The sequence below is a fragment of the Prunus mume genome, linkage group LG6 (assembly GCF_029339155.1).
Source record: "Prunus mume cultivar Tortuosa linkage group LG6, ASM2933915v1, whole genome shotgun sequence".
Taxonomy (NCBI): domain Eukaryota; kingdom Viridiplantae; phylum Streptophyta; class Magnoliopsida; order Rosales; family Rosaceae; genus Prunus; species Prunus mume.
The window spans coordinates 20,944,117-21,016,205 of NC_142703.1; the positions used below are offsets into that span (position 1 = coordinate 20,944,117).

General features: G+C 39.2%; 4 protein-coding genes across 4 annotated transcripts; all 4 read right to left on the reverse strand.

Moving 5' to 3' along the window:
- Nucleotides 1-13,383: 13,383 nt before the first annotated feature.
- Nucleotides 13,384-16,049, reverse strand: LOC148916403 (uncharacterized). The gene is made up of 2 exons (XM_089053778.1): nt 14,766-16,049; nt 13,384-13,902 (listed from the first exon to the last, which is right to left on the reverse strand). Exons 1-2 carry the CDS (start codon nt 15,852-15,854, stop codon nt 13,513-13,515), a joined length of 1,479 nt encoding a protein of 492 aa, XP_088909904.1. The 5' UTR covers nt 15,855-16,049; the 3' UTR covers nt 13,384-13,512.
- A 15,457-nt stretch (nt 16,050-31,506) lies between these two features.
- Nucleotides 31,507-33,986, reverse strand: LOC148916404 (uncharacterized). Its single transcript, XM_089055126.1, has 5 exons — nt 32,888-33,986; nt 32,719-32,803; nt 32,551-32,647; nt 31,663-31,885; nt 31,507-31,567 (listed from the first exon to the last, which is right to left on the reverse strand). The coding sequence occupies exons 1-5, from the start codon at nt 33,214-33,216 to the stop codon at nt 31,507-31,509; spliced, it is 795 nt and encodes a 264-aa protein (XP_088911252.1). The 5' UTR covers nt 33,217-33,986.
- LOC148916405 (uncharacterized) lies at nt 33,829-34,821 on the reverse strand. Its single transcript, XM_089055127.1, has 3 exons — nt 34,396-34,821; nt 34,161-34,313; nt 33,829-34,068 (listed from the first exon to the last, which is right to left on the reverse strand). Exons 1-3 carry the CDS (start codon nt 34,819-34,821, stop codon nt 33,829-33,831), a joined length of 819 nt encoding a protein of 272 aa, XP_088911253.1.
- A 3,752-nt stretch (nt 34,822-38,573) lies between these two features.
- LOC148916406 (uncharacterized) lies at nt 38,574-44,114 on the reverse strand. Its single transcript, XM_089054885.1, is given in 6 exon segments — nt 38,574-38,792; nt 38,878-39,394; nt 39,518-39,693; nt 40,300-40,608; nt 42,191-42,286; nt 42,289-44,114. Coding segments are annotated over 6 exon segments (2,559 nt in total). The 5' UTR covers nt 43,721-44,114; the 3' UTR covers nt 38,574-38,763.
- Between the last annotated feature and the right edge of the window lie 27,975 nt (nt 44,115-72,089).

The window sequence follows — 72,089 nt, forward strand, 5'->3', positions numbered from 1 at the left end:
TATATTACAAAAAAACGACGTGTTAAATCCTTGTACCATGACGCGAGATATTAATTTATCGACTTTTATTTTGGAGTTTACTATGACGGTACCTACAACACTACTGTCGTATTTATTTACCACGTCCTAAGTTCAAATTATCGTCGTAGTTTTTTATTTATACGTCGTCGTTCTTTGTAAACCGCCGTCTTATTTTTATGAAACGATTTGTGTATATATTCAACTTCTCGTCTACCTGACTTACACATGCATCGTTTCAAACCGATAAAAATTTCAATCTCCGAGAGAAATTTTTCGCTTTTTTCCTTGTCGAGAACTATCAGTGTATCTCATCGTCCTTCTCTCGTCTTCGTCGTCTTCTCTAAACTTAAACACCAAACTCCGAGAGGAAGCTTTCATTGCACGCAAAAGGTAAGTCATTTCTCATTATTTTTGTTGCTGTTTTGCATGCTCATACGGTTTTTGTTTTGAAAATCTTTTTACCTTTTTTCTGGCCAAAATCATTTTAATTATTTCCAAGTTTGATAAAATATGCAGACAAAGAGCGAAAGTTTCCAACTTTGAACACAACTACTTCAACTAAATAAGACGACGGTAGCTTCTTATTTACAGGGTTAAATATGTAGACCACGACGGTTCGTCAGTCGTCATAGCGTCATTTGAAAATTGATCTAAGTTGTTTTTAAAATGACCGTCGTTTTTTGATTTGCTTGTTTGATTGCAGGTTTGATTTCTCTGAACCATGGTTTTTGTTTTTCCTAATTTGATAAAATACAAAGAAAAAGAAGTAGTAGGGTTTGGGATCTTATATAGATGACGGTATCTTATTATTCACGTTGTGTGAATGTTAATACCACGACGTTATACTAAGATACCGTTGTCTATATAAGATTCCAAAACCTTCTTTCTTTGTCTTTGTATTTTATCAAATTAGGAAAAATAAAAATCCTGGCTCAGAGAAATCAAACCTGCAATCAAACATTCACAGACAAAGAAAGAAGGGTTTGGAATCTTATATAGACGACGGTATCTTATTATTCACGTCGTGTGAATTTTAATATCACGACGTTATATTAATATTAACGTCGTTTGAATTTAAATATCATGACAGAGTGTAAATATCGCCGTAATAAGTTCTTAAGACAAGTCCTTGAAGAAGATGAAGTTTGTTTCATCTGCTGAGACAGAACCAGCCAGCATGACAACAATTTTTGAGGATTCAAAGTCAGGTCGAGGTATGAGCACAATGCCTCGTGTTGTGAAGAGAAAATTTCAGAAAATCAAGCCAGTTGTTGAGTACAATTAAAGGGGGAAAGGATGTGGCCCTGCACATACTGAGATGCAGTCTTACATTGGTGTGTTGGCACGCTCCAGAGTCCCACTTGTGGACAAGAAATGGGCTGAAATCTCCAAGGATATAAAGGAGCAGATTTGGGAAGCCGTTGACATGGCTTTTGTGATAGGTCAAGGGGGCAAGAACCTGGTGTTATCTTCTGCTGCCAAGAAATGGAAGGATTTCAAGTCTACACTAACGAGGCATTATATCCTTCCATACATCAAGGAGAGGGAGAAATTAAGCCAACCCCCTGAACTATATAAATTCATAGAGAAAGCAGAATGGGATGCCTTTGTGGCTTCAAGGTTATCCCAAGAATTTGTGTCTGTGCATTCTTAACATTCAAAGATTAGGGAGAAACTTGAGTACAATCATCGATTGTCTCGAAAAGGATATGCTAGTTTGGAGGATCAATTGGAGGAAACCATGCCTGGGGTAGAAATTGATCGATCTACCTTATGGAAGAAAGCTAGACAAGACAAAGATGGTAACATCCCTGATCCAAAGGTTGCAGAGAAAGCAAAGTTAATTGTAAGCCTACTCAAAAGCAAAATTAATTGTAAGCCTACTCACTCTGTTTTAAATTTTTATTAAACTCTGTATTGCCCTGATAATTCTTATTACGTCTTATGTTATATTTTGCATCGTGTGAATGATATTACTACATCGATATGTTTTAAAAAACGTCGTTACAGGTCTGAATTTGGAATCGCTACTCTGTCTTTGTAATTATAGCATAAGACGTCGGTGTTTTATTTATTGCGTTGTTTGAATGATATTACTACGTCGAGATGTTTTAAAAATGTCGTTACAGGTCTGAATTTGGAATCGCTACTCTGTTTTTTGTAATTATAGCATAAGACGTCGGTGGTTTATTTATTGCGTCGTTTGAAACAACTAACCACGCCGTTGTTTAAGTAACGTCGTGATAAATATATGATAACGTCGATTTCTATGTTATTGCGTCGTGTGAAATTATATAATACTTCGTTTTTTTATAAATAACCGTTGTGTGTTTTCGTATGCTGACTTTTTTATATATCTTTGTTTTAGGATGAATTGCAAAAACAAGTCATGAAGGCAGCCTCATTTATTTGGCGATAATGATGTGTTGACCTTGACTTTAGGTCCCGAGCATCCAGGGAGAGTAAGAGGGGTAGGTGTTGGGATTTCCCCTAGGCAATACTTCAATTTACCTAGACAACAAAGGGTAAAGTTTGCCAATCAATTAAAGGAAAGTGTAAGAATTGTCCTTCAAGAAGAGACTAAGAAGATGGAAGCTAGATCAATGGAACAGACTTTGAGGATGGAGGCTAGAACCAAGCAATTGGTAGAGGCTGAGAGGGAACATTTACTGAGTCAGCTTTCCCAACTCATCCCCAATTTTGATCCAAGCATGCTTAAACTGAAAACTAGCCCCTGTCAAAACCAAGGTCTAGAGCAAAGTCCCAAAAATCCAATGTCGTGAGCATGCTCGCCTGGGGATGTGAGATCCCTACATTTTGAGGATGATACTGCCAAAAATGGGGAAAAGCAGGAAGAAATGGTAACACATCTAAACTTTGAATTCTTTGTTTTTTTAAAAAGCTATTAGACGTCGTTATTATGAAGCAAACCGTCGTTTGAAATACATACCACGACGATTTTATTAATAAACCGTCGTTTGGATTTCAATACCACGTCGTATTTGGTTTACTTGTTTTACACGCCATTAGACGTCGTTATTTTTGAAAACTTTTGTGGTGATTTAGACGACGGTTTTAGTCCTTACCGACGTAATATATAAATCCCCACGACGTTTATTATTTACCATGGTTTAATAATTTTAAGACGTCCATAGTTTTTACATACCGTCTTATGTTATGTCTTACCACGACGTTTTGATTTAATTTTTTTACTTTATGTACAATCTGTCTTATATATATATATTTCTTTATTACTTAAAATAGAAATCTGGGGATTTAGAAAATTAAGATGAAGAGAAGAAAGAAGAAAAAAAAGATGAAGAGAAGAAAGAAGAAAAAAAAGATGAAGAGAAGAAAGAAGAAAAAAAAATGAAGAGAAGAAAGAAGAAAAACAAGATGAAGAGATGAAAGAAGAAAAACAAGATGAAGAGATGAAAGAAAAAAAAGAAGATGAAGAAAAGCACGATGAAAAGGTATATTCTCATAACTTTGCCTTTTTTTAATTTGTTTTTCAAATTTCAGAAGTCAATAGTTTCTTTAAACCGTCGTTTGTTTTCAAATTAGACGTCGGAATTTGTTTCCTATGATGTAATAAATTATTCAACACGACGGTGTTTTGTTACCGTCGTTTAAATTATTATCAGACGACATTATTTTCTTTAAACCGTTGTGTTTATTGAATTACCAAGTCATTTTATTTTGCTTTATTTCTTTAAACAGGGTATTGAAGTAATTGATTATTCAAAGGTGGAGGTGCCATCTTCATTACAATCCCTTTGTCGTTATGTGGAAACCACACTAAAGCCTCAGGAGAAGATCATGACCTTTACAATTGAGAAGGAGGTGTTTGGTGCAGATCGCAGTACCTTCATCTTGCCGGAAGATATTACACAGTTAGCAGGCATGGAAGAAATTGGGGCTACTGTGCTTGCAGTATATATGAGGTTTGTCCTTATCAAATATTTATTTCACACTCAAATTTGTGTTGAAAAAAAAATCATCATAGCATAAGAAGTCGGTGGTTTATTTATTGCGTCGTTTGAAACTACTAATCACGTCGTTCGTTATGTACCATCGTGATAAATTAATGATAACGTCGATTTCTATTTCATTGCGTCGTGTGAAATTGTATAATACGTCGTTTGTTTATAAATAACCGTCGTGTGTTTTTTTGTGCTTACTTTTTTATATATCTTTGTTTTATATATTTAGGTGCTTATATGATCATTTGAAAGAAGCAAATATGTTCAACATGGTTGGCTTTATAGACCCTGCTCAAGTTAGTGCCAACGCCGGTCACTAAGCGATGATCACTATTGGTAGCCAGATCGACTTCAGAACACAAATGGTGAACAGATTTTCATGATGCCTTACAATCTAGGGTTAGTCTCCTTAACAGGATTTTGTTTGTATGATGCACTGCGTATAAGACTGTTTAACTAATTTTGTGTCGTTTGAAACATCTAACCACGTCGGTTCTTTATTTATTGAGTCGTTTGAAACATCTAACCACGTCGTTAGTTAATTACCGTCGTGAGAAATTTATAATGACGTTGATTTCTATGTTATTTCGTCGTGTGAAACTATATAATACGTCGTTTTTATAAATAATCGTTGTGTGCTTTCTTGTGCTGACTTTTTTATATATTTTTGTTTTATATTAATTTTGTGCAGCCGTCATTGGGTCTTGCTGATTGTGAGAGCAAATAAGGAAACCGTCTATTTTCTGGATCCTCTGCCCGGAAATCGTGTGGTTAATGAGGAGGACAAAAACATGGTGAACAGTGCTATAAAATTTATAATTCCTATATAGGCAGACAAGGCCGTAAAGCACCCATTTGGAAAAATCTGCCAGGCACACCAAAGCAACCCAGCAGTGTCGAATGCGGGTATTATGTCATGCGCTTCATGAGAGACATCATCATGAATCCTTCCCTGAAGTTTGAGAAGACGGTAAGAAGAAAATTTTCATATACATTTTATGTGGTTTTTTGTATTATCAACGACGGTCCTTTAAAATTACCGTCGTTGCATCGATATACTACGTCGGTTATGAAAATAGCGTCGTCTGTGATTGAATTTCTTTTTATTTATAAAGCTTAATAATCATTGTTTATGGATTGCAGTTTGCCAAGGGAAAAGAGCAAGCGCCATACCCCCAAGTAGCTATTGATGAAGTCATAAATGAATGGGCAGAGTTTGTTTGCCTTCATGTGGACTAGAGAATTTTTAGAACACTTGATATTTTTATATAATGTATAAATTTTGTCTATAATATATAATGTACAAATTTTCTCTATAATATACATCCGTTTTTTCCCTGAAAATTTGTTGAGGTTTTCTTAATTTAAAAAATAAAAAACAAATTGCGTAACCGACGTGTAATAACTTTCCAACGACATAATTATGTCAAAATCTGTATTTCAAAAACCGTCGTCTTCTAGTGTTGGAAACAACGTCATCGTTTGAAACAAATCCGACGTAAAAGGATATTTAGACGACAGGGATGACGTGGTAATTAAATTACAGGGCGACATCTTTTTTGTTTAAGTCATGATATAATGTTTGTATGTCGATGGGAAGTCGTTTTAGTGAAAATTTCGTCATGGTTTCGCTTTTAAACGACGTCCTTTCAACAAGTAAGTCGTTTATTATATTTACAACGTCGTTACTTTCTTAAAGTGGACGTGGTTTGTTGTGTTTGTAGAAATATTTTATTCTATTTCATTCAAAATATTTATAATAAATATAAAATAGATCAAAAAAATGCAACGTCAACTCCTATGAAGTCATTGATATATTTTCTTCCCCCTAAACCTTAAAAAAATCCAGTTTGAGTAATACAAATTTAAAATGACCACCCAAAAATAAATTGTTTTGATGAGTCATAACATCACTTATAATTTGATGGTTTAGGGTTTAGGGTTGTTATTTATTAGGGTTTAGGATTAAAGGATAATTTTTGGGGTTTACGGTTTATTATTGTTATATATTAGGCTGTAAAACCATAAACCCTTTTATAAAATTATATTTTAAAAATATATAATTTAGGGTTTAGGGTTTAGGGTATAAGGTATTACTTTTTAACGACGGTGATTGAGTCGTGGAATATTGAGTTTACGTTGGATGATGAAACATCCGTCATGGTTTTTCTTTTAAACGACGTCCTTTTTACAAGTGAGTAGTTTATTATGATTTACAACGTCTTTAATTTCTTAACCCCGACGTGGTTTGTTGTTGGGAGGTTTAATCCTTCATATGTGTAAATTGTAATGAAAATTATGAAATCAAAGTTAATATGTTTATGAAATGTTTACTGTACTAGTGGAAATTGCAATGAAAGTCAATATCTTTATTAAATTGTTTATTGAATTTTAATGAAATTACAATAAACACCATACATTAATAAAAACAATAATTTTATTAATTAATTATTAAAAAATGAAAAGTAAGAAATGTACAAATAGAAATTGTAATTTTTTTAAATAATTCTAATACACAGATATTAGGTAACAAAAATGTATTGTTAATTTGTTGAATTTGATGGGGCCCATTATACTTAAATACTATTAACAATCAAATACGTAATATGAAGTTGATTGGATAGTCAAATAAGTAATAAAATATTGTAAATTAAAGTTGATTGGAAAGATAATGGGCCCCACATGCTATTAAGAGTCAATTTCCATAATGTCACGAATGTTGTTATATCGGTGACAATAGCCTTTAGTAACGGCTTCATATGTAATGAAACCCACAATTGTAACTACATGGTGACTATTGCTTTTACTCACCAAAAAAGGTGACTAAAGATGTCAACAGTCACCAATAAAATGGTAACCATTGTTGACTTTTTTTTGTAGTGATCCTAAATTGTTATTCAACTCTCTCTCTCCCAAAGTTTTGAAATTTTAGAGATAGGATGAGAGAGAAACTTCAGTGCAAGATAGAAGAAATAGTAATGGAGGGATGTAATCCATATGTTTTGATCAAAAAAAGCTTAAAAACGGTATCATGCACGACACATGATTATATAAGCTTTTGTAATGAATGCAACTATTTGTGTCCATTAAACACACTTTCAAAAGTTTAGGTATTGAAGAGGAGGCTTGGTCCAATGGATATTGACACTACTACGTTTCACCATTTGCGCGACGAAACATTGCGCGACGAAGACTAATTGTCACAAGAACGATACTGTGTGACGAAAGAAACTATTCGTCGCGCAATCCACTAAAATTTGCGCCACCAAAACTTTTCGTCGCACAAAATGTATATGCGCGACAAAACAATTTTTCGTCCAAAGCAGAGTAAAAAAAGCGGGGAATTTTTTGGCGGAAACATTTGCTTGCGACGAGAAACATCGTCGCTAAAGCCAACATTGCGCGACGGAACATTGCTACGATACCCAGTGGGTCCACTTATTTAGCGCGACGGAAGATGTTTCGTCGCGTAAGAGAACGAGGATATTTTATTTTTGGCGCCAAAATGACCTGGTTGAGATATTTTTTTGCGCGACGACGCACTCTTCGTCGCGTAAAGTTCCACGTTCTTGCGCGATTTAAAATTGTTTTTGGCGCGACGGAATTTTGTTTTTGCGACAATTGTTGCGCGACGAAAGGTTGCGCGACGGAAAGTACCAGCGTCGCGCAAAAGTTAGATGTCGGCAGGTGTTTGCGCAACGAAAAAACGGTTTGCGCGACGGACGATTTGGTTTTTTGCGACGGAAGTTTGTGCGATGAATGTGTTTGTTCGTAGCGCAAAGTCCTTCTTCTTCATATTAGAATTCTGCCATTGCAGAGGCAGAATGCAAAAACAAAGCATTCTGCCTCTGCCTCTCTCTCAACCTCTCTGCCGCTGCTGGGATTTCAATACATTGATTGGGTAAGTATTTTTCGTCATTAGTTTAAAAGTATTAATTAAAGTTCGTACTAAGGTTTTTTAATTTGTTTTCGTTATGGATATTTGTAATTAGCGATTGGTGGAGAACGATTGAGAAGGTATTTTATTCGTTTTATATATTAATAATGTTAATTTGTTATGTTTAAAATGTTCTTGTGAAGTTATATTTATATTATGTTGTTAAATTGTGTGTAACGTAGTACAATCTGTTGTGATGTACGAAGTTAATTGAAATTAACTTCGTGCTTTTATTTTTATGTTTAGTAACACTTAGTTTCCCGTTCGAGATTAGTTGGATTTCGTGCGTGGATGCGTAATGCATGACTGCGGTCCAATTAATTCTTGAATTGTCCCATTATTTGGATAGTTTAGTAATGCATAGTGTTGTCACGTAATCTATGGCTACAGGATTAGGTTTCGATTGTGGATATTTCATTGTCATCTCGACGTTCTTCGGGTGGTACGTAGGTATTTATACCTATGGCCACCTCAAGAATGAGCGAGATGTCAAGTAAATTCATCCACGTCGAAATCTAATCTCATGTAGTCGTAGGTTACGTGGCAGGAGTATGCATTCCCGAATGGGATACGGAGGCATAAGGTGACATTATAACTTCGTATGAAGTTGTTGTGATTGTTGTGTTGTGATTCTGGTTTCAGGAATTATGGACAGAAGGTGGATAGGTAACCGAGCAGATGCGCAGACGAATACTTGGATGGAATCGAGGATTTTATTGAGTTTGCACGTAGACACAACCCGGGTGCAACTAGAATCCGTTGTCCTTGTAGGAGGTGCAACAACACGTTATGGGAGACAATTGAAAATGTTGGATTTCATTTAGTAAGGAATGGAATGATTGAGACATATCGCATTTGGAACCTTCACGGGGAACAATTAGAGCATGCTTCGTCTTCAAATGCCACAAGAGTGGACAATGTTCAACCTATTGTGGATGCTAATGATCAAGTCATGGATATTATACAGGATGTTTTTCCATTTGCATCGACCAACATGAATCAAGAAGAGCAAGATGATGTGCCTACACCAATAGACAGTGCGGAGTTTGAACAATATGAGAAATTGTTAAAAAATGCCAACCAAGAGTTATACCCGGGGTGCGAGAGCTTTTCCGTTCTCACGGCCATTGTGGAGCTAATGCACGGAAAAATAAAGTATCGTATGTCGAACCTGTGTTTCGATTACTTTTGGGGGTTTTCAAGAGAATGCTTCCGACGGACAATTGTTTGCCGAAAGACCATAAACAGCGCAGAAGGTGTTGAATGGTCTTGGATTGGGTTATGAAAAATTCATGGTTGCCAAAACAATTGCATGTTATTCTACAAAGAGCATGAATCGTTGGATACATGTCCTATATGCAATGAGTCGAGGTTCAAGATGACATCTCAGAATAGGACGACTAAGATCCCACAAAAAGTCATGCGTTATTTTCCCCTGAAACCTAGGTTACAGCGATTGTATATGTCGACGCATACTGCCACAGACATGAGATGGCATAAGGAAAAACGGGTAGACGATGATGTGATGCGGCATCCTGCAGATGGGGAGGCATGGAAAGAGTTCGATCGAACGTTCCCGAGTTTGCTGCTGATCCCCGAAATGTTAGATTGGGACTTGCCACTGACGGATTCAATCCGTATGGGGTTCTAAACCAACACCACAGACTTGGCCGATTTTCGTATTCCCATATAATTTGCCGCCTTGGAAATGCATGAAAAAAGAATACATGATGATGACTGTTTTGATAACTGAGGATCCTGGGAGGTCAATCGATGTTTACTTAAGGCCGCTGGTTGATGAGCTGAAGGATTTATGGACAAACGGTGTTCGCACGTTTATAAATCAATTGGGAAGATGTTCACTTTGGCAGCAGTTATGTGGATCGTGAATGATTTCAGGCATATGCAATGGTTTCGGGTGAAGCACAAAAGGTTATATGGCATGTCCTGTATGCAAGGAAGATGTAACTTCTGGTTGGCATGCTGGAAAAGTTTGTTACCTTGGTCATCAGAGATGGTTGCCATGGGACCATGGAGTGGAGGGAAAAAGATAAAGAGTTCGACGGGAACACAGAGCGCCGCTTAGACCCAGAGAATGGTCCGTGATGAGATATTGGACCAGCTTAACCGGTGTGGATTTTGCTCTTCGGGAAAACAGTTAGTCGTATCGACCTTCTACACATATGAACTGGACGCACAAGCCTATGTTTTTTGAGCTCCCATATTGGTCGAAACTAAAATTGAGGCACAATCTAGATGTGATGCATGTTGAGAAAAATGTATTCGACACATTGGTGGGCACGATTCTAGATATCGAGGGGAAGACAAAGGACACGATCAAAGCTCGTCTTGATTTGGAAAGAATGGGCATACGAAGGGGTTTATGGATGAATAGGGACAATGATAAAGCTAGAAGGGATCTTGCATTCTTTTCTATGAAACCGAATGACAAGAAAGAGTTTCTAAAGTTTGTATCGTCAGTAAAGTTTCCCGATGGGTATGCTTCTAATATCGCACGTTGTGTGAATGTTGACGGGGGTAAATTTACTGGACTTAAGAGCCATGACTGCCATGTGTTTATGCAACGCCTACTTCCTGTTGGTATTCGACACCTATTGCCGGAAGATGTAGTGAAGCCAATCATTTTGTTGTCCAGATTTTTTTCCCAACTGACGGCAAAAACTTTGCGAAAAACGGACATGTTTCAGTTGCGCCATGACATTGTCCAAGTCCTATGCAAGTTTGAGATGATATTTCCTCCAGCTTTCTTCACAAGTATGATGCACGTGATGGTTCACTTGCCAGAAGAGGCATTACTTGCTGGTCCTGTCAACTATCGCTGGATGTATCCAATAGAAAGGTATATAATCCTTATCGTTTGTGTATGCATCATTATCACATGCTTGCTAATTTCAATCATATCGTTTTATTTTGGCAGGCTTCTCGAGAGCTGAAAAAAAGTGTACGCAACAGCGAAGCCCAAAGATCAATCGTAGAGGCTTGGGTTCAATATGAGTCGCTTACTTTCTGCGGAATGTATTTAAAAGATGTAGAGACGGTTTTCAATCGTCCTCAGCGCAATCATGATGGAGGTATGAGAAATGAAAAACTTTCTGTTTTTGCCCAAAGCGCACGACCATTTGGAGATCCTGGACGCGAAGAGTTGTTTTCTAGAAATGACATGGAGGTAGCGCATTGGTTCGTACTGAACAATTGTGATGAGATCATGGGATACTTATATGAGCATGAAGAGATGATGAAGCGAGAACATCCATCACATTTGGTTGCCCAGAAACACCGTGAATTGTTTCCACAATGGTTTTGGATTCTGTAAGTTATCAGTGTTTGTTATTTGAGAAATATAAATTGTAGTTTTTAATTTTGTCAGACTAACATATGAATGGTTTTGTATAATATTAAGTGAATAAGTTGAAATCATCGAATTTCCCAACTTACAGTGATGAGTTATATAACTTGGCGTTCGGCCCGATTCGCGAAGTTGTTCTCGGGTTGTAATGTCAACGGCGTCAAATTTTTGGCCGAAGCACGAGATGACAAGTTGTGTACGCAAAACAGCGGTGTCCATGTCCTAGGTGGTGGCGAAAGTACTGACATTGATTTCTATGGCAAACTCACAACTCGTGGCAATTGCTTTACAAAGATCGATACCAAGTGATCATGTTTAAGTGTCGATGGTTTGACACCAACCCAAATAGGCCGGGAAGTGTTAAAATCGATCATGGCTTACTATCTGTGAACATGAACAGAACTTGGTATGATGACGACCCTTATATTTTGGCAAACATGGCAACACAAATTGTGTATCTAGATGACCCTAAAGCCGGAAGCGGTTGGAACGTTGTTCAAAAGATGGATCACAGGAACGTGTATGCTATACCAGAACTAGATCCAACTGACAACGACATCAACAATGTGGCTGACCAACATTTGAAATCTTCAATGGAAAATGATGCGGAAACACTTCGAGATACTAATGTTATACAAGAGCCATTTCAAATACAAGGAGTGTCTTCAATCGAAATACCGATTCACTCAATTACAATTGACCTCGGTGATCTTCCGCGATATGATGTTGCAGTTGGCCCGAGCAACGACGATGATGTAGTTATAGAGGACGCGGAGGAGGAGGAGGAGGAAGAGGATTGGGAGACCGAAAGTGATGATAGCAACGATAACGAAAGTTATTATAGTTCAGATGATGAATGATTAATTTTTTTTGTAATTTTATTATGTTAGTGGACATATTTTGTGTAATGCAAATGTTTTCATATATGTACTTGTTATATCCAAACATTATATATGTGCAGAAATGAAACATTATTAAAATAAATGTAGTTATAAACTATTGGTAAATAAATATATCCAAGTAATTTGCATCATAAAGTTTAAATTTATTTTGACAAAAAACTTTTAACAAATGAAAACATATAACCGAAAAAATGAATACAAAGAAAATAAGATTATCAACAATCCTTCCATTCTCAAATCAAAAGAAAATAAAATAAATCATACTTTCATACAATTAATTATATGTAATGATGAATAATTCAGATTAATAATATGTGAATGAAAATAACCTTGCGCGACGAATGCATAATTGTCGCGCAGATTTTGCGCGACGGAAAACGTACACGTCGCGCATACTCTATTATTCTTGCGACAAATATTTTCAGCAAGTGCCTTTTGTGACGACCAAGACACCCGTCGCGCAAACATATACACATATATATATTTCTGATATATACACACGTATATAGTTGACATTGACGATCGAAGTAGTTCACTGTATTCACATAGGGTTAAACAATCTAAAATATGAACATAAAAGACAGAGACTTACGCAAACTTGAGAAAAGCAAGAGCAGGGACAAGAACATGAAGCCAAATAGCCTTGTATCCATTTATGTCTAATTACTTTGCTTTCATTCTTTTTTTGTTTTTGTTTTGTTTATCTATTTGTGAATTTGTTGTATGGATTGGATGTTGTGTTCCTATTTATACAATTTCCATGAGTATGAAGGTAGAGAAACATAATAACAATTGATTGATCACACGCACTAAATGTAATAGTAACTCATCACTCATTAATTTCTGCCATGTTTGTCACGTCTAAAGCTGAAAATATTAAAAGCAAAGCATTACGTAAGCGCTTCATAAGTACTTTCAGTTATTCCTTCGCTTTTAACAAAACCGATGTCCATGTATACAATATAGTATGTACTATAAGCTACCTTAAAGAAGTAGTATACCAGATTAGGCTTAAGCACCATCAAAAAATCATGAATTGCACTGAATTGAGTTGAATTTAATTAAGGCTTAATATCGCAAAACGTCCATAAAGTTTACAAAACTATCAAATTGCATCCTTAATGTTTTTTTTATGAATTTTAAATGAAAAAATTAACAGAGTTTTTACGGAACTTAACGGCAGAGACCATTTGTGATCACACATATTAATCTTGAGGACCATGAATGACACAAAAAAACATTAAGGAGACAATCTGATAGTTTCGTAAATCTTAGGGACGTTTTGTGATAATAAGCCTTTAATTAATTACAGGAACAACCATTAGAACTTGGAGTACCCATTTTCGCTTCTTCTATCTTCCTTGTCTTCACCTCATCAATAACATTTCTAGTCCACTCTGCAAAGTAGGTCTCATTGTGTCCAATTTTCCCATCCTTGTAGATGGACATAAATCGATGATCATCTTCACCATACTGACGCGTGTCACCATCTGGATCGTGCCATGCTCCTTCGTGCCTCATGCACGACCAGCCGGCCATCCAGTGGAAGACATATTGGCCTACCCCGGCTAGTTTTAGCCAACCTTTTGGGAAGAACTCCATGACACTGCTGTTTCTGTTCATCAAGAACATGTTGGTTAACTGCGCACCATGTGGAGATACCAAAATGTCCGTCAAGCTCATTACCCTCACCTGGATTGACCAATCAGATATTAGGAAGAAACAATTGAATAATCCTTTTAAAAGGAACAAAACAGGCAAAAAAGAGCGTAATTCAAATCTAGAAGGCATCATTTTTATGGAAAATATTGAGGGTAATCTAGGTTGGGAGTTGAGTCTCTCTATACATTGCTAATTGGTATTGCGTTGAAAGTACATTTTAATATGATATCAAAGTAGGTTATTCACATGAAAGACCCAACAATTCTATGTACTTTTATGTAAGAGTATCTTTATCTACTACCAATTAGTCATACTATCCACAATTAGATCTCTACTCTACCAAGATTTCCACTCACAAACTTCTTCTGTGCCTCCCCACTTCGATGGCCTTAAACCAATATAAATTCTTTCAAAAGCAAATCCTCTTTGTTGACCTCGACTAGTATATAAAATTCCTACACTGATCAGTCCATTATGCCTTTCATCTCTTCTAATGTAATCACGTGGTCCTTACTCGGCAACCCAATTAAAAGACAAAAGATTCCTTTGCCCCACGCATGAACACTAAATATGAACTACTCATATAATATCTTATCCAAACAAAAAAAGAGTCAATTATGTACAACATGAAAGTACAAATGATTCAATTATCACCCGTTTGGTATCATGATCTAATTGAAAATAAAAAATTGATGTTCCTTCATTAACTAAGAAATATTCAGACTTTTAAAAAAGACCATGATCAACGAACAAAAAGGGTCGTTTCAATTTTTTTTTAAAGTGAATGATTCGAAGACCTATTGATTACAAACTGATTAAATTCGTAAGTGTGATTAAAGATGAACACTTAAAACCATCGTCAAGTAATTAAAGATTTGAATAAAAATGCGCACCTGGTCACAAAAAGTGAGGTTATTAGAGTAAGCCACCATGAGCCGACAACCATCCACCTTAGCACACTCCCTCTCAAAGATCCCAATCACAGCGGTTTCGTTTTTGAACGATCTAGGCCCTGTCCTCATAAACAATGTGACTCCAATTCTCTTTGTTACACTATGGGTACTCTTGTAATTTTCTTCATCCAAGCTCACATTACAATACAATCTCGCTTTGCACCTCAACAGATCATAAACCTCCAACCTCTTCTCCCTCGACATCCCACCCTCGTTATGCCTCATCACCACAGCCTTCTCAAAACAAACGGCCCTCCCTTCCTCCACGTCATCAAACACCTCGACACGCGGGGCCTCACTGAAAGTAGCCTCCATCAAGCTCCCCAGCCAGACTTCCATCCTTGCCCTAATCTCCCCCCAGTAGTACAAAACCCACCGGTCAGGGACAGCACACGAACTCTTTATGTGCCACGAGATGAAGGGCACGACAGCGGACAGGCCGTGCCAGATGTTGTCGTAGATGTAGTGGTTGTACGACACGAACGTCAAGCCTTTCATGAGCGTCGTGTTGTGGGGGAGAGCTTCTGGGAAGGCGAGGGCGTAGGAGTTCCAGGAGCCGTCGTGGTTGTCGCGGCCTTTGAGGCAGAGGAGCCGCCCATGGGAGGAGGGCGAGGGGAACTGCTGGTACTGGACCCCGCCCTCCTCGTCCTGCTTGTCGGACATGGAGCTCATGAACCACGTGTGGCCCTGAAGGGCGGCCGGGCCAGTGTAGCGTAGATCTTTGAGCGGGAGAAATGTGACCGCTTGGCGGAGCTTCTCAGCCATTGTGGCGATGGTGGTGGTGGTGGTGGTGGTGTTGGTGACTCGTTGCCATTGGTGCTTGAGGGACCATGATGACGACGTGGGATTTTGGTCGGTTTGGAGGGTTTGGATGTGGAGGATGACGAAGAGGGTGGCACAAGCTGAGAAGATATAGAGGGAGAGTTTTGGGGAGCAGACAGAGAAGGGAGAGAGGGTATGGCGGTGAGGTTTGTCAGGGTTTGAGGAGGATCTTTCTGCAAGTTCTGGGCCTTCTTTTTTCATTGCCATTAGATCAACTGGGAATGAATGAATTTGGGATTGATGTGATTTAGTAGTAGTTCTCTCTCTCTCTCTCTCTCTCTCTCTCTACTTTGTGTTGGCGTTTCTTGAGAAGGGAATGCACATAAGTTGCGATGTAGAATTGAAAATTATTTGTTTTTGATACTTTCGGAGATAGAATATGGAAATAGGGAATAATAAGGACACGAGAATAGGTTCATTTAAAAAAATTTGTCTCGAGACTTTTGGGAGGCATTTTCTAGCTACGAAGACGAAAGCAAATGGCAGACAAAGATGTTTTCCGTGAGAAACATTTTATTGGCACCAAATATGCACGTTTTATCCCAAAAGACATCATTTACATGGAACATATGTTCAACGCCAAACATATATGTAAACTTTTTGTTTTGAAAACTTTTGTTACAATGGCATTTAGCGACCAACTTACGCATTCAAAAATTTCGGCCACCAACATGTTACCTAAATATTTTTTTGAGACGGAAGTTCATGTTCAACAGTATTCGCTAGTTACATATAAATAGGCTTTTTATCACAAATAGTCCTTCACGTTTACAGAATTTTCATTAAAAATTTATGGGCTTGTCCAATATAGATCCATACATTTTTTATTTCCTAGACATATATCCATCACTCTATAAATCTATGTGTAAAACCCAATTTCAAATTTAAATGACCAGTAGAATATAAGAGGTCGTAATATTTCTATGTTTTTACATCGTTGCCACTAAACTTCATATTTTATTTATAATTTATTTTAAGCATTTCATTAACTGTCATAATTGTAATTAATATACTCCTTATTAATAGCATATCAATCACCCCATTTCTTATAGTTGTCATTCCCTCTCACATCTCGCCCCCTAAAATTGCAAACAAAAAAAATATCTGTAAATTACATATCCAATAATGTACTTATGAAAATTATAATATAAATATATACATATAAAATATAGGTATCCAATAAATTACATATCCAACAATGTACCTATGAAAAATAGGTACATTATTAGAGGAAAAAAATAGGTAAGTTATTTGGAGAGAGAAAATAGGTTCATTTAAAAAAATTACTTTTAATAAAACAAATAATAGGTACTTTATTCGGAGAAAAAAGGCTATATTATTTATAGAAAAAAATAAATTACATTATTTAGATAAAAAATAGGTACATTATTTAGATAAATAATAGGTACTTTATTCGTAGTAGGTATATTATTCAAATGGTAGGTACATTGGATGACATATAATACCTAAATCCTAATTGTAAGTACATTAAAATTAATGTACATTATATTGGATGTCGTATAATGTAGGTATATAGGAACAGATAATTATGTACACTTTTCATACTAGGTAAATTATATTTTTCATAAAACAAACAAGTAATAGGTACATTATTTTTTCAACATAATTAGTATGTATAGTTTTATTCATAAACAATTATAAAGTGGATTATTAGTCATGTATAATTCATAAAAAGAAAATAACATAAACATTTTATTAAACAAACTGATTACCCAAATTTGAATTTATTGTTAAATTTTTTAAAAAATGTTTCAAAATTAATTCCTACATCCATTACAACCATTTGGAGATCTTTCCAAATTCAACATCTATCATTATATACAATCCAATTAAAAACTGTTTCCATATTGATTCCTATATTAATATACAAAATGCAATAATGGCTTAGTTGAGAGTATTTTTGGAATCTAAAAAGTACAATAAATCAGATTTTATGCTTAATTAGGTAATTTGCTGAGTTGAATCCTAGTCATGGGTTTTTACTTATACAAATTGGGTATTATTTATAGGAACAAAAAGTGAAGAGTTTTAGGTACGGCAAATTAAATTTGAAGGGTGTAAGCCAAATTTACTAAAAATTTATTTAATTATTTTTTATTCACATGTCATAATGTGTGATTGGACATGTGGACTCCACTTATCTTCCACGTCACACTTAACAGAATTTATAATAGCAGGACCATTTATGATTTAAAAAAAAAAAGCCCAAATGTTAAGGACTAGTGTCACAAAAAAACCTCAAAGACCATTCGTGATAATTTCGTAAACGTGAAGGACCATATTTGTGATAAAAAGCCATATAAATATGCCACATTGACATCATATGTGTTTTTCTTGACAGGTAATGAAGTATTCCATCATGCTAAAACTTGCTACGCATGATTGATGTCTATGGAATGCATATTAGTGAGAGTTTTAGATGCAGCACATTTGAATGATAAAATCATAACATTGAATCCGTGTTAGCTGCGATTGGTATTTGTCACGGACACAAGGCAGCGCTTGGCAGAAGCAAGTCCCAAACTGTATCATAAGTCAGATGGTTCATGGTCCTTTCTCTGTTGCAGTGAAATATTTATTTTCTTTGTCCTTTTTCCTTTCCTCCTTTTATTACTGAATCTATCAAACTTGTCTTGATACGATGCATTGAACAATGAAAGTAAGACCATGAAGAGAAAAAGAGCCACCAATGCTTCGTTTTCAAGTAACTAAAATTAAATTTTAAAAAATAGAATTGCCATGCGCGTAAGTATATGGCAACCTTTAATGAAATTATAAACTAGACGATGCATATTTCAAGCTGGCAACTCGAGAATTAAAGTTGGGCCAATCATCCTCCAGGTCTAGCCTTCGATTCTTGGAAAAGTTCCATAATAAATCTCGGAATTGACTAAAAAGATGGTTCCTTGAAGTTCGACAAAAACTTCCCCCATTTTGTTGTGGGGAGCTCGAAAGTACAGCTAAGTAAAGAAACTCTCATGCAACGGGAATAACATTTTTTTCTACTTTTAGCTAATATCACAATAAAATATGGGATAATTTTTTCACATGTCGTTGTGTTATTGTATTCAAGTGTATAATAACCTATAAAAATTGCTTTTTGTGAGAAGGACACAATGGATGCACCGCATAATAAGATAAAAAGCAAAATACTAGCTCAAACATGAAGTTACATACGAATGCTTTTCGATGTTATTTTGAAAACTCATCCAGCCCTTTTTCAAGTCTTACGGAAAAGGTCTTCGATATCAACCTAACATCAGCACTCAAATCCCAACGTCTCAATTTCACCACATTTACGTTTTCAAAATTAGTCAAAAGATCTGCCAAGAGAGATTTAGTCAACCCTCATGCAACTAATTTTGGCACTTGTTTTTCAACCAAATTGTTTCTATTAGATGCTAACCGCCCAACACAAAATGATTGCTTTTAAGAAGGTTAAAATCGTTTTCTGATAATTAAAAGTGTTTCTGGCAATGTTTGATAGGACTAGTTCCAAAATCCATAAATTCACAGAAGCTACTTGGCTCAACTGGGAAATCATAAATGAACGATTTTGACTTCAGAGAATAATTCAACTCTGGAATTACTTGATTCCAAATTAGGGGTTTTTCCATGAAGCCTCTACACCATTTGATTTTTCATACCATAGAGCAAATATTGAAGGCATGAATTAACGTTATTCTAATAGAAGAACTTCTAAAACAGATCTGTGCTTTTACTTGTGGGAAGGTCCAGATAATCTTTAAGGATGCAGCCAAATAAGAAAGTACTCAAATGATCTTTAAAATGTTAGGCTAAAATTGGAGATAAAATTGTTGGTGCCAAATACAAAAAGGGCTCAGCTCTTCCTTTCAACTCAAGACCATTGCCCAAACTTGGACCATCCAAAAGGTCCTTTTACTTGAGGAGTTGATGGGCTCAATAGTTGGCTCAGACCTCTATAGATGGAGGAGTGCTTCTATAGTGAGTGGCAAAGTTATAAGGGGTTTTTTTGAGGGGTATGTAAGAGCCGTTGGATTTCATCCAACGGTGAGTTTTTAAAAGAGGGTGCATGTAGAACCGGGTTGAAATCTGACCCGTTTGGAAACCCAACTTCAGCTGAAGATTTTTCCCTCTATGTGAAAAACTCAAGAACACAATCCTCTCTTTTTTAATGTAATGCAAATCCACAATTAGAAAGATCCAAAGCTCCCAAACTCTATAATCGCTCCATTGTCATCAGCTCCTTGGGAGGCCTGCGATCTATGGTATCCTCGGTATGATGATTAATGGCTTTTACCTAGCTATTGCCCTGTTTTGATTCTATGATTCAAGTGAAAACCCCTTCTCTTTTTCGTTCAGTGAAGAGATTCCAGATGAAAGCAAAGTAGCATATCTCTTTTTCGTGCTTTGCGATTGTTCCTCGATTTTGGTAGAGATGGAGTCTCCACTACTGAAAGAATCCTCTCTAATGTCCACCACATTCTTTGAAGCTGACTGAGTTCGGAACTCCCGATTGACTTTGAGAGGTAAGTTCACTCTTGCTGGATTGATTTTGTTGGGTTTGATTTGTTTTTTGTGAGGGTGAGAAATTTGTCATTTGTGGCATCAATAATGCGTCATTTGCTCTGCTATCAATAATGCGTCATTTGACTTTGAGAGGTAAGTTCACTCTTGCTGGATTGATTTTGCTTGGGTTTGATTTGTTTTTTGTGAGGGTGAGAAATTTGTCATTTGTGGCATCAATAATGCGTCATTTGCTCTGCTATCAATAATGCGTCATTTCCTTATGAATATTCAATATACTTAGTTGATTATTTTTGTTTGGAGGGGGATTGGAAATTTATGAAATGTAGGTAAAAGATCCTAAACTTAGGCTTAATGGCATTAGAGTAAGCATTTGGAGAGGATATTGGGTGAAGTTCTGTAATTGCTGGTTTGAATTACATTTGAGTTCTTAGTTGAACATGTTGGTTCTAATGTTATTTTTTCCAGATTATTTCACAAGAGATGACGTAACTATTATTAAATTTTGCTTGTGTTTTGTGTAATCAGAATCCAACAAGCTAGGCTATGCGTGTATTGTGTCAATTTGGGCAATGTTTTGTGTAAGTGGAATGCATTGATAAGTTGTGATGCAGTAATGATTGATTAATGAATTAACATTTGCTATGCAGTAATATAGAAGTAGATCAATAATATACGTGGATAAAATGTCTGGGGGCTCAGAGAGTGATGACTCATGTAACTAATGGGAGGGTTTACATTCTGAAGTAAGAAATGAGGAAACACCAGCAGTTGGGATGAAGTTCGACTCGCTTGACCTCGTTTATAATTTCTATAATAGATATGCATTCTTGGCTGGCTTTGGTATTCGACTTCATTCCAGCTTTTGGGGGAAAAATAAGAAAGAGATTCTGAGAAAAGAATTTGTATGTTGCAAACAAGGTGCATACCGGAATGATGAAACTCGGGAGAGAAAAAGACAGCGGGGAATAAGTAGATGCAATTGCAAAGCTAAGATTGTGGTTGTGAAGACACATGGGAGCAAGAAGTATACCATCTCTCTTTTTGCAGAGGGACACAATCATAAGATGACACCCTCAGGAAGAATGCATTTACTGAGATCACACCGTCGTATTTCAGATTCTACAAAAGTACTCACAAAACAGTTGGGTTCGGTTAATATTCCCATTAATCAGAAGGTAAGTATTTTCGAGGTGCAATCCGGAGGAATGGATAAAATCGGTTTTATCAAAAAGGATATCTACAATCTTGAATGTAGTGTGAATGGGAAGCTGAGGAACCACGTTGGGAAGCTGAGGAACCACAATGTTGAACTAGTGACCGAGTATTTTATGGCTAACAGAAAAAAAATGAGGCTTTTTATTTCAAGATTGAGGGAGATGGCGATAACAGGTTTAGTCGATGTTTTTGGGCAGATGCAACTTCTAGACGGGCGTACGGGTTTTATGGAGATGTTGTTGTATTCGATACCACATTCAACACGAATAGATACGACTTGACATTTGCACCAATGTTGGGAGTTAATAACCATGGTCAAACAATTGTCCTAGCATGCGCATTTTTGAGCAAGGAAACGACTGAGTCGTTTATTTGGATGTTTGAGAGTTTAAGAAAGCCATGCCGGTGGCGAACCTAAAGCGATCATCACAGATCAAGATGCGGCAATGAGCAGAGCGATTTCAATAGCCTTCCCGACTACATTTCATCGACTTTGCATATGGCACATCACATCAAAGTTCTCTGTTAAGTTACCACATTCTGCTTATAAGGAGTATTGGGGTGAATTCCAGAAAGCCATATGGGATACTGACAATAAGGATGAGTTTGATGCAAAATGGAATATTGTGGTTACAAAGGCTGGTTTGACTGACCATCCATGGCTAAGTTCAATGTTTGATTTAAGGGAATCTTGGGTTCCAGCCTACGCACGACACTTTTTTGCCGCTGGAATGTCAAGCAGCCAAAGAGCTGGAATGTTCTCATGGTTTCTTCAAGCAATACATATCAAGGAAAAATTCGTTGATGGATTTCATAATAAGATTTGAGAGGGCACTTTCTCATCAACGTCAAAAAGAGTTAGTTGCTGATCACGTAGATGCATTTGAAGTGGCTCAATGTATTCTACCGATGCCAATGAACAAACAAATGGCTACCTTGTACACAAGGACAATGTTTCAAAAGTTTGAGCAAGAACTAATACAAAGTACAACATGTTTCCTAGAGCTGAAAACAGAGGATGCTACTAAAGTTGTCTTTAATGTGAGCGAAAGGAAAAATTGGGAAACAAGAGTGGCGTAAGTCGATATGTCAAAGATTCGACCACGCATCGTGTAGCTGCAAAAGATTTGAATTTGTTGGAATTATTTGCAAGCACATCCTAGCATTGTTCAGAAGGGACCAGATTGAATATATGCCCGATAAATACATTTTGAAGAGGTGGAAGAAAACTGCGAAATTTGGATTGGTGTCGATGCAAATGGCAACGAAATTAAAGACTCTGCAGATCCTGGTCTTTTAATAAAGCGGAGTACAATGTCCCGACTTGCTTCAGATGTGGTTGAGGATGCATTAATGTGTGAAGAAGGATGTGAGCTACTGTCAGAGACTCTAAAAAGTTTGCGGGTGAAGTTGAAGTTGTTGAAGGATGGACCAAGTAATAACGAAGTTGGAGGGTCCAGCTCTCAAACACAATATATGAAAGACCCTAAGAGAGTAAGGTGCAATGGAGGGTCGAAACGAGTAACGGGAGCAAAGGAAAAGGCAATGAAGCGAGGGATTAGACACTGTCGGGAGTGTGGACACATTGGTCATGATAGAAGACAATGCCCAAGAAATTTGAACACACCGTAAGATGTTAACACTATTTATAATAAGACCTAAAATTTGAATAGGTAAAGTTCTTATGTGCTTCTTTGATGTTTATGCAGGGACATCACCGTCGAACAATGACGAATCAACTCCAATAGATCTTAGTGACCCATTATTTGACGAATTTTACAGGATGCACGGACCAACTCAATGATTTAGGTTTCTATTATCTGAAGCCCGTTATTATGAAGACTAATGATCAGGTGAAGTTTTCTAGATGCTTTTATTATTATTATTTTTTTGTTCATGTCCACCGATGAGCTCTTACTATGTCCATTGATAATTGAAATGAAAATTTGCTTGGTTTCATTCTTGCATGAAATTTGGACACATGTTAATTTTACGTCTTCTCCCTATTTAGAAATTTTCATAGACATTAGATAAAGCATCAAATTTTGATTTATGTGAAGAAGCAATGACTTTTACCTTGTAAAATGGGTAGTTTATGGTGAATTATGTTTTAACAGAGATTCATTGATTATATGACAGGCTAATGCAGCATTTCCAGCAGCCAGCTATTGTTTCCATTACCAGTAATGATTTCCAGTACGCATCATTTGTAGCAGCACCCACTTTTTGCGAATGTTATGTTCTAGTGTTTTACTGGTGATTAAGATCTGAGCTGGACTGGTTATTAGGTGCACGATTTTGCAAACATTCGTAACTGAAGGATACTTGAAGCACTTTGTTGGAACAGAAAGATTAGAAAGCAACGTGTAAAAAAGTACATTGCAGCTAATCACATTTCGAATGGTTGGGTAATATTAAAGGGTACACTAACATTTGAACTACTCATAATTCCACACACAAAAGAAAATTTGATTGCAAAGCATTTTATGTGCTCCCTCTTAGCAATACCACGATCTCCCCAATCAATCAACAACGGTAGCCACAATCACTAGGTCGATACGCTTCTTCTTAGCAGGTCTCATGTGCTTATGGTCACTCATGTCCCCAGTGATATAGACAAAATAAATATTCAGCAATATTTGGAATTTTATTATATATACATAACCATAAACCATTCACTACACAATGTATAGCACATGGTATTTTACTTATGACTCACGTGTCATGATAATGGGGCTTTACTGATTCCCAACGTGCTGTGATATTGACTGCTTATTGAATAATATTTCCATATTTGAAACATATAATGTTAGACAGAAGGAACACATGATGACTTGCAAGACATAGTCCCAATAATTATATATGAAGCAAATGAAACTGATATTTGTATTATTTTATATTAGATAATGACATTAAGGGAATATAGTTCTAATTTGTGCAATACCACGATCACCCCCAACCAACAGAACAGCTGTAGCCGCAATCACTTAGTCGTATCGGTCGGCTTCTTCCGAGCAGCTTTGACGTGCTTATGCTCATTCATGTCACCACCATCGTCTAGTATCTCTCTCACAGCATCAGGGGACACATAGTCCCAATTATAACTTGTATGAGTAGTTGCCGCGAATGCTCGGAATTTTTCGAATCCTTCGTTGAATGCCAACTCCAGTTCACTGTGGTGCTCTTCGCATCGCATATGGTTCATCAAACAACCTTTAATTTCATCATTCATTACTGCATCCAACTCCTCAGCTTTCAGCTTCCTTTTATGACTCAGCTTCAAGTACTTGTTCTTTTGGGAGAACGCTTTGTTCACTCTAATGTTAAGATCAGCCAAAATGGCCTCGTCTTCAACACATTTCTCGTGCCATGAATTGATCAGCTGGAATTATAATCCAGCTTGGTACTGACTGCATCTATTGCCTCTAATGGATCATCGGAGTCCCCCTCACTCCCAAATGATGTTGAAAATGGAAGGGGTCGCGAGTACAACGTGGAAACGGAACCTGCGACTCCAATTTTTCATCTTCGATTGTGTTGTTGGCGCCTGAAGAGGTTGACATGCTTGAATAATCCTATTTGTTTTAGAGGATGAGGATTGCAGATGCAATTTCGTTTGAGAAATGGAACATAGCTTTATAGACCAACATACCAAAGCTTGCGTGTAGTCAACATATCTACTTTATTTCAATTTTAAAAAAAGAGGTGTCAGGTTTTGCTTTTCAAGCATGTCAACCTCACACTCTCCTTACACCACTGTTAGTGGTTGAAAGAAACTCAATGGAAGTGACATCTAGTTAGTGAACCCAACCAAACTAAACAAACTAGTTAGGATTAAACTTAGATTGTATGAGACCTTTTTTCATTTATACATTGTCAACCAAATGTTTTTTTTGAACCCTTTTTTATTGGTATTACTATCACCCCCTTCATAAAAATTCTCCCTCCACAAAAAACTCACTCCTCCACCGAATCTGTCTCCATCTACTGAAACTCTCTCCTCCACAGAAACTCTCTCCCCCCATTGAATGGATTTACTAACCAAGTTTGATGTGAGCATAATAAACACCCCTCCAAACAAAGACCGCCTTCGAAACGCAAGTGAGTCACCAGACAAGCAAGGTCACTTTCCTAGACAGAATGACCATTTTGTTGGAAGTTTTGAGTCCGAAAGAGTTCTTGCTTTCTGGAAGGAGAAGCATCTTCAACTTGGTGATGAAATCCAAAGGGCAAGGGCACGTTTGGAATTTGTTGAAGGCCAAATTGAAGATGACAAAAGGCAGGCCAATCTGGATAGGGCGAAGTTGCAGCGCATGAAGCGTAGACACAAACGACTTCGGAGTGTAGCTGTTCAAAAATACAAGAACTCATCTAATGCAATGGAGTCAAAGAAGCGTGTGATGCAAGCTGGATTCGACTACTTCCGGTCCTATGCAAAACTCGTCGTACCCGGGTTTGATTGGTCATCTATTACCGTTTCCGACGTTAACAAATATACTCAGAAGGGAAGTAACCATTTTGGTTATCGTGTTTGAGTAGAGGCAAATCAGAGGAACTGGAATTTTCGTTAAACTCTGCTTCAAACCTATTTTGATGCTTACTACTATAGAAGATTTCAACCTTAATATTTTGATGTCTTTAATTACGATAACACGATGCAAAGTGCCCATCTACTTCAGTCATATGTTGCTGCCATGTCCATTTTTTTGTGATCACGTATCAGATTTGGACATGGTTGCATCATATGCAATGTTGCCTTTATGTATTATATGTTAGGGTAAGGTTTATGGAAAAGCATGTGTGAGTGGTTTTGTGACAAGGTTATGGCATTATTTTGTACCAGTTATATATTGTTTTTTGTACTGGTTCATCTCCTACTATTGCTTTATTTCTTTATATTATATGTTTATGCGATTGGACATGATAGAAAATATATTACTGATTCCCAATGCGGCGTCATAAGGACAACTTATTGAATACCGCCGACGTGTTGAAAACTCTAGGTGCAGGTGCATATGGACAACTTATTGACTATCTCTGACGTCTTCAAAGCTCTAGGCGCATGCGCAGTTCCAATGATGGCTTCGAAGTAGTGGTGCATTTATTATATATGTACATTATTATAACCAAAACAATAATTTTACATCCTTATATATGAAACTAATTCTTGTATTAGTACAAATTATATAACGAATATTAAGGAAATATACTTGTTAAAGTGACAAACATATATACTTAGGGTTAAGAGAAAGGTGAGTTATATAAACAATTTTTGAATTTTTAATTGCGAAATGGATGATTTATGGGTTCCATAGTTTTATAACGTCATAAGGAGGCCGGAGTATTTGGGGGCATTTTTAGGATTTTTCTACTATTTATTGCATTTTTTCAAAGATTTTTGCACTAAAAAAGCCAAAATAATTGCCAAATGGACACATGGCGCGATCTCAGCCCCTCACCTTTCACCCCTTGACAAGTGTGCGTCAGTCAACATGACCACATCCTTACCTTTTTATCCTAAATTATTATTTTATGACTTTTTCTTAGAAAATTCATAACTAAATACACAAAAATCAGAAAAATGATCCGAAAATTGCTACGACTCATTGAGACTCCATCTCCCTTGCTGAATTCCCCGATTAGTGGTTACGCATTTTAAAAAACAATTCCGAACATTAACGGGAGATGCTTGTTGAAGTAGGTTATTGAAGTTAAAGTTAACAAACATATATACTTAGGGTTAAGAGGAAAGTGAGTTATGTAAATCATTTTTGAATTTTTAATTGCGAAATGGATGATTTATGGGTTCCCCTCATTTTATAACGTCACAAGGAGGCCGGAGTATTTTTCGGGGCATTTTTAGGATTTTTCTACTATTTATTGCATTTTTTCAAAGATTTTTGCACTAAAAAAGCCAAAATAATTGCCAAATGGACACATGGCGCGATCTCAGCCCCTCACCTTTCACCCCTTGACAAGTGTGCGTCAGTCAATATGGCCACATCCTTACCTTTTACCCTAAATTATTATTTTATGACTTTTTCTTAGAAAATTCATAACTAAATACACAAAAATCACAATAATGTTCCGAAAATTGCTACGAGCTCATTGAGACTTCATCTTCCTCCTGAATTCCCTGTTTCATGGTTACGCTACATTAGTATTTTATTATTATTTATCCAAAATTATTTTTATTATTATTGTTATATTACTTTTTAGCTTGTACATTTGTTAATTATATTTACTCCAAATTTTTAATTTTATTTTTATTTTCCGTGTGAATAGACCATTTCTGTGCTAATCAGTTTCTCTCTTCTTCAATTTGTTAATGTTTTTTCTTTTTTAGGTTTAAGGGATGTTTTCAAACATAAAATGGAAATATACAAGCCATCCATTCTACAACATCAGGAAATAATTATTCAAAGTCTTTCACTGTTCAAGTTTTGCTTAAGAAACGTGTAACCCAATCATTTGGGATATGCTAAGTGGGAAAATGTCATTCCCAAGAACCGGTGAAAAGACACATACTCACTTCATGCATGCGTTTTCGTTTACCAAATATTAAGATTGCAGTTGTGCAAAATATCTGTGTCAGTAAAATGTCATTCGTAGCCGTCAATTATGTCAGTAATAATTCCACTATATAACAAATATTATACATTTATATATAAAACGGTTTAGGACAGCACAAACAAACACCAGACAAAATAGATTAAAACATGAAATAGAAAACAACATTTGTAGAACATAGACACGCATAAAAACCGTAGAAACATACTACAACTAATTATAAGGGTATGGATTCCCTGGCACAACATAGACACGCATCACCTTGAACCAAAAAACACTCTCACGGTGCCATTTGCATCGATTGCAACAAGTCCAGAAGGCAAGGATTGATCTTTTCTTCACTAGGCCAGCCTGGAATAACAAAACACCAGTCGTTGTTGTTACAAGCGCTGCACTGATTGAACTTAATCTTCCCATAGTGAAACATATCTACGATATGTCTTCCAACAGAGAAAAGTCCGCTTAATCGTCGTCTCAAAGCATCCCTGGTTCCTTTCATATCAATGTTGTTACGTTGATTCAAAGAACACAAGAATTCTAATGCATCCTCTTTTGACTGACCAATTCCGGACATGCCAAGTAGTCCAACTAGATATGCCGCTTCCATATGGCCTGCCGTGGCTGCAACGCGCATCCCAGACAATGCTTCCACATTACCCTGCGAAAAACACGTGAACGCTTTCTAAATATCGCCTCACGGTTCTCGCAAGCCCTGCATTGTTCCACGAAATGCCGGACCTGCGTTGAGGCATAGTACCAATTAGGATGGTCTTGGTACTTTTCCATTGAAATTGTGTTCCACACTTGTGGAGTGTTTGCCAACCTATTGAACAATGGGCACACAGATGCCATACGAAAGAGATCTTCCGATGATTGGGTTGCCACGTATAACATCACTTTAAACCAAGCTAATTCCGGGATGAAGGCTTGAGGCACATCCAGATGGAGATGCTTCCTTCTCTTTCCTCCGACTGTAGTGTAATGTTTCGAATTCATTGAAATATTTTTGGAATGGAACGATTGGAGGACTGCAAGAGGGGAGAAATGAGAATATACGGGGTTTTGGGTTTGTTTTAGCCTCTGTTTGCACTGTTTTGAAAAGGTGTTTCCTTGGGATTTTTCCAAGTTGACCCTTTTTAAAGAAACTGAACCCAACACCCAAAACATAAGACAGGCGAAGGGAAAACGTCATCGAAATGCAAAGGGAGTCAGACCGTCCAAAAGTCAATTAATAACCTATTTCCATAGTCCATTGTTAGGCTTTTCCCGCCATTAAATTCATTGATACAAATGTGATGGATTACTGACTAGTGACAGAAGGTCCCATCAGATACTTTTTCATTTTCCCACACCACACTACCCCTAGTAAATGACGGATTCTTATCCAACTAGTTGCCTTAATGAAATATAAAGAAAATAATATATTTAAAGCAGTGTCCCCTCAATTGTAAGATTAATATTTGGTAGTGAAATAGTATATCGCTTTTCGGAGTAAAAGGTGTCACAATTCTGACGGTACATGTGTCCAGATCGTGACCAACCCACCCACACACAAAAAGAAGGATATAATTCGATTTGGGCAGAGATGAGAGAGAGCTGAGTGAGAAGTTTAGGGTTATGACTTATGAGTGAAGGGGTATGACTGAGAAGGTATGAGTCCGAAGAGGTTTTAGTGAGAAGATCTGACTGAGAAGAGGTACAAGTGATAAGATTCAACATGTCGTCGTCTTCATCTCCCGCTCAAACAAAGAGGTGTCAGTATTGTGGAGCTGCAATGGTGCTTCGGGTTTCAAAATCAGATAAAAATCGAGGGAAGCCATTTTGGAAGTGTCTAACCTCCTATGTAAGTTCTCATTTCCAGAATATGTATGTGGGTGAAAAAAAAATCCTAGGTCTAACTCTGACAGAATTATTTTGCATATATGATGCCTGCAATTAGGGAGCCACCAGTTGCAATGGATTCGAATGGGTTGATGTAACCTCATTGAAGCGGATCGACAAGGCGACACGTATGATGCTACAGTGCTTAATATGCTGAAGTCCATTAAGGACTTGGTATTAGTTTTATTAGTTGTATCAATTGTCATATTATTTGTTCTTTTAATGACCAATTAAGTGCACGGTTTCAAGGATTGTAAAAGTTCTTCCCAAAAACACATGTTGCACGCACCACCAATGACTTTTCAAACCCAATTTGTAATTTTTGTTCTTCAAATAGGTGGATTGGCATTGAGTTTAAATTATTGTTTGAAACAAAAGCATGTATTTGTCAGAAACCCAGTAAAAACTTTCCTAGACTTACTTTACAAAAATAAAGTCATACGAAGACGATAAAATGACAATACAGGGCCAATACGATGCAATACTAAGACAATACCTTTTTTTTTGAAGATTGCATAATTATTCAGTGTATATAGATTGTTTATTGATTGTTTACTGCATGTAAATCGCATGATATTGAATGTTTATTGAAGGTTTATTAACTGCATGTATATCACATGTTATTGCTCCAATATTGCATGTTTATTGGGGGCAAAAGTAGGACTCAAGTTAGATTTAAGGGGGGAAACGGTCCTTATTCTTTGTTTTAGTAGGAAGAACTACTGTTAAGTAGAATTTCCTATTCAATACGACTTCCTTATGGTTGATGTAATTGGGGACTGATGTATATTGCATGCCTATTGCGTGTATATTTCATGTCTATTGTGTGTATATTGCTTGTCTGTTGCCGGCTTAAAGATTAGGATCTGATATTTGGAATGGTGGCTTGGATAAATGATGACATATCACTTTGCAATGATGTAATACACTTAAAAAGCCATCAGTCCCTATGTGAATATGCATTCTTCAAATCCCAATTCACATATGCAGTCTTCAAATCCCAATTCAATGCAGTTTGGTTGAGGTTAGGTAAATGTCGTGAAGGAGTTAGGCCAATATTACACCGATGTTTGTTTCATTACATCAAAAAAAACTTTACACTCCATATGCACATTCTATGTATGGGAATGGCATGTGTCTAACTTCAAAAACGCATCTGCCTATCCATTTAGATTGCCCACGTGCAATAGATTTACAGATCCATTTACTTTTCTCCTCACCAACCTCAGCATCTCCATTTCAGATTCTTCATTTTTCTATGCTCTGCAACCAGCTCCATATACATTTCGCACAATATGAGAATAAACATAGCGTAATATCACACTAATCGAAATGAAAGCATGCATCCGCTATAATATTTGCCACTATTTTGGTTCTAATTGTTATTGTCCAGTAACTTAAATCTAAATTTCTGTACACAAATACACTAAGATTGAGAAAGACGAAGAAGAATTCAGGAGCAGAGGTGGAATTCGAAAAGGACCCATGGGTCTCTATTGTGTATTTACATGACTTTGAAATTGGACATTCCCAAAACCTATTTAATCATCATGTGCCTAAACCAAGTTCAACCGATATCATGGCATGTAAGCATCTCCCCGTGCAATTTCTGCAGCCAACTTCAACCGAAAAAATGGCATGTTCTGCGAGGTGCAAGTAGCTAAGGAATCTCAGCACTCAACAGCTCAATGTACTTCAACACGAACATACCACAATCGCCTCTGAAGCAAAACAAGAACTCGATCAATTCAACTAATGACATTCTAACATAATTGACAAATTAAAGTAATAAAATTAAATAAAAAGTTGTGCTCACTGATTAGCCTGTTGTGGAACATCCACACGATGTATTGGCCATGGACACCACCAATCTCGGGTGCACTCGTTCGCGTAAACACCTTCTTCATAAAAGTCGAGGGTGTGCAGAAGATTTGGAATCGTAATTGACAGGGGGCCGAGTTCTTCCTTTAAGCTCTGATCTGGAATGAGTGAAACCATTGAATCGTAGACTTTGATTTCACACTGAATCAGATCAATCTCTAGAGCCACCCAATGCTTATATTTTGGCAACATACAAGGTACATACACCTTATACGTGTTCTGCCAATCCAATCCACAAGCCGGAACCTTGCCATTTACAACGTTCATAAACTGGTTCTAATTTTCCACCCAACTTGCTCTTTTTTCCTTTTATTATCCGCAAAGCAAGTATGGATGTGATTATGTGAAATAGAAAACAATCAATGGTTAAACACCTCCACAAAGCAAGTATGGATAATTTGTAATTATTAACTGCACTTCGTCAAGGCCTATGCCATACTGATGTAGCACAGCCGGGTGTGTTAGTTTAAACACTTAGAGCAATAAGACAGAACAGATAAGAAAAGCTGAAGGGAAGAAAAGGTAGAAGGCAGGCAGCAATCAGAGAGTTTAAAGGAATGTTTAATCAATATTCAAATCTGAATTGTAAAGAACTACATAGGGGTATTTATAGCAAACTAAAACCTAGAGACAATAGAATTACAATCCCCAGGTAAAACAGAAATCCTATTCCTAATAAAATAGGAAACTTAGAAATCCTAATACGATTTGGAAAACTAACTTAGAAATCCTACTAGGATTTGGAAAACTAAAGAATATAGGAAACTAACAAATCAATTAGGAAACTAAACAATTTAGGTCCTATGCATCCTGCATCACATACCATAAAAAATACATCGGTCGTTGTCCAATCCGATATTTCTACTTCCTCCAACTTGTTGTTGTCGCTTCCGGATGAGATACAAGCCCAAATCAATGTGCTGCACATGTTTTCCTTGTCAATCTCATAATCTATGCACATTCAAACAAATGCATAATCAATTAAACTTACATCTCCTTTCAGCCAACCGTCAGCTTTGACGAGGGAAGCGAAGAATTCAATCTCAGCTTCCACGTTGCCAAATTGCATCACCAAACTATGAATATAAAAAAGTTTTAGAACACAACAATTAAAAAATATATACACTCATGCCTTCTATCTCAAAAAACAAAGGACTTACTTTGGGTTATGGCGCCATTCCGAACAAAGTTTCAGCAATTTCACCATATCATCATGCGGAATCGCCTTCATTGGGTCTAACGTCCGAAGTCGGGTTGTCTTTGGCAAATTTTTTTGAACCACTTCACTAGCTTCAATCATCTTCCACATAGGAATAATCATCTTCCTCTTCCGTAATTGGACCCTTGGTTCCACACCTTGACCTTCATCATTCAACCAAACGTTCAACTGAGATAACACAGCTGTAGGTTGATCCAAATCAATGTCCCCGAGAGTAACCTCAACCTTTGTCCCCTCCATGCTCTCACCAATGTCATCGCCAACCAACATAACTTCATCATCCTCTTCCTCACATTGGTTTCTTTGCACTTCCTTTTCCTCACTTCTCTGTCTTTTCACTTCCTTGCCCTTCCTTCTTTTTTTTTGGATCCTCTCCCTCACTACTTTTTCTTTGCAGTTCTTCCTCTCCCTCAATGCTCTTTCTTTGCGCTTCCTCTCCTTTGCTGCTTTTTATTTTCACTTGCTCTCCCTCACTTCTTTTCCTTTGAGCTTCCTCTACCTCCCTTGGTTTTCTTTGCACTTCACCTCCTTCAATCCCCTCCTCTTCCTTTTCCTCTCCCTCATTTCTCTTACTTGGCACTTCACCCCCTTCAATCCCCTCCTCTTCCTTTTCCTCTCCCTCATTTGTCTTACTTGCCCCTTCACCCCTTTCAATCCCCTCCTCTTCCTTGTCCTCTCCCTCATTTCTATTATTTGGCCCTTCACCCCCTTCAATGTCCTCCTCTTCATTTTCCTCTCCTTCATTTCTATTACTTGGCCCTTCATCCCATTGCATGCCATCTACTTCCTCATATCCTTTAAATAGATGTGACACGACACAACGATTCGTCCTTTCTTTCAGTAAAGCTATGTCCTTTCTCACTTCCTGCTCAAAATGAGGACCTAAACAGTGGTCCAAATTTTTTCCATCCGTATGACCTTTAACTCAAGGACGTCCTTTTCCCGCTTTACTTGAAACAACTCGGACCTCAACAAGCTTACCGCCTTGTTCAACTCATCAAGGTCAGCACATGAAGAAGGAATTGACTCTGCCGAGACAACAGCAGAGGCGACCCTGTGCCAACTCCAATATGGTTGTCTCATTTCCTCTTCACTTGGACATAGCGCCCGCAACTGAACTGACTGTTTCAGAAAAAGACAAGAGTCATATGCAATCATTCTACTTCATAATTTCATTGAATCTTATAAATAGTTCCAAGGGCTGCAAACCAAACCTCTTTGCTCTGGAAAAAATAATTGTTTAACTTTCTCATCTCGGGAACAGACGTAGTAGTTCTCCATCGCAAAATATGCGGGAGAGCTGTCGGATCAACAACCTTGCAGCAATTCAGGTCCGCCATTCTAGGAATTAATTCATATACCCAAATCTACACAATTCACAGGACACAAGTTATTATTTAAGTTTTAAAGTCAACAAAATATAACAACATGAACATTATTACCATGTACCTGGAAAGCATACGTGAAACCTTTAAAACTCCAGCCACCCCTTTGCACTTCACCATGGTTATCCTTCTTGCCCTTCTCATTTCTCCGGCTTGTTCCGGTTACCTTACTTTTCCCCTTCCCTCTTCCCTCTTCATTTTCAAAGCTTTTCACATACTTTGTTGGTGCAGAAAACAGACTGTCTTGGGTTTTGTCAAACGACACCGAACCCCATGGAAACCTGTTGAACGCATCCAAGTCCTCTACAAGGGTCAGGTAATTTAGATTGATGTTCAAATGTTTGTCCCTTCCCAAAACCACTAACTCAGCAAAGTAAACAAGAGCTAGCTTGTAGACGTCATCTTCCTCTGTGCACCTCACAAATGCTTCTTCTAAAGCATTACATGTAATTCCTTCGTCTATAAAATATCTTTTCAAGTCTAATTTCATCACTTTCTCCACTGGAAACTTGGCACTTCCCCAAAACGAAGCCCTGAGATCAAACAGAAATCCTGACGAGTGAACTGAGCAACGTCGCACCCTATTAAGAAACTCAGTCCATCCAAGTCTTTCACACCCTGCCCCGCTACTCTACGCAACACAACCCCATGCACAATCTGCCCGCTAAACTGAATCTTATCTATATTCAGAAGATGGCCAAAGCATGATGTCTTGAATTGTTCTAATTGTTCGGCACTCAACTTCGCTCAATTACAGCTAGGGATGAATTTGCATGTGAGCAGTTGTTCACCCGTGAGGAATATGCCTCTGACTCTGGCCATACCAGCTCCACGTTGGATCCCATTTCCTGAAATACAAGATGAAATAACGTGAACACATATACTACCACGTATTTGCACAATCACATTGGTATTTACACAACTAGTCAACCAGCACATTACAAATTTTACAAAGTACATGCGCATAGGGATTACTGATCACAGGCTTTAACATCATTAAAGCAATATGACATATTTTGTGCAAATACCTGTTAATGCAATGATTCTATGAATTACAAGCAATAGCATGTGTTTTATTTATGGATCCAAACTCCAATCAATGGTTGATGCATGAGTGAGTGTGAGTGCAATCTAGGCAAGTTCTGCACTTCACACACATGACAATTATTGTCATCTCATACACAACACAAAATAAATAAATAAATAAGAAAGATGGTGGAAGGAAGCAAAGCAAAGCATCTGCTCTGCTATCTGCTCGCTAAGCCATTGCCACATCCTTCTTTCTTTCTAGCTTTTTCTTCAGTCAGCCATAATCGTCATAGATCAACCTTTTTTCAAATGCTTTGCACTTTTATTCATGAGTTTATTATTATCTATTCTCATTTTTAACAGGCAAATTTAGTAACAACGGAAATAATATTTATTTCAAAAATTATATATATTCTAGCGCTAGAGATAATCTGCACTCTGCACTGCTTCAAATGTGGAAGGTTTTGAGGGCCTCCTCCAATTCAACACCATTACCTTATTCATATCATTATTGACATGTTATTGACTTTATTTTCATTCGTTTTTTAACATATACCCAAACAAAAATTAACATGCAAGTGAAGCACAAAGAAGAGATGCCAAATCTAACAACATTCATGGTACAAATTGGGGAAAACGGTTACTCTAACTCTAATCTCAAATTCCATAAATTACTCACCAAATGCTGGTTATTGAACAATCGCAAGGTGTCTGTGTTGGGTCTTTGTGCGGCTTTGCTCCACAAATGGAACCTATCACTTCCAACGAATACGGCTTCTCTCCTTCCCCTTCCACTGCTTCGTCTTTTCACTGTTTCTGAATCCACGCCTTTGCTCCTTCCACTCAAAATAAATACTTTTTCACGGTTTAGATAGTGGAGTTGCGTTCAACCATCGTTAACCTTTGCCTTCAACCGCGTTGCGTTGCCTTCAACCGTTTCTCGAGCTTAGCGGTTTCTCAAGCTATGAGTTTGAGATCAATGGGTTTTTTCTGTTCAAACTTCGAACTTGCCTCTTTTTTTTTTTGTTGGGACCAACTTCATTGCTGGATATTAAATTCGGGTTTGGGTTCCTCACCTACCCGATTGCACAACTTTATTCCAATTCTCCCCAACTCTTGGATTGATCCAATGACTATAAAGTGAACCCCTTATAACTTACCCCTTATAACTTACCCCTCATTATAGTCTGAGCCTAGATGGAGGCCAACATTAACGGACCGATAGCAATATCTCTATAAGTGGCCAGACCCTTTGCTAGCTGGAGCCACTCCGTTGTAATACAATTGGAGGGACTGGGAAATATGAATCCCTCACGAAGGCCCCATAAGCTCGACTGCAGACAATTATCCCAAAAAGAGTTTCAATGCTCTTTTTCCTCTCTTTATCCTTTGAAGGATCATCTTGGAAATCTCTCAACCAATCGGCGCTTCTTCCATAAGGCCGAAATCCAAAAACCACAGCAAGGTCAAGGATGGAGATTGACATCGGACCATCCCCAAAGTCGAAAGTGTTGGAGGCACTGTTCCAGAACATTAATGTAGGATTGAGAAGTGGAGGATCGGCTTGAAGTTGAATAGTCGAATACGTAATGGCATGATAGATACCATTATCGAGCCAAGAATTCTTGTACTGAGGTTCCATCCTCTTTACCCAATCTGCCCAGTGAAGGTCCACGCTCGACACATCGATTTTTGGAAACAACCTTGGTAGTGTCTTGCTTCAATTCATCTAGTCGATTCCTTTCGACTGACAAGCTGGGATAGGAGCCCTGATTGAGTGAGATTCATACTTGCACAGCTTATCACCCTTCTTCTCCAGATATCTAGGTTCCAGGACACAGTTATTGTTTGAAAAGCTAACAATATCCTTTACAGAGTAAGAATTAAGCTCGACCATTGGCAAATCTTTCAACTAGAGCATGAAATACATCGGCAAACTCACTCACTCCATCCCCCGAAATGAAGGGAGGACCCTAGGGTATAGTCTTTGATGAAGAAGAATCAGGAGCAGCAGAGTCTTTTTTTGGCACCATTTGATCAAATGGTTATCTTTGTATTTGAAAGTTCGAAGTTTGAAAATCAGAAGTTAGGATTTTTATGAAAAACTCTGGTTCTCTTGATGCGACAGTAGGAATTCTGAAAGGTGAAAATGGAGGAGGTCACGAATCAAGAATTTAAAGCTTGGAGCTTCTTTTCAAGCGAGCCTTTGTCAGACAGTCTTTCCCATGTGGACAAACCACGTCCTTTTACAATTCCGTGAATAAGGCTCCTCAAACAACGTGGGAAAAGCCCGCTTTATGAAGTACAACCAAAAAATCATTGAAAGTTTTAAAATAAGGCACCCACCTTATTCCTTAAACGAATTTTTGTTTAAAATAAGGCAAGAACCTTAGCAAAAGCCCTAAATACACTCCGATAATAGCGCTGCAAAGCGCTTATAGATATAGTTGATGTATTCCAATGGAGAGTCCAGATCCGATACAAGAGAAGGCAAAAATAGGAGATGTTGGGTTAGATTGGCGAAAAACAGGGGGCACAACGGCATGAGACATTTAATCTCAACACAGAGCACAAGGCTCAAGCAATCACCACAGTAGGGAGAAGCAACCAACTCTTAGAGAGAGCCACGGGGCAACCAAACAGGCTCAAATCCGGAAAAACAAAAAGACAAAAATAAAAAACAAAAGCAAAAAATTGAAAAACCGAGAATCACTCTGCAAAATCAGAGCAAAACCCCCAAAGAGGTGGAAGAGAAAGGAAACGGCAGGAAAAGGGGAATGAGGGAGAAAACAAGAAAAGAAAGGAGGAAGATGACGAAAGAAAGAGAAAAAAAAATCGAAAAACATGGAGTGAGAGAACAGAAAAAGAGAGAGGAAGGGGGAGAGGGAACCAGAAAAGGAAAGAAAAGAGGAAGAGGAGGACGGAAAAAGAAGAAAAAACCAGAAAAAGTGAAGATAAAGAGGGAGGAAGGGGTAGAGAGAAAGAGGGAGTGAAAGGAGGGTGGGGAGGAGGGTCAGTGACCACTTCCTCCCAGCGGCACAAGAAGAGAAGGGGGTTAGGGTTGGGAGAAAAATCGCAGAGCAAGAAAACTGATGTTGTCTTAGAGTATCTACAAAAGAGATGTTAGGAGGACTAATAATGCACAAATGGTTAGCTTGCTTTGGCAGAAAAAAAAACTGTTAGCTTGCAATCTAGAATACGTGAAAGAAACAATTTTGCAAACACAAATTTTATTTGAAAAATTTACAGGAAATTATCATCTATTAAACACGCTACTGAAAGGATGTTAAGTCTTACTGCATGTACATATAATATGCTTGACAAAATTAAAGTACTATTCTTATGAAATTCCTTGCTTTAACCATTCCCACTGCCTGAGCTACAGAGCGAAGTAAATCTTCCATCACGTAGCTTCTTTCTTTCCTTGAACCCCTGAAACAAAATTCCAAATGTGATTCATTAGTCGCTCCAAAGTCAAGACACATTAAGAATTTCAACTATCAGCTAAATAGATAACCTTTATCCACAAGGGGCTTTAAGCAGATAATTTTTGTCATATCTAATTTCTCTTTCTCCGATGAGTATTTCCGACAGTTGTGGCTCCAATGTCCTAACTCGCCGCAATGGAAACAATTTCCTCTGGAAATGTCTTTGTAGCTGGCATCCATGCCGAATTGCCCAGGGCGTCCATTGTTTTCATACGGCAAAGTGGATGAACTTGACTGAGGATATCCAGAGGTGGGAGTTGGCAACGCATATGGTGTAGCAGCTGCTACTGTTGTCAGCTTACATTTACTTTTAGGATGTTGTGGTTGAAACTTGGGAGCAAAAGCATCAAAACTACGTTTCGTCCCTTTTTTCTGCTGTTGTTCAACCTTGGAGGCATGACAACGTTTGTAGTTCTCCTTTAGTTTTTGCAGCTTAGTTATTTCTACTTCAATGTCCCTGGATGGGTATTCAGACTCGAGGTTGTAGTCTTTGATACATTGAATCACATCTAATAGATCAACCATTTGATTGTCTGCAATCTTATCCTGTGATCAAAATTAATCAAGCCTTAAAAGAAAGATGTATAATTATATTGAGGAGTGCCCTAGCTAGATTAATTTAACCATTTAAGAATCAGATATTGCATGTGCAAAGAAGAGCTAAGGTACCTTTTCATCAAGTGATTTCCTTTTCACGTACTTTTTCCAGGAATGCTTCTGTATATCATCCACGTATTCTTTTAAGAGTGGTACCGGGGGAAACTTGTCCATTAAATTGAAGGTGTAAATGCATCTAACAGCCTCAATCAGTTGCTTCCTCTCAATAAGATTTGCAATAACATCCGCTAAATGTAAAACAACAGTGAAGGATTTTCATCAATCTAATTCAGATAAGCTTAACCACCCAAACTTTAAACAGAATAATGTTACCAATGCATTAACTGACAACTGGGCATATAAAAGAACAAACTAGAACACAATAATTATGGAAGGAAAACACAGCGTACCACAATGAGGCAAAACATGAACCGGAACTTGAAACCTTCACTTCCAATATATAAAAGATCCCAACACAATTAATCTGCAAATACTTTCTTACTGAATTAACTTCATTGTACAATTTCCTCATAAGGTTTACTGACTTAACTTCATTGTACATTTTTGTAATACCTTATCCTTGTATCAATAAAAGTTATCTTAGGTTTCTCAATCACCTTCAAGCCATTTGCTAATATTTGACCCATTAATTCTTGAAGGAATATAAAACCAAGCCAAGAATAACTATCATCCACCCCAAGGGGGACAAGAATCTTGGACACTCTTAGTTACTAACACCTATTGCCAAAATACTCTAAATTGCAGAAAGAAGTTAAATAGCATATTAAAAAATAAATAGGAGCAATGGTAAGTGGAACACAAACCAATATCAAAGCTAATTTTCAGAAAATTACCAGTGATCTTATCTCCAAAACCAAATCCCCGATAATATTCGAGAAGCTGTTTATCCCGAGAAATCATCCCAAGAAGCTTTACAAACCCATCCCCATTTAACGCAGAAGGCAATGCATCTGTAGCAATCTGCAAAGTTTCATTCTGTGTGAAATGACTCCTACTCAAATGCTCATTTGGAACCCCCTGCAAATTCCTAGCATTTGTGGTGGCAGTTAGTTGAAGATTTGGAGAAGAAAAGGTTGCTGCATTCTCACCCAGTGAAGATTCTGGTTTCTCTGTTTTGATAGTGGAGCAACTGATGCCACTCGCTTTACAATTGTAAAAGACAGGGATATGGGTGAATTGGGTATTTAGGTAGTTTAGCGGAAGCGAAAACAATGGAAAACAGAAAATAGAACAAAAGGGATAGGTCTGGAATCACTCCAGGGGTTTGGCTTCACACCAAGTAGTCTCCAATCTCTGGAAATAAGCTTTTCTTTATATCTCAACAACTCAACTCCCTTACATAGGCAGGGTATTTATAATAATCTAACCCTAGAGTGAAAAGGAAAATTAAACTTATTCCTAATCCAAATAAAATAGGAAACTTAGAAATCCTAATCTGGAAAAACTAAAAATCCTAATGAAATCTGGAAAACTTAGAGAACCTAGGAACTAACAAATAATTAGGAAACTAATTAATAATCCCCTCTTCCATCTCTTTCGTTTGTAAACCCTAATGGGTTTGACAAAGATGTCCTCATCAGGGTGCACATAGCTATTATATTCAAATCTTACCAAGGAAAGCTAGAGACAAATGAGAAAAATAAAAATGAAGGCTTGGTTGCATATGCCAAATCAGCATGTGCTAGTGAGCAAAATTGGAGGATATGGTATCGCCATAGTTTGCACTAACAAGATCTACGATCAAATGGCACCAAAAGAAGAGTATACGTGGCACTGTTTTTGGTCGAAAATATGTCCAGTAGGATTCTTACGATATAAATGAGAAAAGAACATGCAACAAGAGATGCATAGCACAATTTAAAAAAGGGAGAAATTAAACTGTTCACTATTTTCAGGCCAGCAAAAAGGAGAAAGCATTAACTTCTTGAAAAATAAAAATAAAAAACTGTTTACAATATAAATATTTCTTAAATATTTTCATCATTGCTTGCAATGACTTCTCAAAGTACATAAAGAATGCCACAACAGAATGTAACCAATGCTACTCCATAATGCAAGAACTATAGGCATTGAATTTTTCCTGTTCTCGTCTTTTTTTCTTCTTCTGAAAAGAAGCTCCCTTAAGGCACTGCATTACCATTTTAGAACTTTTACTTGTGACAGCAATGTTATAAAACAAAATAAAAAAGATTCACAGGCCTATGACCTTATCCCTTCCCATAATATGTACAGTGCATCAACTGCTACTGACATAGATTTCTACTTATTAGCTCAAAAAGGATAAGAAATATATATATATATATATATATTTTTAAAGGAAATGCAATTTATTGCCAAAGACAAGAGAGAACATGAAAGGAAAGTGGCTAAGGAAGCCACAGGGCCCAAGGGCCAACAAAGCGAGCGAAAAAGACAACAAACTATAAGAATCTAGGCTGTAGGAAACAGCAGGCAGCAAGAGGAACCACAAGCTACGCTAACCACATGCTACACAATTGCAGCATTCCAATCTAATAAAATGAAACTTCAACTCGAATACATAAATTCAGAGGTCGTAGATGCCCATAGCGAAGAAATATAATAAATAACCCATCAATTTAATATTTTTATGTACACATTCAGAGAGAGAGAGAGAGAGAATAGTAAAAAAATATAAAAAAATAAAAACAGATATAAATATGAAAGAAGTTTGTTTTGCAAAATATATATATATATATATATTACCAGGTGCCTTATCTGCCATGTCAAGGATCCCACACCTTTCAGCTGGCAATCCATGCTCGGCAGCTATACCACGAAGAGTTTGAAGCTCCCCACGCCATAAGTAGAGGCCAAGTCATATGCAGTAAGAAGCCACAAATAACCCAAAACCTCCAACCAATTGTCAGCTGCCACAATCATCTTAGCTTTCCAATCACCCGCCAACTTCTTCGCTTCTTCTCTCACCTGATCATTAATTTCTGGTGAGACCCTCTTTAACTCCTTTAACAAATGAACACAGCTTCTTCGAATTACACTCAAATCAAAACCAAACTCCCTGTCTCCCACAGTTGAATTTGAAGTGTAAAACCCTTGCATTGCATCCAAAACTAATTTTGCTGGGTCTGATGACACGTGTAGACCAGTTGAGACTTCCGCAGACACTCTATCAGTCATCCTAAAATACTCATTCATGAACACCTGCAAGCTCCTACCATCTCTGATGATGCTTGATTGATTGTTTGTAGGCGAAGGAACAACAGCATTGTTGTTAAGGATGCATTCCAATTGCTCAACCTTCACTTGAGAATGAAGGGTATCAGCCTTCTCCTTCGATTTCTGCTTTCGGGTGTGTTCTTCAGTGGACTTCTCAAATTGTTGTTGTTTCAATTCCAGCTCTTTGGCCTGTTGTTGGAGTCGCCTCGCACATTCTTGAATCGACTTATCAAGAGAATCCAAATGCTTTTCGCGGGGATATAAAAGCTTTTCTTTCAACTGAACCTCATTCATGCAATCCTTGACCCTCTTATCAATCAAATTAAGTTCCTCAACTTTTGACTCAAATTGTTTTTCAAGCTTCTCAAACCACCTTTTAATTTCCAACTCTCTCAATTCAAGTTTGCAGTCCCACACCCCCACTGATTTCTCAAGCAAATTAAAATCTTTTATTTTCGATTCAATTGCATTCGAGTACTCCAGCACTAATTTATGAATCAAACCAGGTTTCTGCTCCTTGGATTTCATCTCTCTGTCATATTCTTCAATCAATGTTTGTTTGGCTCTAATTTCCTCATCTTTCAAATCAAATTCTTTCCACTGTTCGACAACCTTACCCTGAACTGCATTTAATTGCCTCTCCTTGCCTTTAACCAATTTCTGTACTTTCCCCAATCGATTCACTTCAACCTCATATTTTTCGCAATGTTCTTGAATAGACAACTTAAGGGATTGCAATTGGGACTTACTCTCTTCAACCTCCTGTACAATGCCCTGCAATTGCTTGGCTTTAGCTTCCATCACCAAGTTGAAGTTCAACTCTTTGGTTTCAAAATCCGCCAATCTACAGTCGATTTCCTTCTTCAGCTCTTGGAGCTCATGTAATTCGGTCTGGAGCGAGTTCCTGGTGGAGTCGAAGAGGTCCACAAGCTCCTTCCACTGCACGCTGAATTGGATCATGGAATCTGCTTGGGCGCGCAAGGTCTCGTGGGCTTTTCCGAGACTCCTCTGCTTCACCTCTGACAGCTTCAAATTCCAAGATATATCTTCCATTGTCATCTTTGTCTGCTGCCCTGTAAACAAACCCTAACTGCACGATACCGTAAGAACGTCGTGGTGGCGAAGAATGGAGAGTGAAAGAAAGTTCAAGAAAATGGAGAAACCTCAGTGTCTACCCTGTCTAGTGTGTGCTGGCTGGCTAGCGGGTAGTGGTGCTCTGCCACCGGGGACAGGTGGTTTTTTCAACACCCCACCGAGGTAAAGCGTTTTGCCTGCCTGCCTGTTTGCCCGTACTATAAATGCGACAAGTGTTGTAAAGATAGTGCGTGGAGCCCACATCTTGGATTCCTTGTCAGCCACATCACGGAGGCTTATCACTTGTAGGGCATCATTTCCTTAGTCTATAAATAAGGCATTATTATGCCTTTGCATTGACACACCAACCATCAGGGAAGGAAGAGAGAGCCCAGACAGAGAGGGGAGAAAGGAACAGAAGAAATATGACAAGGAAAGAAAGGGAGAATGAGGGGAGAGGAAAAATAAAGTAGAGAGAAAAATCATTGAGCTACGTATATTGTAAACATTAAAGTTGTAACCTATTATTTTACATAATGAAAAAGTTACTATTGCTGCTTTCCGAGGACGTAGGCATGGCCAAACCTCGTTAAATATCGTGTCTCATCTACTTTACGTGCAACTCAATATTCTAGCATATCTCGTTTATTTTACAACAACAAGCTTATTTTTTGATATACCCTGAAAGTGTATTTGAGTCTCACTTTGCCCCCTAAAACTCATTTTGTCTCACTTTATCCTATTTTTCACTTTTTTTTTGATATGGAAAAGAAAAAATTACAAGACAAAGCCTCGTGACAAGAGCGTAAGAGGTCAAAATAAAAGGGGGTCCTAACAGATAACGAAGCCCACGCTCCCACAAAACTTGATTAGAAAGACCATGACCTAATTTTGCAACCGCATCCGCCGTGAAGTTGGCCTCCTAAAAAGTGTTGAAAGGATGCTTGCAGCAGAAGAGGACAGGCCCAATTATCTTGAATAACTGTTGGATACACCAAGGGTTAGTTTTACCCAAGATACTGTCAATGACAAGCTTAGAATCCCCTTCAATCACAATTTGATCTCATCCTCTATCAAGAGCAGCGGCAAGACCATCACGAAGAGCAATACATTCAGCAACATTAATGGAATTTTCGCCAATATTGTTAGAGACCGCAACGAGGACATGCCCCTCACAATCCCGAATGACAAAACCTGTGGAAGCATGAGAATTCATAAGAGACCCGTCAAAATTGACCTTAATCCAGCCAGTGGGAGGAGGATGCCACTTAATAATCATAGAATCAATTGAACCAAATCTGGAAGTCGAGTTAAGCCTCCAAAAGTCCAGACCAACACAGTAGCGACATGAATACAAATGAGCTGGGTGGCCTTAGAGTCATTGAACACCACATTGTTCCTAGCCTCCCAGATTTGCCAACATATAAGGAGAGCTTTGGAGAGAAGGTCCAAATCAGACTTTGTGGACGTGGCGCTCAACGACAAAAGCCAATTATCAGCTCCTCTGCGAGAGAATGGGCATGAGATCAGTAGAGAGAGCCCACACATCCTTAGCAAACTGGCAGTCCATAAACAAGTGTTGAGTAGTCTTAGGTGAGCTTTGACAGAAGGGACACAGTGATGATATGTTGCATGAATCATGAAGCCTGGCTCTCACTTCAAGTCTTTTACGAATGAGCAACTGACAAAAATCTTCACTTTCGGGGGAATGTTGAGCTTCCATACTTTCTTAAGCAGGCCCGCATGGGGGTGGGATGGTTGATCCTGAAATTGTAAGTTGTATGCACTTTTGATAGTGAGGGAACCATTTGGGTTGGGACCCCAGATCAATTTGTCCTGCAGATTAGTTCTTGGCAAAGGAATAGATAAGATTTTCTCAGTCAAATCATCATCAATAACCTGAGATAATTTTCTTTTGTCCCAGCTGTTGTTTATGATAAAGTCTGAAATTCTTTCATCAAGATTCAAAGAACCTCTTTGGTGCTCGGGAATGAGATCAAAGAGGGGGAAAAGCAAAACCCAATGGGAGGTCCAGAAAGGAATAGAATCGCCATTGCCCACCACCCATCTCAAACCTTTGCATAACACCTATCTAGCATCCAAAATTGACTTCCAGGCTACAGAATGATTAGATTTTTTCTGCATGCTAAAAAAATTTTCATATCTTAAATATTTTTGAGAAACACCCTTGACCCACCAGTTGGAATGGTCAGTAATGCATTTCCAACCCAGCTTTGCAAGAGCAGCAAGATTAAAATGATTGGCCATTCTGACTCCAACGCCACCAAGATCTTTATGCTTGTCTCACTTTACCCTATTTTCATAAAATATTAATTAAAAATTAAAAATTAAAGTTCAAAATTTTAGATCAAATGAGATATTAAAAACATTAATATATTCTAATGTTTGGGAGATGGGTCAAGGGTGGATTGTAGCCAGGGTGGGGGTGGGCATAGGTAGTTGGGGAGACAAACAAGAGAGAGAGAGAGAGGGAGGAGGGGAGGAGGAAGATGAGAGAGAGAGAGAGAGAGAGAGAGAGAGAGAGAGAGAGAGAGAGAGAGGCAGTGAGTGGATTGGGGAGGGGGTAAGGTTTGGGTCGCAGTGTGAGAGAGAAAAGGAGGACGGGCAGAGCGGAGATGAAGAGGGAGGGGAGGTAGGATGCAATTTTTTTAAAATCTTCTTTTTCTAAAAATTAATTTTTCAGTAACATTTTTTTATGTATTTTAATTTTTAATTAATATTTGGGAGTTTCACTAAAACACCCAAAATGGGAATTGAAATTATAAAAAAACCCAAGCACTATTTAAACATATAAACACACCCAAAACCCATCATTACACACACTCAAAACTCATTTATAAACACACCCAAAAAGTTGACTTTGAGGTTGATTTTGGGTGTGTTTCTATGTTTAAATAGTGCTTGGGTTTTTTTATAAATACATGTCTAGGATTAGGTTTATTTATAAATTTGTATTAATATTTTATGAAAATTGGGTAAAGTGAGACAAGTATGTATGAAAATGGGGAAAAGTAAGATGAAATGAGTTTCAGGGGGCAAAGTGAGACTCCAATACACTTTAAGGGGTATATCAAAAATAAGCGAAAAGAAATCCTCAATAATTTCTTTTCACTATTGTTGGGGTCTTTTTTCGTCGAAAGGCTTGTCCGGGCTTGTTGATTCTTGTGCCGCCATAGAGTGGTGAATCAAGCCTTCGTTGCCCTTTTTTCTGAGTTAGCAAGAACTAGGCCCAAACCATCTCAAGGGAGAAGCAAGTCCTAGAGGAGTACTTTAATCTTCTTCCAGCGGTTGTATGTTTTGTGCTGATGTTTCCGACAACTAGACAAATACTTGGAGATGGTGCATTGATGTTGCACAGGCTTGGCATGAGAGTTTGCTTTGGTGAATTAAGATACTACTAGGCTTCGCATGAGAGGCTTGTGGCGTGGGAGCTAAGAGAAAATGAGTATAAAGAAAGGATTAAGGCTTGAGATTTTAGGTGTTTTCGGCAGCTAGATTCTTTAGGTCTGCGTTTTCTTACTAAAAAGGTAATGATTATGGTTTCAACTTAGCTTGAGAGGACGGGTGTTTTAGATTCTTTTGGGATGTTGCTTTTTGTGTGTGTGTGAGAGAGAGAGAGAGAGAGAGAGAGAGAGAGAGAGAGATAGAGAGATAGAGATATATATATATATATATATGGGTGTCTTGAGTAGATTTCCAGCAACTTGATGAATGCTTGGTCGCTTTTGCATGGTTGAAGATGACTTGCTAATGTTGATATGAGATTATATGAGCTTGGCATGAGAGCTTGGAGTGTGGGAGCTAAAGATCCACAAGTTTAGCAAATGATAATGTTTGTGCTTGGCTTGGTGTTTGATATGCTTAATTTTGGCTATGCTAGTTTGATTGTTTAGCTATGATGGTGTTGGGATGCTTAGAGCAGTCAAATGAATGGGGTTTTAAAGAGAATGGCTGAGGAAAGAAAAACTTAAGACTTTGAAGGCTATGGTATTTGTGACTATGATTCTAGAGAGATTTATGAATTCTAGAGGTGGGAGGATGGAAGGAAAAGCTTGAGGCTTCAAGGCTATGGTGTTTATAGCTTGGAAGGGTATGAGGAGGAAGGAAAAGCTTGGAGTTATGCTTGGTGAGGCTTATAGGGAAAATGGAGGATTTCAAGGCTAGAAAAGGGAGGAAGGAAGGTGGTCTGATGGTTGCTAGGGTGCTTGAGCAACCAAGAGATGTTGATCAATGATTGCTGGGATGCTTGCAGCAGCTAAAGAATGGAGGTTGATGGCTTAGGAATGACTATGTTGGTCGGAATGTTTGCGAACAAGAAGGGTGAGTTCTCATGGCTCTTTGAGAGACTTGCGACAACCAGAGGGGTTGGTTTTGCCTGTGCAATGCCTCCCAATTTATAGAAGGTGAAGGCTCTCTTTGGTTTCCAAAAGGTAAAAGGAAGCGTTGGAGCTAGTCTATTTCCAACAGGTAAGAGGGAGCATTGTGATAAGTCCATATTTTACATATATTTTATGCGTCCTTTGCTTATTTATTTATCGATTTTCTTGGATTAAATTGTTGGGTTTAAGGTATTTTGTGAGAATTGTGTAGTTGGTCCCTAATTAGAGGAATTGGACGAAAAGTTGTCAAATTGGACTCAAAAACCATTAAGATGTACGACAAGGATTAATTGGAGACAAAGAAGATGTTTCTTAGAAGGCAATCTATCGGTCAAAGCTTAAAGGAGGAAGTTTGGTCAAATCCTTGTGGAATTAGTAGAAGCAATCAAAGAGATATTGGGAAACCTGTTTTTGGTAGTGTTTGGGCCAAAATTGACACATCCAAATTTAAATGAAAGATGGAAGCCCAAAACTGTAAGAGTCCAAGGCTCATCAGAGCAAACAAGGTTGATTTGGGCCTCACAGGCCCAACATAATAGGAAGAGGGAGTCCAAGAAGAAGAACAATCCCACGTGGCAACCTCGGGATAAAAAGTCAAGAATGGCAACTTCGGGATAAAAAGTCGGCAATGGCGGAAGTCAAGAATGACGGAAGTTAGCAATAGCAACAGCCATAGAAGAAGTGATTGAAGGGTTCATGACATCAAGTTGATTCTGAAGAACTGAAGATCAAATCCCTCTTATATATGTATATTCAGAGATTTTTCTTCTGTCTTCTCAGATAAGGTAATTCTCCCAAGAAGATAAGCAAGTTACAATCTCGAGAGGGATAAGCAGGAAAGCGGGAGTCTGTCCAAAAGGAATCAAACTAACCATCACGGGTAAAATATCACAAGGGGCAGCTGAAAATAGGGAAGTGATCGCCTATCTGAGAGCCTATCTGCCAAAACTGAAGAAGAAGAGGAAAAGGGGGAAAATATCTTTGCCGCCCAATAAAAAAACACAATCACCCTACTCCAGAGAAGAAACAGTTTTTCTATAAATACAAGAAAGAGTGAACAGGGTAGAACACACTCAAAAAAACAACCAAAAAATCAATCAAAACAAAAACTCAAAATGATCACTTGATCTCAAAAACCTTCAAAACACTGAAGCAACCAAAGCTCATTGAGCCAAGACACCAACACAAACAACTCAAAATCAACCAGAAGCTCACTTGAATTCCAAGTGAAAACCAGCTTTAGATTAGAATTCCCAAGGTTGGACTTAGAAAATAAGTCATTCAAAACGAGATTTCTCTCGTTACAAATTTGGTTTAGCAAAAAACCAAGACAGCAGAGCTTGAGCTTTTCCCAAACATGAAAACCTCAACAAATTTTACAGTGCGGTCTCTAGCCCATCAAGTCCTCGAGAATGTGCCACTTCGCCCTACAGATCAAGAAGCCGCAGCTCGCCCACTCAAGCTTCACAAAGCTTAAAGTACATTGAAGCTCTGCGAATCAACCTTTGGTATCGATTTATAGTTGAAGCTTAGCAATCGAGTTGTCAACATTCGATCCGGCCCAAGCATCTCGATCCGGCCGGGCGGACAAATCCAATGGGTGATCCGCCCGACATTCCCAGTCCAGCCGGTATTTCAGTCCATTGTATCAGAGCCACCCATCCAGAAATGGAGTTCCAATCAGATCTTCATCTCCCTAGCATGAGTATTTATTGTTATAGTTTTGTAAAGGCGTTACGCTTTAAAAACAGCTTTAAATTCCATCAACCATTCCGCCGAATACCTCGTTATCTTGAGATAAATTGTTAAAGTCCTCACCATCGAGGCAAGAAAAGAACTTACTTGGGAGATATTCTCACCCAAATTCACAATCGCTTGTTTGCGAAATCAAGATATTAGGGGCGCAAGTTATCCATTCCAAACTAATTCGCTAGAATTTTTATTACTAGCAAAGGCACGCTCAAGACACCAAAGAAAGTCGACTTGTTGACCACTTTATGGTTCTCAAGGCGGTGGGAACTTTGCCCTTCCATCACAGAGTAAACGCAAAACGGCAAACAATTTGGCACGGTGGGACTTCTCAAGATACATTGTTCTTTACCACCATGAATACGGAAGCTCTAGCCGTAACCCACACCACGACATGGAAATAAACCAAGTGGCCTCGTGGAAGGACCGAATCGAAGAAAGTGATGCCCGTGATTCAAGACATGGCAAAGACAGAAGCGGAGGTCCAGGACCGCCTTAAGGATGAACTCTGACATAGAATTGTGGTTACGACAAGAGGTCACAACACAAAGGAGCCAAGACACTTAAATAATATGACACCATGATGCAATGGCAGGTCAATAGGCAATTCAAGAAGGACGAGGTCGCCATGGCTGTAATTCTAATCCCGATGAGGTGGTCCAAAGAACTAGACCTTCCCTATGGTCCCCACCGTGATTGGCATGGCCATGTCAAGAGAATCCTCTCGGTGCAATGTAGCCGGATACCGTAACGGGAGAAATCCAGCCGACACAGGAAGTGGTTGTTCCCGCCCAAGAACGTGGCCCCAATACGCCGTAAGCTCTGCGCCAGACAAGTCCCAGAATAAGCGTAACCTCACCTTGTTCGCAGCAAGCGCCCCACAAGATCTCCTATGGAAATTTGCCCAACAGCAGTGAATATTACTCCTCACGCCCGTATGATGGACCCTTAATCCATTCCCTCCACCCGCAAGAGGAAGGAGAGGCAGAGGGGGAAACTATCCTTATGCCAATAACGATGAAACAGCAGGGGCAAACTGGAGGAACCACCCGACTGGAAGAGCTGAGGAGCACAGGAAGAAGTTCGCTTAGACCATATAGGCGAACCACGATTTGCTCACCGTAACTACGATTTGCTCGGCGTATCAGGACAAAACCCCTCCTGCGTAATGCTCTAAATGACGTGGGGGCATTACAGAGGATGATCAGGGAAATGATGGAGCGGGAAGCCAGGAGGGGAGAAAGGCCCACCTATAGGAAGCCATATCCACCTTATATCGATCAGATACCCTTGTCCCCAGGTTTTAAAGTACCAAACTTCACTTTATTCAACGGAGAGGATCCTCATGCTTCATCAGTTGAGCATGTAGGCAGATTTTCCACCCAATGCATAGCCATAGAGAATAACCCACTTTAAAAGCTAAGACTTTTTGGGAACTCTCTCTGGACAAGCTTTCACTTGGTACACTAACTGCCAAAGAAATTCTATTTAGACTTGAGCAAATGGAGAGCGTCTTCCATGACTATTATTACAGATTCACCACAAGTCACCATCGGACCTTGCCGCTCTCAAACAGAGTGAAGATGAACCCGCCAAGACTTTATAAACAGGTTCAGAAGCTCAAAATGAAGTGCCGAATCCCCATCGAAGAAAGACACTTCATCCAAATGGTCAGGCTGCCTCAAAATTTCTCTAAGGAAAAGATTTGATGGGATGTTGTTTGAGATCCGCAGAATCGGCGATAAGCTAAGTACGAGGAATTGCTCAGAGAGGAACAGAAAAAGAAACTCTTCCAAAGGCACGTATTACAAATCCCTTCTTCCTCAATACATATGATTGGAGTGAGTCAAGAAGATGCAGAGGAGTCGGAGGAGAGAGAGGTCGCAGTTGCGGAGATGGCAAAATTAAAGCATCCCATCACTTGTAAAACCCTTACAAAGCCTCCAAGGGATCAAAAGCCGCCACCATTCACAGGGAGGGTTCGTTCCAAACAAACCCATGCAGAGCAAAGTATATTCTTTCGATCCACCAAAGTAGATGCTTTGTTTGATGAAATGTTGCTACAGAAAGCAATAGAGACGCCTTACGAATGCCCAAACCAAAGAACTCAAGGGGAGACATAATATGTGAGATGGCACAATTCTTGGAATCATTCTACCAATAGTTGTGTTGTTTTCAGAGATGTTATACAGAAGGGATAATAGCAGGAAGGTCAAGTTAGCGAGAAAAGCCTCCATCCGTCACCACGATCCTTTCCCGCCACAAGTTAATATGGTCAACCTAAATTGGCTAGAACGAAGAGGGATGTATAGAGGCCGACTCCAGAGAAGCGTAATAGTTTCAAAGGAGACTATGGAAAGACCAAAAGCAACCATTTCACCTGAATAGTGCTCGCAGTGCAAGTGTGTGAGGTCGAGCCGAGGTAATCCCGAAAAAGGATCTGCCCACTCCAAGTGTTTTTGACCGATTGGAACCACGCCCGAGGTGTGTAAGGTCACAGAGAAACTACCCTAGGTCTGTCCAATCCAGCAGAAGAATGACTAAGCACCCAAGGAAGAAACATCAATAAGAGTGCCTGTATGATAAACCTTTGCGCCCATCATTGAAGGTGTGGTATTCGTTGAAAAGTGGCGTATCAACAATGGAGCCGATAAGAACCCAAAGGAGGAGGGTTCAGAGACAAGATCGCACATTCTCAATAACGAAAACGCATAGGTGCTTCCAGAGGCCACTGCCCAAAAAGGGCAAGAGCCGTAAATATTTCCTGCATGTAACAAGCAATCTCTCAACCACGGTTGAAAGAAGCAAAATCCTCAAAGAAACCTTCTATCCATTCTCGCCTCCACCTCGGAAAATTTACTTAAAACTCCCCGACTGAGGAAAAACCGATCCTATTCCGGAGAAGGGCAAGGAGACTGGGTTGAGGAATATGAAGAGGAGCAGCTGGATTATGAACCATCTACAGATGACTGAATGCGCCTCCTGAATGTAAGAACCAGGAGAATGGACAGAGGAGTATGATGGAGAATGATGGATTATGATGGAGAATTGATGCGGAAACCGAGTCCTTCTGCGCGTACTGGAGGACTTGTTACGTCGACCTAGGCATCAATATAGGTGTTCATTCCGCCAGAAGTTCGGGCGTAGAAGGACAAGAGCACTCTAGACTGAGACGATTTTCCCAAGAAAGTTTTGAATGCAAAGTTGTATGGAAGAAGGGCCGTAATAAAGAAATGACAAGGATCCCAGATGTATGAACAACCACAAGTTGGCTCTGATCAGCTTTGCTTCTCCAAACCAACCAAAGAAATGGCAAACCACCTCGCACCTTTGTTTATAACAAAAACTTTGGGGTGTTCCTATTCCCAAAACTATGGTAGATGGAGGTGCAGCCATCAACCTTCTCGCCTGCACGAATCGAGCAAAATGGGCGTAATGAAAAGGATTTAATTCCAACCCGCCTGACCGTCACCAATTTCGCAGAGGCATCACCAAAACCCTTGGGATCCTAGATGTGGATGTTTTAGTAGGAAGCAAGAAGTGAAGGTTGCATTCTTTGTGGTAGAAACTACCTCTACCACTTACAATGCATTGCTTGGCGAGACCGGATTCACTGTAGTCTATGTGTTCCTTCCACTCTTCATCAACAGTTAGCTTTATGGAATGAAGAAGGCTACATGGAGATAATAGAGGCCGATCCACGGCCATTTCTACCTTCTGCCATGTGTTGTGAGGCAAGGTATTATCATGATGACCTTGGTCCTTTCACCTTCTTTGGAGTCAACTTAACGGCCGCCCCATGGTGTCACGGCCCAGAGGCTCATTGAAGAAGGTCTAACCAATTCCTTGGAGGATTGGAACAGACCTTTTGTTCTAAATTTCCATAGCACTAATGTCTAGTCCCAATCAACAAGAAAAGGATCGAGCTGCAACAATCCGGTCCATTACAAAAAGATTGTTGATATACTGAGGAAAGAAAGTTTTTTGCGCATTGTAATTCAGCCATCAACATGGCGAATTCACTCATGAAAGCACGGAAAGCCAGGAGGAAGAGGAACTATAGGAGGAAGTGCTAGATTTTGCACCAGCCGCACTGGATGACTCTCTGCCAGAGGTAGAAGATCCTGCAGGAAATAAACTTAGGAACAGGGGAGGATCCAAGGCCTACCTTTATCAGCGCACTATTGAAAGAGCCACTTAAGAATGAACTCGTTGCACTTCTACAAGAGTTCAAAGATTGTTTTGCTTGGCATTATCATGAGATGCCAGGATTAGACAGGGAATTGGTAGAACACAAGCTGCCAATCAAAGAGGGATACCTACCGGTCAAGCAGGCGAAGAAGGATGTCCATGGACACAGAACTAAAGTCAAAGAAGAAATAGAAAGGCTGCTCAAGGCGGATTCATCGCCCGCCATCTATGCTTTGATTGGCTAGCTAACATTGTACAGTTGGCTAAAAGGAAAAGCTGGGCAATCTGCGTGGATTACGTAAACAGATGAAGCCTTCTCCCAAGGATGAGTACCTATGCCAATGGCAGACATGCTAGTAGATGGAGGCTGCCCACCGGATGCTATCTTTTATGGATGGCAACGCAGTTACAATCAGATCATGATGGCGAGAAGAAGATATCCACAAGGCGACCTTCATGTGTCCAGGCATATAGGTGCTTTTGAATACACTTTATGTAATGCCTTTTGGCTTGAGAAATGCACGGGCTACCTATCAAAGGGCAATGAATTCTGCTTTTCCACGATATGATTGGACATTCCTGGAAGTTTATATTGATGATGTTGTGATTAAATCACCGTGAGGAGGGAAACCACATGCAGATCTAAGAAAAGCATTCCTAAGAATGAGGCAACATAAGCGAAAATGAACCCAAAGAAATGCGTTTTTGGAGTTCAAGCGGGAAATTTCCTAGGATTCTTGGTCCACCAAAGAGGCATAGAGATCGACAAAAACAAAGCAAGATCCATCATAGAAGCTTTGCCACCTAGGAACAAGAAGGAATTGCAAAGTCTCTTAGGAAAAATTAATTTTTTGAGGAGATTTATATCCAATTCTGCAGGAAAGATCCAGCCTTTCTCTTCTTTGTTAAGATTAAAACAGGAACAAACCTTTAAGTGGGAAGAACAGCACCAACAAGCTTTTGAGGAAATCAAGCATTACCTCTCAAATCCACCAGCCTGTCCCCACCAAGGAGAGGCACCACCAAGCTCTATATATCCGCATTAGAAGTATCCATTGGAAGTTTATTGGTTCAGATAACAAGGAAGGAAAGGAACAAAGGTTTATTACCTAAGGAACTCGAAGTGGAAAGAAAATATTCTGCAATTGAAAGACTTTGCCTAGCCTTGTACTTCATCAGAAGCTCTAGACATTACATGCTGCCATACACCATCTATATCATTGCCAAAACAGATCTGATCAAATACATGCTAACAAGACCAATGCTAAGAGGCAGAATTGGAAAATGGACCTTGGCCTTGACAGAATTTGCCTTCAGATATGTTCCTCGTAAAGCCAAAGGACAAGTGCGGGCAACTTCCTAGCGAATCACCGGAGAAGGAGATTGAAAATATGGACTCTTTAGACATAGCAAATGCAGATCTATTGACGAGCTCACACACCTCAACAATCCTATCTACTCAATTCATCTTGCACCTTGGAAGTTATACTTTGATGGATCAAAACCATATAACTTCAGGCAGGTGGAATTGTCTTGGAAGAACCACTTGGAATCGACATCGCTACATTTTTCCAATTGATTTCCAATGCACCAACAATGTAAGGTAATATGAGGCCTTAATCATTGGCTTAGAAATACTGGTAGAACTAGGAATCCAATCTGTGGAAATTCAGGAGATTGCATGCTGGTTTAAAACAAATTCTTTGAGGAATACAAGTGCCTAAGCCCTTCTTTGGTCTACTTGGTGGCAGCTAGGAATCTTCTCGACAGGAGAAGCCACTTGGGAACATATCCCAAGGTGGCATGAATTGAACATACAGCGCAAAGTGCCCAGAATGTACAAAGAATCATCGAGTAGGAAAGAAAAGCCTACCATCCGCTCGCCAGGGGATGGAGATAAATGTCAACTCGCCACAATCACTAAAGATGATTGGAGAAATCCTATCATGACCTATCTACGATATCCAACTCTGCCCTCTGAAAAGAGAGTCGAATCATGGCTTTAAACTACCTTATGTGGAATGAATATTTGGTCCGAAATAGCAAGGATGAGGTGCTTTTAAGGTGCCTCGGAAAGAAAGAATACATGAAAGTTATGGGGGAAACCCATGAAGGAATCTGTGGAGCGCGCATCAAGGTGGGAGAAAAATGTGCTGGTTAATTAGGAGATATGGCTACTTCTGGCCAACCATGATGAAAGATTGCATTAACTATTCCAAGGGGTGTGAATCTTGTCAAAGACACGGCCCAGTACTCAGCAGGCTCCATCAGTTCCCATGAATCTCAGTGGTAAAACCATGGCCCTTTAGAGGATGGGCAATGGATCTCATTGGTAAGATCTATCCAGCCCGGAGCAGACTGCTTTATCATTGTTGCCACAGACTATTTCACTAAGTGGGTGGAAGCCAAGGCTGTTAAATCTACTACATCTCAAGAGATCATCACTTTCATAGAAGAGCAGATTATCCAAAGATTTGGCATTCCCAGAATCAATCACAATCGATAGAGGATCCTCCTTCATATCCGGAGAAATGCTTTGGACATGGCAGAGGCATTCAAATTTAAATTGCTCCAATCCACCTTATTATGCCCAAGCCAATGGACAGCGGAATCAAGCAACAAAGTGATCATCAACATTATCAGGAAAATGCTTGAGAAGAATCCAAACAATGGCATGAGAAGTGTCAGAAACTCAGGCATATAGAACTTCAAAAAGAGAAGCGATCGGCATGACTCCCTATGCGTTAACCTACGGTCATGATGCAATTCTGCTATGGAGATAGCCGTTCACCCTCGAATTGCTCACCAACATGACTTAGTAGGAGAAAACTACTCCCGTGCCATCGCTGAACTAGAGAGATTGATGCAGGCAGACACTCTCAACAAACTCCTGGCAGGGAAAACAGCCGGTGTATCAAGGGCCTACAACAAGAGAGTCGAGGACAAGAGTTTTGAAGAAGGGAGATAGTCTGAAAGCGGCTTCGCCGGAACCCATGTGGCTCGGTTATGGAAAATGGTCGCCTACATGGGAAGGCCCTTTCATAATCAATCAGATCCTCGAATGGGGGCATACAGGTTGCAGGATAGGGATGGAGAAATTCATACGGCCCCAATCAATGGCAAATGGTTAAAAAAGTTTTATCCAACCATGTGGGATTCGCAGGTGTCGCATAAACAGACTGGATAGACACAAGATTGCACTAAATCTTTTGATTCCTTTCAAAATTACCCTTTGTTTCTAGATTTGTCTTTAAGTTTACCCTTTGTTTCTACTTTGTCTTTGTTTACCCTTTGTTTCTACTGCTTTAAGTTTGTCCATTTGTTTCTACATTTTCAGTTTGTCCCTTTGTTGTACTTACTGCTTTTCCGTTAACGGAAATTTACCACGCACCAATTTAATGGCCATGTCATTTAAGTCAAACCGTGCTCCAAAACGATTGGACAAGGGGGCATTGTTTGGGCCAAAAATTGACACACCCGACCAAAAAAAAAAGATGGAAGCCCAAAACGTAAGAGTCCAAAAGGCTCATCAGAGCAAACAAGGCGATTTGGGCCTCACGGACCCAACATAATAGGAAGAGGCGGAGTAGGAACAATCACGTGGCAACTTCGGGATAAAAAGTCAGCAATGGCTAAGTCAAGAATGGCGGAAGTCGAATGGCAGCGCCATAGAAGAAGTGATTGAAGGGTTCATGACATCAAGTTGATTACAGAAAGCGAAGATCAAATCCCTCTTATATATGTATATTGGAGATTTTCTTGTCTTCTCGAGAGAAGGTAATTCTCCCAAAAAGATAAGCAAGTTACAATCTCGAGAGAGGATAAGCGAGAAAGCGTGGAGCTGTCGGAAGGAATCAAACTAACCATCACGGGTAAAATATCACAAGGCAATGAAAAGCAGTGATCGCCTATCCGAGAGCCTATCTTAAAAAGCAAGAAGAAGAGGAAAAGGGAAAATATCTTTGCCGCAATAAAAACACAATCACCCTACTCCAGAGAAGAAAAGCAGTTTTACTATAAATACAAGAAGGAGTGAACAGGGTAAAAGACACTCAAAAACCAAAAATCAATCAAAAACAAAAACTCAAAATGATCACTTGATCTCAAAAAACCTGCAAAACACTGAAGCAACCAAAGCTCATTGAGCCAAGACACCAACACAAACAACTCAAAATCAACCAGAAGCTCACTTGAATTCCAAGTGAAAACCACTTTAGATTAGAATTCCCAAGGTTCAGAGTTAGAAAATAAGTCATTCAAAACGAGATTTCTCTCGTTACAAATTTGGTGTAGCAAAAAACCAAGATAAAGAGAGCTTGAGCTTTTCCCAAACATGAAAACCTCAACAAATTTTACGGTGCGAGTCTAGCCCATTTGAAGTCCTCAGAACGACCATACGCCCTTACAGATCAAGAAGCATGATTACGCCCTCACTTAAGCTTCACAAAAGCTTAAAGTACATTGAAGCTTCGCGAGAATCAACCTTTGGTATCGATTTAAAGTTGAAGCTTAGCAATCGAGTTGTCAACGATCCAGTCCCCAAGCATTTCCATCCGGCCGAGACACCCAAATTGTCCGGCCAGACATTCCAGTCGGCCCGGACATTCCAGTCCGGCCGAGCAGGCCTCCCATCCGGTGAAATGGAGTTCAAGCTGTATCTTCATCTCTCTAGCATGAGTATTTATTGTTATAGTTTTGTAAGCGATTACGCCTAAAGCTTTAAATTCCATCAACCATTGTGGCGAACACCTCTTTATCTTTGAGATAAATTGTTAAAGTCCTCACCCGATCGAGGCAAGAAAATAACTTACTTGAGATATTCCTCACCCAAATTCACAATGTCGTTTGTTTGCAGAAATCAGAACTTAGGAAGCAAGTTATCTATTCCAAACTAAGTATGCTAGAATTTTTATTACTAGCGATGTACGCTCGCACACCAAAGGCTGACTTGTTGACCAGTCTATGGTTCTCAAGCGTGGGGGAACTTGCCCTTCCATCACAGGAGTAAGCGTAAAGCAAACGGGCAAGCAGGGCTCTGTAAGAAGACAACGAGCAAAATCCCCAAATGCAGTTTGAAAAACAAGCTCCCAAGAGAGTTTTTAGAAAATCTAATGAGATTTTAAAAGAACACTCTTAGGATCACTTCACTAACACCCGAATAAGCATGAGGATTTCATTAATGGCTTAGCCTGAGGAGTATGTGGCATGGGAGCTAAGCTTTCACAAGTTTAGCAATTTGAGAAAGAGAAAACAGTGGGTTTCTTACAGAAGAAATATTAGTGAGAGCCCTATCCTAAGAAGAAGAAAGATGAACGGAAGAGAGGTTTGGGTGGCTTGAGTAAATTCCAGATTGTTTGACAAAGCTTGGTCAAACTTTGGATCGTTGAGTTGTGGATGTCTTTTGGGTAGCAAAAGTCTCCTTTTATAGGCGTCAGGAGCTCTAATTTCGTCTGGTTTTCCTCTTCCTTTTTCCTTGGCAGCTCCTACTTAGCCTTATTTGGATGAATTTCTCCATCCAAGGAGCATGGATAAGGAACCCTTTATGGTTCCAATGGTTTGACGCAGCTGGGCTTTCCCATAGAGGGAAGGCGCCACCTGCTTCATATGTTTTCTCAAGGCGAGCTTACAGAGGAAAAGGGGAGAGATGGAGCCTTTGTCCGATGACACTTCTCTCACACCCATGGATTTCCTCTGGTCTTGCCGTGGCTCCCTTATGACCATTGTTTGGAATTCAAACGGGAATAGGGCTTGACACCAGATTTTTGCAAGTTGCTGGGCTTGGGCTTGTACATATGGTATTGGGTCCTCTGGCTTTGTTGCTTCTATCGTTGACAGGCTTTCGTCAAGCTGCTGGAAAGGCTTTCCCTAATTTATTGATGTGGGCTGGGCTAAATATCTTGGTGGGTTCTTTGGTGTCTTCCTAGAGCATGGGTCAATTTTTTCTCCTCTCTCTCATGCTAACCTATATGCTTGGGTTCCAGGAACGGGCTTGAGTTCCAAGGCCCCCAAGTGGCTTTGAAACCTACGTTCCTTGAACCCTCAATGGGCCCCGTGATTGCTTGTTTCCTTCCATACCACAACCTTCTCAGTAAGCCCCGGTTAATTTTGTGGCTTGGGCCCACTTAAGCTCGTGACGTAGCTTGGTATTAGAATGCGCATGATTTCTATGCTCGTGCTTGGGGTTTTATTATGCCATGATAGGCTATAGTCGGGCCAAGTAGCGCCGAATGAGCATGTGAGCGTGATTTAGTAATATCGGTATGTCATTGGCTCCTTCTGCACGTGCTTGTTTAGCATGATTTGTGGCTTGTAGCTTGTGTTGGTGGCTTTTATAAATTTTCTTTTATCATGATTGAGCTTATTTTGCATCCAATCACTCATATTGGGCTAAGGGTTAATTTGGGCTTAGCCCCTTGGATTTTTGGGCCTCAACAGTTAGCTTTATCGACCCTGCTCAAGTTAGTGCCAACTCTGGGTCATTAATCGAGAGATCACGTTTGATAGCCAATCGACTTCGAAGGCAGTTGTGAACAAATTTTCATGATGCCTTACAATCCAGGGTTAGTCTCCTTAATGTGATTTTGTTTGTATGATGCACTGCGTATAAAACTGTTTAACCTTTATATTAATTTTGTGCAGCCGTCATTGGGTCTTGTTCTATTGTGAGAGCAAAGAAGGAAGCTGTCTATTTTCTGGATCCTCTGCGCCGAAAATCGAGTGGTTGATGAGGAGGCCAAAAACATATTGAGCAGTGCTATCAAAATATATAATTCACACATAGGCAGACAAGGTCGTAAAGCAATCATTTGGAAAACTCTACCAGGCACACCAAAGCAACCAAGCAGTGTAGAATGCGGCTATTATGTCATGCGCTTCATGAGAGACATCATCATGGATCCTTCCCTGGAGTTTGAGAAGACGGTAAGAAGAAAATTTTTAGATTTATTTTATGTGGCTTTTTGTATTATCAGCAACGGTCCTTTAAAATTACCATCGTTGAATCGATATACTACGTCGGTTATGAAAAATAGCGTCGTCTGTGATTGAATTTCTGTTTATTTATAAAGCTTAATAATCATTGTTTATGGATTGCAGTTTGCGAAGGGAAAAGATCAAGCGCTATACCCCCAAGCAGCTATTGATGAAGTCAGGAAAGAATGGGCAGAGTTTGTTTGCCTTCATATGGAGTAGGGATTTTTAGAACACTTGACATTTTTATATAATGTACACATTTTGTTAGAATTAGTAAAGTTTTTGTACAAATTTTGTTGGAATTAGACAAGTTTTTGTACAAATTTTGTCTATAATATACATCCTTTTTTTCCCTGAAAATTTGTTGAGGTTTTCGTAATTAAAAAAAAAGAAATTACATAACCGACGTGTAATAACGTTCCAACGACATAATTATATCAAACACCGTCGTCTTATGGAGTACAAAAGTTTGCAAAAATATAAAACGAGAGGAATAAAAAACACAGCTGTACATTACAGACGACGTCTAAAGCAAGTATAGGTGACGTTTAATGCATGTTCCATTTATTACAACGGACGTTGTAAAAAATAACGTCGTCATTGTTTGAAACAAATACGATGTAAAAGGATATTTAGACGACAGAGATGACGTGGTAATTAAATTACACGACGACACCTTTTTAGTTTAAGTCGTGATATATAGTTTGTACGTCGATGACAACCATTTAAGTTGTGTTTAAACGACGTCGTTTAAGTGAAAATTTCGCCATGGTTTTACTTTTAAACGACGTCCTTTTTACAAGTAAGTCGTTTATTAAAATTTACAACGTCGTTACTTTCTTAACACCGACGTGGTTTGTTGGTGTTTATAAGAATATTTTATTTTATTTTATTCAAAATATTCAAAATAAATTTAAAATATATCAAAAAAATGCAGCGTCAACTCCTATGAAGTCATTGATATATTTTCTTCCCCCCAAGGCTTAAAAAAATGCAGTTTGAGTAATACAAATTTAAAATGACCACAAAAAAAAAAATTGTTTTGATGAGTCACAACATTACTTATAGTTTGATGGTTTAGGGTTTAGGGGGTTAAAGGATAATTTAAGGGGGTTTAGGGTTTATGGTTGTTATATATTAGGCCGTAAAACCATAAATCCTTTTCTAAAATTATTTTTTTAAAATAAATAATTTAGGGTTTAGGGTATTATTTTTTAACGACAGTGTTTATGTTTTCAGTTGATGATTTACGGCGCGCTTTCTAAACCGGCGTTCCTTTAAAATGACGTTGTACACGAATAACAACGTCATTCATTTAAAAAAAAAATGTAAAGGGTTATTCAAACGACGCTATTGGTTCAATAGACGAGCGTGGTTGGTTTTAAATAAACGGCGTTAAGTTCAGTGTTTGAGTCGTGGAATAATGATGTTACGTCGGTTTTGGTGAAACTTTCGCCATGGTTTTGCTTTTAAATGACGTCCTTTTTACAAGTAAGTTGTTTATTACAATTTACAACGTTTTTATTTTCTTAACGCCGACGTGGTTTGTTGTTGTTTATAAGAATATTTTATTATTTTTAATTCAAAATATTCAAAATAAATTTAAAATAAATCCAAAAAATGCAACGTCAACTCCTATGAAGTCATTGAGATATTATCTTGCAGTTTGAGTAATACAAATTTAAAATGACAAAAAAAATTGTTTTGATGAGTCACAATATCATTTATAGTTTGATGGTTTAGGGTTTAGGGTGTTAAAGGAATATTTTTGGGGTTTAGGTTTTTTGGTTTAGATATTTTTGGCCCTAAAACCCTAATCCCTTTTCTAAAATTATTTTTTTAAAATACATAATTTGTGTTTGCCTTATTAGGGTTTAGGGTTTAGGGTATATTTTTTATTATTTAATTTTCTGTTCATTCAACCCATCGCGCACGAGTTCGAATCCCAGCAAAACCAAAACCCACTTATTTAATTAGTTTCTCATACGTCAGTTTTTTTTTTTTGCGTAATAAGGAGTTACCATGACGCATTTCGTGTAATAAGCGTCATATTTCGTTTTTAATTTTGACGACGATTTTTTGATTTTACGTCTTTAATGTAATAAGCGTCATGCTTAATGTGAAATTTTAACGACGGTTGTTTTTTTTCCGTAGATGTTTTAAAGAACGCGCTTTCTAAAAAATTTCACAGCGACCTAAAATTTTCAGATTTCACTCTAAGTCTTATACTTGTAACCCTGAACCCTAAAATTTTCAGATTTCGCTCTAAATCCCCTTAACATTTCGCTCTCTCACTTCAACTCTAATTCAAAGTTGGGCTCTCCAGGCTCCATCGAATCCAAGTAGGCCATAATCTGTGAGCTCTGCCTACTTGTAAGTACAAACCCTTATCTTCCCATTGTAGATTCATTGAATGATATTCAGTTGTTTTATTAAAGGGTTTTTAGATATATATTTTGCGATCTTTTAATAATGTTGTCGGAGGTATAGGTTCATGGATTTTCTGTTTAATGTTTTCATGATCAATCGGGAATGGATTTAATGTTGTCGGGTATTTTAATCACTCTCTGTTATGTTGAATCGGGAATGGATTTATTGTTTTCATGCTTAGTATATGTTGGTTTCATGCTTAGTATACATGTTCTTAATACCCAATATAAAAATTAATGTATATGTTGTGTTCTTAATAGGATTTTGGGTTCTTGAAAATAAATTGGGATCTCGACACCTTTTTAGGCATACCATGACGGTTTTTTAATAAACCGTCGTCTGTATTTTTATACATGACGGTTTTTTTAACTACCGTCGTGGTTAGCATTAGACGACGTTTGTTGAAAATCCATCGTCTATATATGTCAAATACGTCTGTTTTTGTTTAAAAACCGTCGTCTGTATAATATATTACTTGCTATTAAAACTTTATATAATCTGCTATAGTGATGGTCATTGCTTGTCTTTTCACTTTATTATAGATAATAGGGTATAGTGTCGGAGATGGATAAGTCATGGATGCACTCGGATAAAAGATCGAAGGCATATGAGTTAGGGGTGGAAGCATTTTTGAACTTTTTTGCAGAAAATCTTCTAACTACAACACATATCCGTTCTCTATGTGTTAAATGTGTGAATTTGAAATTGTTTGGGGTTGGAATTATAAGGGATCACTTATACTTTAATGGAGTTGACCAAAGCTATAAGAATTGGACATTTCATAGAGAACCTTGGGAAGCAACTACTAATGCTAGTAGAAATGTTGAAGAAGATGATGACCATAGTAGGTACAGTTTTGTGTCTGAAGAAATAGAGATGGATGATAATGATTTTGGTGATTTTGGATCCGATCCTTATGAATTTGCCAATGTGATTGGGGATGGATATCAACCATTGTACCCTGGTTGTAGAAAGTACATGAAGTTATCGGCATTAGTGAAGTTGTATAATTTGAAGGAAAAACATGGGATGAGTGATGTCTGTTTTACAGACTATTGATACTTCAAGGCGATTTGCTTCCAGAAGAATACAATACCAGCCTCTATGTATGAGGCGAAAAAGACTTTGTGTACATTGGGGCTGAGTTATGAGAAAATGCACGCATGCCCCAATGATTGCATCTTGTATAGGAAGGAGTATGAAGATTCAACTAATTGTCCTACTTGTGATATCTCAAGGTGGAAGGAAGGCAAAGATTCAATCTTGAAAGAGGGTGTACCAGCGAAGGTGGTGTGGTATTTTCCTCCAATTCCAAGGTTTAAAAGGATGTGTTTGGGCCAAAAATTGACACACCCAAATCAATAAAATTAGGCCTGTAATAAAGCTGCAAAAAATCAAAGAAAGATGGAAGCCCAAAAAACTAGAAGAGACCAACCCAAGGCTCATCAGAGCAAACAAGGCAATAGGAAGAGGGAGTCCAGAAAAGGAACAATCCCGTGACATCTCTGGATAAAGAAAAGTCAGCAATGGCGACTGTCATAGAAGAAGTGATTGAAGGGTTCATGACATCAAGTTGATTCTGAAAAAATTGAAGATCAAATCCCTCTTATATATGTATATTCAGAGATTTTTCTTCTGTCTTTTCAGAGAAGGTAATTCTCCCAAGGAGATAAGCAAGTTACAATCTCGAGAGGGATAAGCAGAAAGCAGGGAGCTGTCCAGAAAAGGAATCAAACTAACCATCACGGGTAAAATATCACAAGGGGCAGTTGAAATTGGGAAAGAGATTAGGTTCCTTTTCAAGAAAATCAGGGAAGTGATTGCCTATTTGAAGAGCCTATTTGCCAAAACTGAAGAAATCCTATTTTCTTTCCTTCCATTAAAGAAGAGGAAAAGGGGGGAAATATCTTTGCCGCCCAATAAATAAACACAATCACCCTACTCCAGAGAAGAAACAGTTTACTATAAATACAAGAAGGAGTGAACAGGGTAAGGGACAACCAAAAAATCAATCAAAAACAAAAACTCAAAATGATCACTTGATCTCAAAAAACCTTCAAAACACTGAAGCAACCAAAGCTCATTGAGCCAAAACACAAACACAACAACTCAAAATCAACCAGAAGCTCACTTGAATTCCAAGTGAAAACCAGCTTTAGATTAGAATTCCCAAGGTTCAGACTTAGAAAATAAGTCATTCAAAACGAGATTTCTCTCGTTACAAATTTGGTTTAGCAAAAAACCAAGACAGGTCGAGCTTGAGCTTTTCCCAAACATGAAAACCTCAACAAATTTTACAGTGCAGTCTCTAGCCCGAAGTCCTCGAGAACAGCCACTACGCCTTACAGATCAAGAAGCCGCAGTTCTGCCCACTTAAGCTTCACAAAAGCTTAAGGTACATTGAAGCTCTGCCAGAATCAACCTTTGGTATCGATTTATAGTTGAAGCTTAGCAACAAGGTTGTCAACGCCCACCCTGTTGCCTTCATCCGGCCCTGACATTTCCAGTCCGCCCAATGTAACCTTCCATCTCGACTGAAATGGAGTTCCAACTGTATCTTCATCTCTCTAGCATGAGTATTTATTGTTATAGTTTTGTAAAAGGCAGTTCTGCCTTAAAATCAGTTTAAATTCCATCAACCATTCTGGCCAGAACAACCTCTTTATACTGAGATAAATTGTTAAAGTCCTCACCAGTCTGAGGCAAGAAAAGAACTTACTTGGGAGATATTCCTCACCCAAATTCACAATCGTTTGTTTGCAGAAATCGGTAACTTAGGGCGCAAGTTATCCATTCCACACTAAGTGCTGCTAGAATTTTTATTACTAGCGAGTGGCACGCTCGCACACCAAAGAAAGCTGACTTGTTGACCAGTCTATGGTTCTCAAGCGTGGGGAACTTTGCCCTTCCATCACAGGAGTAAACGCAAAACGGGCAAACAGGATGTTTCAATCACATGAGACAGCTAAGAGTTTGACTTGGCATGCTGCTAGAAAATCAATTGACGATCAGATGTCTCATCCGGCGGATTCCTTGTCTTGGAAACTTCTTGATGATAAATGGCCTGAGTTTGGTAATGAGCCGAGAAACTTGAGATTGGCTCTTTCATTTGATGGATTCAATCCCCACAGTTCTCTAAGTAGCAGATATAGTTGCCGCCGCTTATCTTAGTTACATATAATCTCCCTCCATGGTTTGCATGAAACGAAAGTTCATGATGTTGACCTTATTGATTTCCAGTCCTAAACAACTCGGAAATGATATAGACGTCTACTTGGAGCCTTTGATTGATGATTTAAAATCTTTGTGGGATGGGATTAGAGGAGTGTATGATGCACATAATGGAGAATACTTTACACTCAAAGCTGCATTAATGTGGATAATTAATGATTTCCCCACCAATGGAAACTTATCTGGTTGTGTTGTTAAAGGATATAAAGCTTGTCCAATATGCAGCAATGATACACCTAGTCAAAAGTTGAAAAATGGCCACAAAATTTGTTACATTGGGCATAAAAAATGGTTACCAATCAATCATCCATATAGGAGGCAACGTGCAGCTTTTAATGGGAAACCTGAATATGGCACCCCTCCCAAGCCATTAACCGGAGAAGAAGTGCTGCATATGGTTGAAGATGGTAACAGAGTTTGTTGGAAGAAGAAATCAATATTCTTTGATCTCGAGGATTGGAAATACCTTCCTGTGAGACATGTCCTAGATGTTATGCACATTGAGAACAATGTTTGCGATAGTATCATTGGTACATTGCTAGGGATCCCTGGAAAAAATAAAGATAGGATTGCTGCTCGATTAGATTTATTGAACATGGGGTCAAAACTAATTTGCAACCCGAGTATGGAGAAAGACATACTCGTTTGCCTCCCGGGCCTTGGAATTTGTCAAGAGCAGAGAAGAGTGCGGTTTGCAATTCTTTCTATGGTATGAAGGTCCCTGAAGGTTATTCTTCGAATATAAAAAATCTTGTATCTTTACAAGATTCAAGACTTCTTGGCCTTAAATCACATGATTATCATATCTTAATGCAACAATTGCTCCCTGTGGCAATTCGTTTTGTTTTGGAGAAGCCTGTAAGGTTTGCAATAACTCGTTTGTGCTTCTTCTTCAATGCTATATGTGCAAAGACGGTTGATGTTTCCAAGCTAGATAAGTTGGAAGAAGATGTAGTAGTTACTTTGTGTTTGCTTGAGAAGTACTTTCCCCCTTCATTCTTTGATATCATGGTTCATCTAGTAGTACATCTTGTTAGAGAAGTTCGTTTATGTGGGTGATAGGATTTTTAGTACCAAGTATATTTTAAATGGATGTATCCGCAAGGTTTGAAAGATATATGAAAGTGTTAAAGGGTATGTTCGTAATCGTAGGGTCTGGTTGAAGGTTAGGTTTTCATTATTTTCCTGTCGAAAACGCAAGATATATCAAGAAGTTTGTAGAGTTTAGAGCATTTATCCGATGTTAGTATAGTTCATTCATAAGGAGTGCCTTCAAGCCAAAAGATGGGAGTTTCAAAGTCATTATCAGGTTGCACAATGAGCTTAGTTGATCGGGACCTGTTGAACCAAGCACATCTATATGTCTTGAGAATACAGAGGAAGTCCTACCTTATATCGAGTACGTATGAGTTTTATTCTTTAAGTTTCCATTTTAAATTATTTCTTATGTTTATCTTATATGTTTGGGACCCTAATGCTTGAATTTTTCGTGTCATGTAGGCAACATATGATCCATATCAAGACCGCTTATCCAAAATTTAGAAAGAGAACAAAGTGGCTGCAAGATAAGCACAATAACACTTTCATTCAATGGCTACGCTTCAAGGTATATATTATTGAATAACATATTGGACTTTTGATTTTCTTCTTTTTATGTTAGATTGAATTAAGATATGATTAATTTGCAGGTTCAAAGTGAACTTAATGAGGAAGACAATCATGGCGTATCAGAAAATTTAAGGTGGCTAGCAGCTGGTCCAAACATGGCAGTGCCATCATATAGGAGCTATCTTATTAAAGGTATTGTTCGCGCTAAATCTGAACATATAAGAGTTTAGGCTAACTTACAAGTGTGCTGATGGTTGAAGATTGGAATGACCTTCTTCTGTGATGTCGAAGGTTCGAGCGGGGGCTGGATCGAATCGAGGAGAAGATACGGTGTGGTACTGCCAAAGGCACTCCGATGCCAAAGTTAATAACTAAGAGCGATTCTATTGACAGTGGAAGCACTAGTCAAGTCGAAAGTCTTACCACTTGGCTAGGCCAAGGGGCTCTATTTATAGAGACCATTTGTGATGCTCTTTGGCACTTAGTTTCAATGTGGGACTCGTGGGAGTGTCTTCGGAGATCGACACGTGCTCGGCGAGTTTCGGCGAAGGGAGGTAACCGGCTGTCAGCGATTGGATTGATGTGATGGTTGGTTGCTCGGGATACCATGCCAAGGTTAGCGAAAGGACGATGGTGCATAGTCGACCCTTGAATCGCATACAAGATGCAACGAACATTCGGTATGGCCCGGTTGAGCCGGGCTTTGAGGGTGTTCCACGTGTCACGACGTGAGTGGTTGGTCAGATATGATACAAACAGTAGTCCCCAAGTTTTCGATCGAGGAGGGACTTCTTGGTTGGGGACTTGCTTGTCCTTGAGCTCCAGATTCGACTGGAACAAAGGCCCGTCTGCTTTATAAGCCGGTGATGATCATGTAGTCCCCTAAGTCCCCAAGCCAAGAGGTTGGGTTGAAGATGGGAAGGAATCGGCGGGAAGAGGGGAGTGAAAACTTCGACCACATGCACCTGCCGCTTGGCACGAGAGAGAGTGAAAACTTCGACCACGCGCGCTGCCGTTAAACGCACGAGACGTGAGTGAAAACTCGACCACGCGCGCTTGCCGCTCAAAGACGAGGGTAAGTGAAAAACTTGACCGCGTGTCGCCATTCGCACGAGAGGTGAGTGAAAACCGATCACGCCTACCGCTGCCGTTGGCATGAGGTGTAAGTGAAAACTCGACTGCGTGCAGCTACCGCTCGGCACGAAAGGTGAGTGAAAACTCAACTCAGTGCGTGCTGCCGTTCGGCATAAGAGTTGAATGAAAAACTCGACCCGTGCAAGTGCTCTCGCCGCTTGGCACGAGGTGAGTGAAAACTTGACCACGCGCTACCGCTGCCGTTGGTGCGAGGGGTAAGTGAAAACTCGACTGCGTGCGTGCTGCCGTTCGCACGAAAGGGAGTGAAAACTCGACCCGTGCATGCCTGCGTATGCAAGTGAAAGTTGTGCTTTGTCTCAAAAAGAGAAGAAAAGGAGAAGGTGAAACATTCGAATTGAGGCGCAAGTGGAAGGCGAGGGCGGTTGGGCTCCTGTGCATGGGTGCCACGTGTTGGCAAGTGTGAAGACTTGTGATGTTTGATTCCTTATGCTAGGCTCGTCCTATAAATTGAGGGAAGAGGCGTAAGATGGAGGTACTTGAGATTTTGAGAGCAAACGGAGCTTGTGAGAGGCGATTTCCGGCGAGTGCATTATGGCTTTGTGGGCTATTTCTCGCGAGTGTTTGGCAAGGCGGAGCGATTTCAGCGACTTCCACCACTGTGCAAAACAAGGTATGGTAATGTTTTCCCACCTGGCATGAATCAAATGCTTGTATATGTGTATGAACACGTAAGAACATAGATGAGCGTAGATGAACAGCAGCTCTTAGGCTCTAGGATAGGGGTTTGATTCGAGCATGTTGTTTAGTGTTGCGCTGTTTTTGTTTGTAGATGTCGACAATCCGAATCGACTATAGTGTGGAAGTAGTGAGGGCGGATGACGCCCACCCATCGACAATTGGGCGTCGAATGGAAGAGGTCGAAGCCGAGGTGTGGTTGCGATCCTAGGAAGACGTGGCCGACGGTGGTCACCGGCCGACAAAGGATACCGATCGTAAAGCCAACGGACCTTGTGTTCGTGGACCACCTAGAGCCGAACGCTTTTGGCCGCGAGGTGGCGAAGATCCGCCTTGTACAACATTCCGAATAGGTAAAGATGGATCCCAAGGTCGCTGGAATCGCTGAGCAATCCGGGGGAGGTTGTCTTCTTCATGGATGTCTTCAAGCACGAGCTTAGGCTGCCAGACATTCTGCACAAGATCCTCGGCAATGATTGGCTACGCCTCGGCGCTTTAATCCAAATTTTTGATCAAACTCACGGGATACCACGGCCGCATAGCCGTGAGGCCGAAGCTCGAGCAATTCGCCCATCTATACAAAGGTGACGAGGGCGGCGCGCTAATCGAAGTGGTGCAATAATCGCCTATCGGCGGGGCAGGGGTGCCGACCTCGCAAAAAACTTCGGCGTCGCGTCGGGTGTTGTTGTCCGAGCTTGGGAATCGACGCCGGGAGTGATTGTGGGGAGGCGTATCACTTCCTTCCAAGCAGTCGGTAGGCCCATGGGTTGCCGTTCGGAAGCAATGGCGCCATTTTTTTTTACCGAAGCTAACTGGAGGTTGTATTTTGTGTTTCAGTGTTGTTGAAACGGCTGGTCGCTACGAAGAGGGAGATAGAAGTGATCGAGCGTGGTCAGTCAAGAATACCTGAGGAGGGTCGTGTGCACAAGGCTCTACTAGACTATAAAAACATGTTCAGAGCGGAGTCTGATCAGCGAGCCTAGTACCTCTGAAGGAAAGAGGAGGAAGAAGAGGAAGAGAGGCAAAGTAAGTAATGCCGTTTGACCTCTCATGATTTCATGTTATTGTGGCGTATGCCGGATCGCACTAACTTCCCTTTGTTTTGTGCAAGATGGCTAGTGAGAGGGCATTGACCAAAGCGACGAGGAGGAGGCCCGAGTCCACGGGCCCTCGAAGAAGAAAACGGTTCCTCGAGGCCAAAGATTTGCCGCCCCTCCAGCCGTAGGGTGCGTCGCCGCACGTATGGGCACGCCCGAGCGATCGGTGGCGGGAGAGAAGAGTGGCGAGGCCGAGCCGATCCGGAGACCCATCTTCAGGTGATCGAAAGGGGTGATCGAGGGTGCCCTCGATGTGACCCCTCACCAAGAGGCCAAGGGGGCCAAGGAGGAAACACCTGGCCGTCCTTGTGTTGGACGAGGAGGACGCCAAAGCGAGCCGTGAACATCGCGCCTCTAAGGTGGTACTGCTTAGAATCGCTTCATCGACGGTGCTCAAATGGAGCTCTGAGTTGAAGCAACTGGAAGAAGTCGGTGTTCGAATAGGCCGGACGTGCCTTCCGCCTCCAAATTTGTTGTAAATGTGTTTACGAGTTTTTTCCAATGGTTGAGGTGATGGGAAAGTGCTAACGTTTGTGTTTGTGTTTGTGTTTGTGTTTACCGAGTTTTTCCTCACCTTCATCTACGTTCAAGAGCTTCAATGCCGATAAAAATTGAACTGAATTTTGTCCGAACTGCCGCCGCTATTCGAGAAGGTCGAGGCGTACCTCTAGGAGGATGCCGAAGTCGATTCCTCGAGCGGCTTAGAATCGAACGGTGAGGAGGAAGAAACGACTCCCTCTGCCGAGCCATTAAGTGCCCAAGTGGATGAGGGCGGGCCGGCACCACCCGAGGCCGATCTTCCAACTCCTTGACTGCTGCCCTACTTGCCTCTTTTGTTGTTGTAAC

Excerpts from the sequence above, each read along its gene's own strand:
- LOC148916403 (XM_089053778.1), bottom strand. The coding sequence starts at position 15,854 with ATGGCAATGAAAAAAGAAGGCCCAGAACTTGCAGAAAGATCCTCCTCA. Across the intron at positions 13,903-14,765 it reads ACCTCACTTTTTGTGACCAG|GTGAGGGTAATGAGCTTGAC; the intron begins GTGCGCATTTTT and ends TGGTCAATCCAG.
- LOC148916404 (XM_089055126.1), bottom strand. The coding sequence starts at position 33,216 with ATGTTGGTTGGCGATGACATTGGTGAGAGCATGGAGGGGACAAAGGTT. Across the intron at positions 32,804-32,887 it reads GAATGGCGCCATAACCCAAA|TTTGGTGATGCAATTTGGCA; the intron begins GTAAGTCCTTTG and ends TTATATTCATAG. Across the intron at positions 31,568-31,662 it reads GTTCCACAACAGGCTAATCA|AGGCGATTGTGGTATGTTCG; the intron begins GTGAGCACAACT and ends GTTTTGCTTCAG.
- LOC148916405 (XM_089055127.1), bottom strand. The coding sequence starts at position 34,821 with ATGAAATTAGACTTGAAAAGATATTTTATAGACGAAGGAATTACATGT. Across the intron at positions 34,314-34,395 it reads GTTTCACGTATGCTTTCCAG|ATTTGGGTATATGAATTAAT; the intron begins GTACATGGTAAT and ends TGAATTGTGTAG. Across the intron at positions 34,069-34,160 it reads ATTTTTTCCAGAGCAAAGAG|TCAGTTCAGTTGCGGGCGCT; the intron begins GTTTGGTTTGCA and ends TTTCTGAAACAG.